The sequence below is a fragment of the Podarcis pityusensis genome, assembly GCF_964106645.2.
Source record: "Podarcis pityusensis genome assembly, chromosome: 6".
Taxonomy (NCBI): domain Eukaryota; kingdom Metazoa; phylum Chordata; class Lepidosauria; order Squamata; family Lacertidae; genus Podarcis; species Podarcis pityusensis.
In genome coordinates this window covers 16,648,300-16,720,388 of record NC_138030.1, presented here as the reverse complement: position 1 = coordinate 16,720,388, position 72,089 = coordinate 16,648,300, and the positions used below count along the sequence as shown (strand labels likewise).

Here is a 72,089-nt window from a genome sequence, read left to right as displayed (position 1 = left end):
ATACGTGGTACTTACCACCCCCTCTCTCCGCTGCCGCTGCCTAGCATTTGCTGATAAGGACTATTTCCCCCGTTCCCACTGATCATCCCTCCACAGTGGGAAGTTATAATCTACAACATACCACCTCACTTGCACCACGAGATCTTCCTGTAGCCTGTTGCTTATATGGAATTGCTACTTTTATTGACAGCAGAAGCCAGCATGATCAAGTCCATGTGTGGGGCTCTGAACTGGGACAGCTGCGCCGAACACCATCACTCCATAATACAGCACAGATGATGTATCTTATCTCGACATATTGGCTGTGTACACATTACCACTTACTCTGGCTGCAGCACACTCCCACCCCGGGTGCGTGAAGCTGAGTACACATGGGTTCAGCCACAATCCATCAGTATCCTGTAGCTTCTTGATAAATACTTAAGAATGTGTGGATCTGCATGTGCAGAAGACAGGTCAGTGAACTGGAGCTGGGCTCATGGGAAACCATCAGCTAATGGGCATCGTGTGAAGACATCCCTGCCCCCTTTCTGGTGTGAACAGCATACTTTTTTTTTAAAGTGACTTTTCACATGCATGAGAGATGAATTTGCTGCGTTTCAAGCCACTAATGTGTACATAGCCATTGTCTTCTATATGAAGCTTCACAGTTCTCTATGCTGCAGAACAATGCTTCCTCCTTTAAAAGCTGGTCTGTTGATCAAACCGTTGATACTTACCGTAAATTCAAAATGACTGAGAAGTCACTCTGGACTCAGCTACATTAGTAAAAAAACAGAGTTTTGAATGCATTATAAACATGCAACACCAGATGGCACTGGAGAGCAAAAAGAATTTTTTGCGATTTTTCCATAGCGTTTTTCTTTTCTTTTGTTATAACGATTTAATTTCTGACTTATTGATAGCATTCCCTGCCGCCGCCCCATGTGTAGATCCACCCTGTATCTCCAGGGCAGATGAGGCTGGATGGAAGTTTTATGCTTTTCACACCAGGCTCCTCTCCAGTACTGTCTCTTAGTGAAATCAGCTTTTCAGCTGGTTTTACTAGAGAATAAGAAATCTAAGTCATAGGCTCTGTTTGAGTTGGCATATGGACCAGGCTTGGAAAAACAGATTTAGTGATGCTCCCTACGTGCACTTTTTATTGAGTCCTTAATTCTGCAAATTGTATCTCGTTAAAATGAGCCAGCAACAACAACATCAACAAAAATGCTTCTTGAAAATCTCAACACAGATCCATCCCAAACAGGAAATATATGTTTCACTATTCAGGGATGGGAAGGTATGTGTGGAATCCTTTCAAAATATCCCCACCTACCAGGCTGCCGGGGAAGGGACAGAGTCCTCTTGACAGAGATCTGAACTGATCTCTTGAAGAGCACTTCTGAAATTAGACCAAGGTCCTGCCCACCCATTTTATAACACTGTGACTTAATTAACTAGGGATGGGGCTCAAATTTGAGAGCAGTCTCTCAGCTGAGAAACTGCCACTTAGTTATGCCTCTGCTGTTGAAAGTCCTACGTGGAAGTGTTTTCAGTAGCTCAATGCTCCATATTATAGGCTGGGAGTGACTTACAAATTGACATGGTCCTATGTTATCTGCAAATACATATAAAATGGTAGAGGGAGAATAAATGCTTTGAGTCACATCAGGGATACCCAACTGTTGGTTCATGCGCTGAATCCAAATTCCCAGAAAGAACTTTGTAGTTTTCTTCTGGAGACTCAGAAAATTTAAACGGAGGTGTGATTTTTAAAAAAAATATATGCACAAATTTTACTTGTAAGGAACAGATTCTTTCCACTATCCATTTGTATCTAATGCTATGGGGCAGGAATAGCCTACAAAGTTGTGGGTCTCCAACTCCATTCCTCCCTGACCATTGGCCATAATGGTTGGGGGTGCTGGGAGTTACAGCCCTACATTGACTATCCTAGTTCTAGCCAGGCCTAATTTCATGGTCTTTACCACAAGGGGCAACAACTTTATTATCATGGAGCCATGAAGCGGGCCCATTGTGAAGCAAAATTCCCTTCCAGCACACACTATCTGGAGGCCTCTGAGAACACAGAAATTTGCCATCCTTACCCAGCAACAGACAAAGCTTCTTTCTCCCCTTTAGGGTTTAAAGTTCAGTGTTTGGATTTATACTGCCGTATAGACACAAATGGCGGCAACTTGAGTTCAGGGTTTTTAACCCTTGCATAACCTCTCGTACCATATGGCCTTTTGTCAAGCACATGGGTATATCACACGTAATTATTTTAAGGTCTTTTATTTCCCTCCGCCCTCCTCTCGTTCGTCATTCTTGTCTCGAACATCTCACAGTATGAATCATAAAATAAAAAACCCTTTCTTGTTTAAAACAACAGAGCCTCGCTGGAGAAAGCCCAGTAAAAACACTCAGTCCTTTCCAGCACGGCACAAAACGCCTGCGGTCTTGTCAGCCAGCATGTTCTCTGTTGCACCTTCAGGATGCTTTCGACGACTTCTTCGGGCAGTGCTGGTAGACGAGCGAGTTCTCAAAAGAGCACTCCTCTTTGATCAGGTGGACAAGTCTGGGCCGCTCTCCCTCCATCCCCCCCCCTCTCTCTCTCTCACACACACACACATACACACTCACACAGCTGTACAACTGACCCATCCAAGACTCCTTCCGCACCCCGCACCCCAACTGAGAAATTACAGCAACTGTATCTGTAAGAATGTTTTGGTGCGTCTGCACTACTTTTGTTACAAACCGCATGCTGTATAGATTATATTGCTTGTATAATTGGGGCAATGTGTTCTGGGTGGAACGGGTGGGGTGGAGGGTTTTGCGGGGAGGGAAGGGGGCAAAAGGACCGGGGACAAGGAAAAGCAAGCTGCTTTCCTGTGTGCACTGCAGCTTGGCTGGATGGGAAACTCAAGCCTTTGATGCATTTTTTATACTGTACATATTTGTATATAATTAACTATATTGCCATGTTAATGAACACAGTTTCCCCCCCTCCACCGCCCCCCCCCCGGTCGCCTTATATTTGCTTGTTTCCATTTCCTACAAAACACAAAGTGGGGGGGGGGGAGAAAACACCCCACCCTACCCTTCAACAAACCCTGGGCCATTATGCCTGCTCTTTCCGTTTTGTCACAGTTGTGTTGTTTTCTTCGCTCATCATCTCTTAATTCCGCTATGAGGAATTGAAATGGAGCTTGTAGAGGAAGGATGAAGAAAACAAGTCTGTATATGCATGAAACCTGCCCGGTTCTGGGGACAGGAGGGGAAATGATGATGATAAAAATAAAAACGGCGTCCAAGTTTCGCTTTGAAGGCATGCTAAACCCCCCATGAGAAAACTCATACTCATGTACAATTACCCTCTTTGTATTTTATCTAATAGTGCCTGAATTTATTTTATTTTTTTTCCTTAAAACAGAAGGGGGGGAGGGAGTCTTCTCCGAAGAACAATTCGTAATTGTCAAAATTTGAAACATTAGCTTAATTTTGTTTTCATGACCTCACAGTCCTCCTTCTTATTTATTTTGTTGCTGTTCTAATGGGCCCCAAGGCCAGAGCTGACATTGTAGTACTGTTCCTCCACATTAAGGATGTTTTTAAAATTACGAAGATTATTGAGCCAACAGGCTGTTTTAATCAAAACCATGTTTCACTTGGTTTTGATGATTATGAATGGTCCTTACAGTTAAAATAAAAAGGTGGGGGGGGGGAGAGAAAGGAAGGAAGAAAATGAAACCACGGGGCTCTCACATTTAGGAATACAGCACCACCTAGTGCTTGCAAATAAAATGATCTTGGATCTGAATCTTCCCAACATAAAATCCTTTTTGCCTTTTCAAACCAAGGAAATTTTTAAAGAGTAGTGCCCAGTAGTGTTCAGCTATTGTAGGTGGCAAATCTCTATACACCTGCACTACAGTCAGCTGAATGGGATTCAACAATATTTTCTAATATGCCAGCAACTTTTGGAGAGGGCGGGATCACTTGCTTGGAAGATTCCTTACAGATTCCTCTCTTTTTTTTCTCTTTTTTGCTTCAATTGCTTTTTACAAATAAAAATTATTCTCAGTGCTGATAAATCAGACCCAAATTTATCTAGGCTGCCTATTTGCAGGAGGACCCCTTTTCCCAATTAAAAAAGAAAACCCCTGACTATTGACGGAAGTATTTCTGCATATGATTTCAGCAAACTGTTATATCAAGGGAATAATATGCAATAACTTTGCAGCCTCAATTAACTTGGAGGTGGGTAAAGTTCTGTAGCTGGATCACCGAAAACACACCGGGGTTCCCCTCCCCACCCACAAACACTGAAAATAAAATTGTTCAAGTTCTATAGTAGCAATTAAAGTCCACAGCAACCTGCAGATCACACATCTTTAACCATTGCGTTCAGAAAGAGGAGCAGTAATTCTCATACTATGCATATAATCCTGAATGCCTCATTTCCATTAGAAAAGGTTTCTATACATATATTATTTACATTTTTTTTTTAAAAAAAAAGAAACATAGCAATTCTTTGCTGTGTGGCAGGGGGTAGAGAAAATAAAACCCACATCTCTTTCTCACCGCAGTTATTGGAAAGCAACCATTCCCATCTGAAATGTTATCATAATTTGCATCAGGAAACCCAACTGCAGACATTAAGGGCTTGGGTGTGTTCAATTATGATTTTGCTGGAGGCTGTCCCTCATTTTAATGCCTTCCTCATTGAACTACCTTTCTGAAATCTAGCTGATACGGTTTGCCATAGACATGCTTCGCAACATCATTTGCTTTGCAAATAGCTTCATTTCAGTCAGGGCAGGCTTCAGTTTTGGCCAATTGTAAAATGGAAATTTGAAGAGGGAATAATAATTTAAAAAAAACAGATGCACTTAAAAACATGAAAAGAATTATTTATATGATAAAAATATATTTAGATTTTCAAAGCACAAGACTGAACAGAAGTGCTCTTTTTATGCTTTCTGGAGATGTTAAAAGTCTTTATACATCAGGCTTAATAAATCTGTAATGACATTTGATGGATTGATTTCTCCCTATGTGTGCGTGTGTATTTTTTTCTTCCGCATTAGAGACCAGGGAGGGGAAGGGAGGAGGTTCATCTGACCTCAAGAGGAAATAAGCCCCACAGACAGTAGCTCTTTTTACAAGAGGCTTACATTATTCTTTCCCCTGTGGCTCCTGTATTTGTGCAGTAACACCAGACATTTCACAGGCCTCCTCAGATACCAACCTTTTTTTAAAAAAAAATTTAGAAATGTCATGCCCACTATTTTCAAGTGCAGGAGAGGGTGCACCATCAAAAGAGCGCAAGAGTTATTTTGCACTTTGGAAAGCCTTCACAAAAATTGTCTCCAAGGCCAATATCGCACTCCAGCGAGCGTTTACAGGCAGATGACTGAACTCACTCACCATCTAGAGCACAAATGGAGAAACATCAGAATTTGTTTCTCAAAATGAGCTCATGCACATTGGGGAAGGGTCATCATTCAGGGGTACAGCAGCTGTTTTGGGTACAGAGGTTCCCAGGTTACAAAGCATCTCAAACTATTGTATATTGTTGAAGGTTTTGTCCAACACTGCACAGGAGACTGTTCTGTGGTGATTTAAAGGAGGACAAATCTTTTGGTTTAGTTTGTTCACAATATCCTTGGGGAATAAACAAAATTACTGTCAACTCCAGCATCTGCAATATGTTACATGGCACCTTGGTGTTCATGTGAATGAACCACACACATGTTCACACACACACACACACATGTTTAACTACTAGAGACTTTGGAGAGGGACCTGGGCTTTGCAGAATGACAGCTCCTGCAGCTCAAAAAAGGTATCACAGGAAGGTGGGCGGAATAGCAAAAAATATCCTGGAAAAAACAAAAATACTGCTACACTTTGCCCTTCTGATATTCCAGGGGTTGTAGTGCTTACCCAGGTTTGGTTTTCTTTGGAGGAAGACCACTGGAGACTTGGAGAGGTCTGTAATATTTGAGATTATTTACGGTTATTCAGGTCGAGAGTAAATGGAGAGGGACAGCTAAAAAATACCAACAAATAGCTGAATCCGCAACCCGACACCAGATCTCCAGAGATGCCTAGCATCCCAGAAATACTGTTAAGCTCCAAGAACCTCAGACTCCTCCCTTCCCTCTCTCTGACACTCCCTAACTTGTAGGAGGAGAAAAACAGGCTTCCTTGGAGGACCTTCCAAGTATTTCCTAGCCTTTTAGAAAGCACCCGCAGGACATTCTGCCAAGGATCTCCTTAGCAAAAGATGTGCTTGGCTGCTTTGCCAATGACTATTAAGGAGCATTAGCTGTTAGCATATCCTGTCTTCCCATCTTCCAATCTATAGGAACTGCAATTTACCAGGAGCATTTCCCAGAAAATCAGGACTAGATTGCCCATGTGCCATACGTTACAGAGGTCAGTCCTCTGTTTGAAGGACTATCCACTCCAGATCCAGTTTATAGATGAAGAAGCATCAGGCACAAGAGCGCAGCAGAAAACCTGAACTTTTCCATCAAGGGAGCCCTGGGAGAGCAGACTAAGGAGGCAGCCTTGTGCCCTTTCTTCCCCACTGTGGTGAGAAGGAGTGTATTTCTATTTAAATTATAGAAATTATTTCTATAGAGTTTGGATTTGATATCCTGCTTTATCACTACCCGAAGGAGTCTCAAAGCGGCTAACATTCTCCTTTCCCTTCCTCCCCCACAACAAACACTCTGTGAGGTGAGTGGGGCTGAGAGACTTCAAAGAAGTGTGACTGGCCCAAGGTCACCCAGCAGCTGCATGTGGAGGAGCAGGGAAGCGAACCCGGTTCACCAGATTACGAATCTACCGCTCTTAACCACTACACCACACTGGCACATGCAAATTTCATCCAAATGAAAAGTGTCCCCTTGTAGGGTGATTGCCAAAAGCAGGGGTAGGCAACCTAAGGCCCGGGGGCTGGATGTGGCCCAATATCCTTCTCAATCCGGACAGTGGACATTCCGGGAATCAGCATGTTTTTACATGAGTAGAATGTGTCCTTTTATTTAGAATGCATCTCTGGGTTATTTGTGGGGCATAGGAATTCGTTCATTTCCCCCCCAAAAATATGGTCCAGCCCCCCACAAGGTCTGAGGGATGGTGGACCGGCCCATGGCTGAAAAAGGTTGCTGACCGCTAGCCAAAAGTGTTAGTCAAACACAGGTTTGACTAACATAAAAAGGGACCCATGAAATAGATAGAACTTTATTTGATGAATTCCCGATGGATTTTCGCCATATTTCATTCTGCGTGAACAATATTCACCAACAAGAGAAAGAAAACGAAAGAAAGCTGCGTTAAGAGGCATTAGCAGTGCCGTTTGTGAACATGGCCTCTGTTTGACTCACACTTTCTGCATCCCTTCCTGTCTTTAGTTATAAAACCCTAAAAAAGACTCAAGGTAACTCGCTGCTCGGCTACTCACTCTTTGTTTCTACATCTCTTTTTCCTTTCTCTCATTTAGATTCTCTGACCACTGCGGACTTGGGTTATTTATGATGCAATCTATGTAAGGCACTGGATTGCTGTCACACAAATTCAAGGATTGTAGGCCATAAACCAGCCATGATTGAGACATCAAGTACTCTCTTCTCCCCTGCTCTGCCCCAGACGGATGGCCCTGTTTAACACTTAGTTTCCCTAAGCACTCCCTCGTTTCCTTTAATGTTCTCTGCGAATTGGGCGATGCTTCACATCCTGAAGTTCTGAAGCAGAAGCCAATACTCTGAAAGGAATAATTTAGGTGTGAGGAGTCGTCCCCCCACCTCCCCTTCTCCTCACTGGAGCAGGAGCAGGGACAGAGGCTTCCAAAGCCCTCTCATCAATAAATAAGAATGAAAATGCTTAATCATCAGACACAATGGCTTGCTGTAGCCTGCAGGGCAGTCTTTGCCAACCCGGTGCCCTCCAGGTGTTTTGGACTACAACTCCCATCAGGTCCACCCAGAATGCCAATCAGGGGCGGATCTACTACGAAACTAATGAAGCTTAAGGGCCCCTAATCCTAGGAAGCCTGAAAAGAGACTTTAGTCCACATTGCTTTTTTAAAAAAGAAGGGTTTAGCAGACCCAATTTGAGTCGCGCAACTCAAATTTATCAATTTGGGTTGTACTGTATATATTTCAAAAATCTCAACGTCTGAGAGTCAGTACCACAGATGTTGTAAAGGTAGAGCATTGTGGTCAATTGCTTGTTCTGCTGTGGCTAATGCACCCCCCTTTTTTTTAACAGAGGTCAAGACCCTAGAGTAATGGTTTTCAACCAGTGTGCCGTGGCACCCTGGAGTGCCTTGAATGATTGTCGGGGGTGCCGCAGGCAACACTGGCCTCCATCTCTCTTTCCTTCCCTCCCTCCTCCGATGCCCTGTTGCATCTCTGCCTCCCAAAGGCTTGTGTGGCTGTTTGTTGCAGCAGCCCTGGCTACAAGCTCCCCAGGCGAATAGTGCCTCTGGGGCTGGCCAGGGGGATGTTGGTTACCAGGAGTGAGGCAGGCAGGCAGGCAGGCAGGCAGGCAATGCGCTGATATTTCTTGTGCTTGCTGTGTGCAATGCCTGCCTGGGAATGCCCGGCGCTGAAGGGGAGCCTTTGACCATGTTGGCCTGCCGATGCCTGCTGCCGCCACTGCTGCTTCCCAACATGAGTCAGATGCTAGCCTCACGTTCACCTTCGGCCAGTCTCCATCAAGGAGGCACCTCTATTGTGGGCGGGGGTTGGTGGCTCAGAGACCAGGGGCAGGGGCCGCGGCTGCCCGGAGGACTCACAAGGAGACATAACTGGGCTTCTGAGGCTCTGAACAAGTTTCCCCACAGGGGAGCCACAGAAATAATGTAGTTAGTCAAGAGAGACGTGGACTCAGAAAGGTTGGAAACCTCTGCCCTAGAGGAAGAACAATGAGTTGACGAAAAGTGCTTAAGTGGATACCAAAAACACAAACTCGCAGAAAAATTGGGATCTGTCGTAGAAAAACTCCATTGAAGAAGATGACAGTGGTTACCCAGACCTGATTGCTGGTTGTGAAGGGGCCCCCATAACAGTTTGAGCTTCAGGGCCCTCGAAATGTCAGTCCACCAGTGATAATAATAATAATAATAATAATAATAATAATAATAATAATTTATTATTTATACCCCGCCCATCTGGCTGGGCTTCCCCAGCCACTCTGGGCGGCTTCCAAAAAAATATTAATCCAGAATTCTGCCAATTCTGCCAATCCAGAACCCCCACTGGTGCACCTAAATAACACACCTCTCTCCTCCCTCCTTCTCCCAACAGATGGCAGTGACTCTGCTGCTGGGAGGTCAGGTGCACAGCTATGGCCCTCCCTGCCAGCTGCTACTGGTCCTACATGCATATCCCCTGCCCATGTTTGTGTTTCTTGTGCACATCGAAGTGTGGGGCAGCCACACCTTCCACTGGCATGCAGCCCCTAGAGGTTTTGCCAAGGGTGAATGTAGCCTTTGGTCCAAGTAAGGTGAGCGGTCATGGGTAGACCAGCTCTCCTGGTTCACCCCTGCAGCACCAGTATCCCCACTGCCTCATTCTCTTCCTCCCAGTAAGTGACAGCTGTTGGGATACTGCCAGGGAGACAAAGTCCATCATGGCCCCCAAGCCGCCTCCGGATGTCCATCAATCTCCCGTAGACATGCAGTATCATTCAATTAGCAACACGAGCTTCCAGAAATAGCTTGCCACATTCCACAGCTCATGCACGCTGTATCAGCAGAATTCACACAGCGAAAGATGCACGCAGGAGAGCATTATTTACAAGTTTATTCAGCGTTGGTCAGAACAAAGAAAACATGACTGCCTGCTTCGATGTCTCAGGCACAGAGAGAAAACGAAAGCAAAGACACAACAGAAACATCCTGTGAACAGGAAATACGCAGGCTGTGACACAAACATCCTGCTCCCTTTTAAGGTGGAACGGAAATATCCTAACATCCTCCCCCTTTCCGTGTAACCTGTAGTACCTGTGGTTCAACCCAATTGCAACCTCTGTATATAAACCTTAAGTTGTTCTCTGTTAACAACCTTAGACAACAGATCAGTAGGAATTTCATTTTCTGGCATGTAGGACACCTGAATGAGTCCTTTCTGAATACACTCTCTTGCACGATGTAGCTTAATCTGCAAGTACTTGGTTCTTTGCTTGCAACTCTCTGAGTTCAGCTAAGCCAAACAGGATCTATTGTCTTGATACACTTGTATAGGACATTTCACAGAAACTCTGCTGTCCTTAAACAGTTGCATCAACCATTCACAATCCATGAGTGAAAATGACAGAGCATTGAGTTCTGCTTCACAGGAACTTAGGCTTACTGTCATCTGCTTCTTGCACAGCCAGTCAAACAGACAGTGGTTGTACATGTAGCATACTCCAGAAGTGCTTGTACCATCCGTGGTGTCACTTCCAAAACTAGCATCTGCAAAGATTTCAAGACCTCCAGTCTTCTGACTGGTGAACCTCAGCCTGTAGTGCAAAGTCCCTTTCAAATAGCGGGCTATGCGCTTCAGAGCTTTCCAATCCTGAACAGTAGGATTGTTAGCATGTCTGCTAACCAGGTTAGTGCTTACAGCTATGTCAGGTCTTGAGCATCTAGCAATGAAACTCAACTTGCCTAGAATGCATCTGTACAGCGTAGTGTCAGAAAACGCTTCAGCAGTACTATCTACCTGGTAACCTGTCACCATCGGTGTGTCTGCTGGGTTTGCATCAACCAAATTCAACCTGGTTAATACATCAGCAATTTTCTGTGTTTGGTGTACCAGAAAATTACCTGCTTGGTCCCTCTCCACCTGCAGAGAAAGATAGTTGGATACCTCACCAAGATCCTTCATGTCAAAGTGCTCCTTCAGCTGAGCTAGGGTGCTTTGGTACAAAGCCTGATTCTTCCAAAACATCAGAAGATCATCAACAAAACATAAGCAATAGAGTTTGTTTTGCCCCTCCTCCTTGACAAACACACATGGATCAGCTTTGCCCTGGTGAAAACCTAGAGAAAGCAATGACTCAGTGAGTTTTGTGTTCCAACACCTGGCACTCTGCTTGAGACCATATAAGGATTTCCGCAGTTTACAGACCATTCCCTTCTGTATCTGCATTCCATCAGGTGGAAGCATATACAGCTCCTCCCCCAAAACCCCGTACAAAAAAGCTGTATTAATGCCATGATGGGAAACATGCAGTTTCTCCTCTGCAGCAATCTTGAGCATCAGCCGAATGCTCTCATACTTGACGGTGGGTGAGTAGGTCTCGTGGTAATCCTGTCCTGGTACCTGTGAAAAACCTCTGGCAACCAATCTGGCTTTGTGTCTGACAACCTTGCCATTCTGGTCTGTCTTGGCCTTGAAGACCCATTTGCTGCCAACCAGTCTCATTCCTGGCACTACCGGTACCAGTTCCCAAGTTTGGTTCCTGTTCAAGGAATCAACTTCAGCCTTCATGGCATTAAGCCATGGCTCAGCATCTTTAGAGGTTAACTCCTGAACCTCTTTGAAGCTTGAAGGTTCCCACACCTTCTCTGAGCTACTAAGAACAGCAGTTGCCGTCTTAGCAAACTCATCAGCAAATCTCTTTGGAGATATGCCTTTGGTCGCCCTTTCAGATCTGCGTACTAGACGCAAGTCTTCTGCACTCATCTCCTCCTTCTTAGGAGAAAAGTGACCAATGGTGAACAGTGGTTCTTCCAGTTCATTGTCAGACGCATCAGATGGTCTGACTGAGGCCTTTGCGCTCTTGTAGTCTGCTGTGTCATCACTGTCGCTGACATCAGCAGCAGCGCCGCCCACTGAGCTGGAATCCGAACTCTGGTCATCATCATCATCCTCAGCTTCCTCAGCTTCCTCAACATTATCTGCTTTTTTCGCATCATCTTCATCTTCCTCTGGGTAACTCTGGAAAATTCCCACATTTCCCCCCCAATACTTCTCAGGAAGATTGGCATCATGCAACAAGGTTTTTAGGCCTTGAAGCAAAGGTTTTTAGGCCTTGAAGCAAAGTTTGGTTTGCTCGCTCAGCAAGTCCATTCATCCATGGCGATCTGGGCGTTGACAAGTCATGCTGGATTCCCTTCTCAGTCAGGAAAGCTTCAAACTGCTGAGAAGTGAATTCCCCGCCCCGATCAGTAAAGAGACAGCCAATACGCTTACTGTGAACATTCTCCAACCAAGCACAGAATGCCTTGAACCTAGGAAACGCTTGCGATTTCTGCTCGAGCATAAACACATGAATGTACCTGGAAAAAGAATCAATTAGAACCATGAAGTACCTTGCTCCACCCAAAGAGGGCGCAAGTGGACCAACCAGGTCTGCGTGGACTAGCTGGTAGGGTTTGGAAGCCTGCCTGCTAGACTCCTTGCCTTTTGGAGCAACCTTCACCTTGTTCTCTGCACAAGATACACATTTCATGTGAAACTTACAGGGTTTGATGTTCAAACCCTGAACCAATCCAGGCATCTTGGCCAGCGCCTGCCAAGACATGTGACAAAATCTTCGATGTGCCTCGTGAATGCATCCTGCATGAAGAACTTTGTTAGTTTGTGCAACACAACAAGAATCAACATTAGACACACCAGCACCATTGTCATCATAAGTTATACAGAACAATCCATCTATAAACTTTGCATGCAAAATGTCCTCTTTGCCTTTCCTGATGACACAGACGCTCCTCTTGAAGGAAATCTCAAAGCCACGCCCAATCAGCTGCGGGACACTGAGCAAATTGTCTGCAGCACCTGGAACATAAAGTACATCTTTGATGGTTGTGTGCAGACTTGCCAGTCTCACAGTCCCTTCTCCTGCAATTCACAACGTCTTTCCATCAGCCTGGTGGATCTCTCCGTCTTGAGGTGTGAAGGAGATAAACAGATGCTTATCTTTTGACAGATGGCGGGTGCATCCAGAATCTACAATAAATCTGGCCTTGGCCTTTGGAGCAGCTTTTCCAGCAAGCAAAAGCTTGTTTTCCACCGGCGTGGGCTTTTGCTGCTTGCCCCACTGCTCCTGGCCATCAGACTTGCCTTTAGCCTTTGGTGAAGCTGTGCCAGCAAACAAAGCCTTGTTTTTTCCTGGCGTGGGCTTTCCAACCCCCCTCTGCTTCTGGCCATCTGCAGGCATCTGTCTCTGTTTACTTCTGGCCTTCCGGCCTCTGCAAAGATGACCTTGGCTCTCATGGGAATCAGAGCTCTCAGCTGCCGACTCCTTGGCTCCCCCTGGAGGCTGGAATGCTGCCTGGGATGACATCACAGTCAGCTCCCCCTGCAGCTTGCAACCGGTGCCCTCGGCATCCCTGCATTCACTCGCATTCTGGGAAACAGCCAGGACCTCCGATGCAGCCAAACTCTGGGCTGGGATGACTGGCAGATGGGCTATCTTCAAAGCATTCCACATCTGATGTGCAGTCGTGTTGCCAGCTAGCGTGGCAATTTCCTCCAGAGAGACGGATAAGACAATTACGTCTATGGCCCTTGAATCTTGGGCCCTCCATCTATCTGTCAGAGGAACTGGAGGGGCTTCACACACAGTATGCCACACTCCAAACTGTCGTAGTAGACTTTCACATCATTTTGCCCAGGTCTCATAATTGTGCCGATTTAACTTTGGGCACTCAGCAGCTTCAGAAGCTTGTAAAAGCTCCATTCCAGCTCTTCACTTGAGCCGTGAGCCTTATTCACTTCAGAGACTCCTTATCTTGGCTACTCATAAATCTTGAGGCCTGCTTGGCTCGACTCCCAGGCCAATTAGCCGGCCGGAGTTCAAAGAGACTTTGCCGCGGCAACAGAAAAGCCTCGCTTCTGCCCACATACCTCTCAACAGTCCGTCGCAATCTTACTCTCCTGTAAGTGCTGTGAATCTGGGCCCGAAACCTATTGTTGGGATACTACCAGGGAGACAAAGTCCATCATGGCCCCCAAGCCGCCTCCGGATGTCCATCAATCTCCCGTAGACATGCAGTATCATTCAGTTAGCAACACGAGCTTCCAGAAATAGCTTGCCACATTCCACAGCTCATGCACGCTGTATCAGCAGAATTCACACAGCGAAAGATGCACGCAGGAGAGCATTATTTACAAGTTTATTCAGCGTTGGTCAGAACAAAGAAAACATGACTGCCTGCTTCGATGTCTCAGGCACAGAGAGAAAACGAAAGCAAAGACACAACAGAAACATCCTGTGAACAGGAAATACGCAGGCTGTGACACAAACATCCTGCTCCCTTTTAAGGTGGAACGGAAATATCCTAACAACAGCAAACTTCCTGTCAAGAAGTCAGTAGTAGCCCCTCCTTGCTACTACTGCTACTCCAGAGGAACAGAGGGTGGGAACCAATCGCAGAGGCTGGTTGGACAAAAGACAGGGCAAGCTAACAACAGGCTGAGCTAGGGGAAGGCATAGCCCAGAAGTCATGACAGGAAGAGCTCAGTTGTTCCAAATGAATTACAGAGTGCCCTGCCGAACAAACAAAGAGAAGCCTCTTTCACAGGGGGAAGAAACCCTTTAAGAAATTGAAGTAGAAGGTCTGGCAGAGCACAAGCATAAGCACACACACACACCACCACATACAGGTTTTACCCTTTTATGCCATCAAGGAGATGAAATGCTTTTCGGAAGAGCTGTGTGATTAAGAGGAACAAAAGGGGAAAGACACTTTAAGCTCACTTTGCAGCCCTGAAACCCACTTCACATACTCTAAAATACTCAATTTATGGTCCATTTTGAATCCTGTTGGTAATTTACTGCCCTAAGTGCAGAGGATATTTTAATACAACCTAGTTTTTCCTCCTTTTTACTAGCTCCCTCCCCCTTGTTGCTCTCTGTTCTGTGGAGAAGGTGAACAAACAAATATTTCAAGAGACAATCCAAGGCCGTGTTTTTAAGTGATACGGGAAGTTCCCCCTCTCCTCTTCTTTTCCATTAAAACATTTCCCTCCTAGAGAGGCCCAGGCACTGCTGGATTGAGAGTTCACGAGTTTAAAAATCCGATTAATCCAATTTGCAATATCGCCTAGGATTTTCTTTAGGTTCTTTCAGATTTTTGAGAAGAGTGGATAGCCCTAGGCTTTCTTTAGGTTTGCGGGCATTTGGTGAGATATTATTTTCTGGGCCTCTCTGCCCAGGGTTGTTATCCCCACCTGTGGTGGCTCCTTCTTTTCATGCACAAAACAGAGGGCAAGATCACAAGTGATCTGTCACAGCTGCTAGGATCAGCAGTCATTGCATGCTTTCCTGCCCACTCCCTCTGGGCAGCATATGTCTACCCTAACAGCCATATGCTGGTATTCAACTAAATATTTGCACTAACACAATGGTTTTCCCTTCTCTCCATCCCCTGATTGCCCCCAAATATGCTCCAGAGGGCATGGGGTAACTCCCAGAACAATGGAGGATTGCATGGAGGAAGGAGAGGAGGAGAACAAGGATAAATCTTTGGAGGAAAGGTGGGCTTGGAATTAAAGGGTGTATTTTGCCTCCAGACTACTCTTTCTGTTCCCGTTTATTTTTGCACATCTTTTTTCCCCCTGCCCATCTTTACAAAGAGAAATGCCAGTTCCTCAGCCAGTTCCCAATATAGCAGAAGAAAAAAAGGAGAGAGGGGAGATGGGATACAAACAAGCTGCTGTGCAAGTAGAAGGAGGTCCATTTGCACAATGGGACTTGCCTCCCCCTTCTCTTCCCTCCACCCTGCACATCCCAAATCTGTTTGGGATGGGGGGGGGTTGGGGGGAGCCCAGAACAGCTTTAGGGCGTGTGTGGGAGGGCTGCAGTGGAGCAGGGAAGTCCCGTTGTGCAAGTGAACAGCATTCCACTCATGCATACCCTGCTTAATGTGAAGTTTAATTTCACCCAACATAACAAAAGATTGAATTTGTGTATTTGAAACCCCCTGCTGAAGCAGCAGAGAGATCCAAAATGTATTGGATATTAAACTTTCCCCCCTACCCCTCTAGTTTCTGATCCTCTTCCTGCAGATCTTCATTTCAAAATGATATTTGAAATATATATAGATATATAGACATATATACAGTAGATATATTGATGATGGTGGTGGTGCTGGCATTTCCTTAAGCTTTATTGATAAGCTCAAGCAATATATTTAAATTGTTCAGAAGTGGCATGCATTAATTAAATCTTCAAATCACCCTTCAAATAAATCGGTACAGATTATTGCAAAAATTAATGTCTTCAGTACAGATTATCACAATCTCCCCTGTACCACTGAACTGCCTACATTCCTTTCACTGGTTAACCCCTGGCCAGTTTAGCCCTATGAGCTTTAAATGGCTGAGCACATGAAATAATAGGGAAAGGGGAAAGATCACTGAGTAGTGCTTGATGTGTGGGGAGAAAGCCCCTTTTGTGCTCTGCTTGCTGCTAGGCGGAGGTAACTTTGCAGTTGGTATCTAAGCACTCAGTAATATTTTCCCATTCTTTACTTTGTGTGCATTTCAGGTGCTAACATGAGCTCACACTGTCACCTTGTGGTCGCATGACTCACAGCACATGTGAAAATCCAAACTTGCTGCTGTTGATTTTAAAAGGAATACTTAATCCACCTAAATCTCCATGGAACAAGTTAGCTAAACTGGAGAACATTTAGCGGGGATAGGTAATTGAATAACCAGGCCTAAATCAGGTTCAGAATGGGTGACAGCTACAGATTTTATTAACCTGTTTGAAAGCATTTTTGTAACCCTCCCTTCAAGAGAGAGGAAGAAAATTGAACTCTTCTAACTTTTGCATAGATCATGTGGGAAGTGGAAAATTGGGGGCATCAATAGATATCATTTTAGGCCTCTTGTTTCACCTGGTACATTTTACAGGACTCTAGTACCATCTTAAAATAAGCATGGCTGTCAGTCACCTGGCAGATTATGAGACAAGCATAGGGCTCCCAATCCCCATGTTTGTCTCATTTTGCTTAACAAACTTTATATACTACCATACTTTTTGCTCTATAAGACTCACTTTTTCCCCTCCTAAAAAGGGGAAATGTGTGTGCATCTTATGGAGCGAATGCAGGCTGCGCGGCTATCCCAGAAGCCAGAACAGCAAGAGGGATTGCTGCTTTCACTGCGCAGCGATCCCTCTTGCTGTTCTGGCTTCTGAGATTCAGAATATATTTTTTCTTGTTTTCCTCCTCCAAAAACTAGGTGTGTCTTGTGGTCTGGTGCATCTTATAGAGCGAAAAATACGGTGCTTACTATGAAAATCTTTGAGTGGTTTACAAAGAAATCTAAATATTCATTAAAAATACCAATAAGAATTTAAAAACAGGTTCAACATAAAAACCTTAAACAAGGCCAGCAAACTTAAAACCACTATGCATAATAAAATTAGATGTGAAAAACAGCATGTTTAAAACTTGCATGCCTGAGTAGGCTTGCTGAAACAAACAAGATTTTAGCAGGCACAAAAACACAATACAGCACAAAGGCTGTATTGGGGAGTTCCAAAATTTATGTACGGTACTTTCATGTACTTTCCCCCAAGTACATACTTTTTAAGTGTTTTATTTATTTATATGTATTGCATTTATATCTCACATTTTTCTTCAAGGCGGTCTCCCCCTTGTTTAATCCCATCAACCCTGTGAGGTAGGCTCAGCTGAGAGGCACCGATTGGCCCCAGGGCACCCTGTGAATCTCATGGCTGAGAGGAGAATTCGAACCCTGGTCTCCCAGTTCCTAGTCCAATACTCCAACCACTACTCTGCACAGGCTCTCGTGCTGCCACACTGAATGACTGGTTTCTTGCATGTGCGGAGGAATCATAATGCTAATAGAGGGACTGAGAGAACCAATTGATGGGGGAAAATGAGGCGGGGGGGGAGCTGTGGCTCATGGGTAGAGCAAGTGCTTTGCATCCAGGTTTGGTATCTCCAGGCAAGGCTGGGAGGATCCCCTGTAAACCACCTGTAGGAAATCTGCAACGTATAGACCAGTGTTTCCCAATCTCGAGTCTCGAGCTTTTTTTGGACTACAAATCCCATCATCCCTGACCACTGGTCCTGCTAGCTAGGGGTTATGGGAGTTGTAGTCCCAAAACAGCTGGAGACCCAAGATTGGGAAACACTGGTATAGACTAATAAGCCAGCAAAACTATTTTTGATCAGCAGCTCTCACTCACCTGACATCAGACAAGGGACAGGTAAAGTCTTGGCACACATGTAAAGCACACAGCTTAGAGTGCACTGTTGTTCTTTTGCAGCAGAGCTCCAAATACAGTGCTATTTAAACTTTGGTGCAGAATGCATGTCCCATTACTTTCAGCAGGGATGTAATCCACCTACTGTTATGTGACAACAGATGTTTGTACAGATGGCCAGCCCCACCCACTTGTTCCATTTGGACCATAGATGGCTGGTCACTTTTTGACCCAGCCTACCAGCTGAAAGTGGTTACCCAGACCCTGGTGCAAACAATACTGAAGCACATGAATCAATGGGTTAACAGCTTCCTATGTCCCCAGGTCCCCTTCATGGATCACTGCCTTGCCGTGGCGAAGGGGCTTGAATAACTCAGAGAAGCTATGAGCTATGCTGCGCTGGGCCACCCAAGATGGATAGGTCATAGTGGAGAGTTTTGACCAAACGTGATCCACCTGGCAGAGCAGAGACATCACCTTGCCAGCAAAGGTCCATATAGTTAAAGCTATGGTTTTCCCAGTAGTGATGTATGGAAGTGAGAGCTGGACCATAAAGAAGGCTGATCGCCGAAGAATTGATGCTTTTGAATTATGGTGTTGGAGGAGACTCTTGACGGTCCCTGGACTGCAAGAAGATCAAACCTCTCCATTCTTAAGGAAATCAGCCCTGAGTGCTCACTGGAAGGAAAGATCGTGAAGCTGAGGCTCCAATACTTTGGCCACCTCATTAGAAGAGAAGACTCCCTGGAAAAGACCCTGATGTTGGGAAAGATGGAGGGCACAAAGAGAAGGGGACGACAGAGGACCAGATGGTTGGACAGTGTTCTCGAAGCTACCAACATGAGTTTGACCAAACTGCAAGAGGCCTGGAGTGCCTGGCGTGCTCTGGTCCATGGGGTCACAAAGAGTCGGACACGACTAAACGACTAAACAACATGTCCCCAGGTGCTTCTCTCTTCCTTTTCAGGCATCTTTAACCCTTCCGTCTCCCATAGAACCTTGTAAGTAAAGCAGTTTACATCGTAAATATATGCACGGTACCTGAATCTGTAGTCAAAGCTCAACAGAACAGACAACCACACACCTGGGAGTTGCAACTGAGCAGGGGTGACAACAGGTCTGGCTCTCTGCTTTGGGGGCAGCCACTCCCTGCTATCCTCAGCTTTTTGTTTTTAATGCTGTCCTCCAGGGATGGGGAGCCAATGGCTCACCAACCGTTTTTGGTCTCTCGATTCCCATCAGCTGCAGTCAGAAAGGCCAACATCTGGTAAAGGAGCACAGGCCCCCCATTCCTGATTTATTGTAAAGCTGCTGTGGTGGGAGAGAGTCAGGCAGCGAATGGGAGCACTGACCTGTAGTCTGATTTGGCATGAGCTACTTTCATCTGTTCGTTGTGAGCATTAATCAGGCAGTAGTCAATGCTCACAGTGCCAATACTTGCTTTAGAAGAAGCCGATGTGTACACTTGTAATGTGTGTAAAACTGCTTGTATGAAACATCTCTTGGATACAGTAGTCACACTAGTCCTCCGGGTTTCTTTTTGGCAGAGATCCAAACAGCTGCGAGAAGACCTTCTTCACCTGAGAAATATGCATAACCAACTCCAGCAGAAGCAAAAGCCTCTAGGAAGATTTCGCTTCCTGAATTGCTACCTAATTTTGAGAGGGTGCCTGTCAGATACAAAAAGTGATACTTTCATGTTTCTATATGGAAGAGATGTATCCTGTTTTTTAAAAACTACTTTAATGTACAAGTTTGTGCCCTTTTGCTGATCAGACGTGCATGTTCCATTTGTGAATCACACTCGGAAGAAACTGCAGAGGAAGCTTCAACCCTGCTTTGTACGATACGGATTGGCTCATTGCAACCCCCGATAAGTTTTTCAATCTTTTTCCAGCTGATTGTACTTTTTTAAAAATGTGCCAAATGATTTTTTAAAAAAATAAGTGTGTGCTTAATTTTTATTTTTAAGGCAGATTGCCTGCATGGCATGCAGAAGGAGACACAAGAACCAAATCTGCATTGGAATCGCTGATTATAAGATTAACAACATAGCAAAAGTGGGAGGAAATCAAACTCAGCTCCATGTGATAATTCTTTTGAGACTGCTCTTTTTGGAGACTGTTTCTTAGTACTCGCCTGGCACCTTCATTACATATCTTTAGGAGCCAGACAAAAACATTATATCAATCTGTCGCCTTTTCAACTCCGTATGGAAGGTATTGTTTTTGTTTGTTATTATGGTATTTTTTGTGTTTTTATATTGATCTTCGGATGAAGGTTGGTATAGAAATTTAGTCAATACTAATAAATAGTAGAAGTACAACGAGACATTTTCTTATTACTAATGCATACACCTGCTTGACCTCTGCACCCATTTTCTAGGGGGAAGAATAAAAATGCAACTTGTGTGACAATGCTATACCTGCCTTGAAGATTAATACTACATCGTGGATATTTTGTGTGTGCAGTCAAGATGCATTTCTAAAATTGAAGTTTGAACACCACAGTGATGTCAACCATGAGAGAAAGGGCTTTCCCTCTCTTGAGCAATGAAGTGAAACTTGGTATTTACTTGTATTAGTTCTAAAGTGAGCCCTTTCCATTTATTTTCACTTAACTACTGCGGCTGCATATAGCAGACCTTGCCCTTTCCCTCATTCAGATTCCAAAGAACTGATAATGAAGGAAGAACACCTATTTGTTGAATCAAAGGAACCCCCCCCCCAAATAAAGTATTTTAAAAGTAATATTGACCACCAGTACCGCAAGCAGACCCCAAAGAACGACTGATTCAAGTACAGGTTAAGAATATAATTCGTTCTGGAGGTCCATTCTTAACCTGAAGTACCACTTTAGGTAATAGGGCCTTCCGCTGCCATCACGCCACCGCTGTGCGATTTCTGTTCTCATCCTGAAGCAAAGTTCTTAACCCAAGGTACTATTTTTGGGTTAGCGGAGTCTGTAACCTGAAGTATCTGTAACCTGAAGCGTCTGTAACCCGAGGTACCACTATATACGGTATATTTTAAAAAGAAACCCTAGTAAACTTTTGAAAACAACAGAGACCCCCCCCCCGCTTGACATCAGTTTTACTACTTCACTTTGCTCCATAAATCCCCCTAAGACACTCCTCAGTAATTTTCTTGCTTTAGTCCTCTTGCAGAATGACCGTTCAGTACTTGGAATTTTGCATGCAACTTGCGTTCAAACAAAAACCACGCAACCACCCTGTAAAATTTTGACTGTCTAGTGTTCAGAAAGTGAAACAAGGACGAGAGTATTTGCAAAAAAAACACCAAGTTGTATTTACATCCACATGTAATAACATATTCCACTAAACTGAAAACACATCATAAATTAAATGACTTGAATTGGTGTCTACAGCCTGACAAACTTAAGGGAGGTTCCACAATTAAAACAAATCAAGATGGTAGGAAATAAATACAACAAATTGATAATTTGTACCAGTATACTCATTGCTATTGCAAAACAAAAAACCAAAAAAACCAGTAGTATCCCATAGTTAATACTGATGGGCAAAACCTACTTTGGAGACCAGGGCTGCAATCAAAAAGCTCTGCTGCTGCAGATCCTCTGTTTTGACAGGGCTTTCATGGCACTCCCGTGTGGAAATGCTTGGGTGTACAGCTGCAATTGAGGGCATCTCTTGTGTTAACGTCACAATATATGAGCTGCTTTGTTTTGTGCTGCAAAAGGAGCATTGGAAACCCCAGGCCATTGGGAAAGGGTCCACCAGTGTCTCCCCTTCCGGAAACCAACCCAGCAAGTGCAGGACTTATGATATTCTTTCTGCAGGGAAGGAAGAAGCTTGCGCTGGAGCAGCTCCAGTGACATAATAAAGGTAACACGAGAGAGATGTCCCGAATCAAATTTGAAAGCGTTCTTCGTTCTCTTCCATACTGAAAAGAGACTGAGAGTTTTAGAAAAACTGCACCAAAACGAAGAGGAAGATTCTTTTAAAAACATACAAACTATAGTTAAACATAGCCCTGGTCTTTTATATTTTAAGATTTATTACTTGAAAAAAAGGATACAGACAAGTTATTTTACACATCCTATAAGACTCGTTGAAGGGTAAGGCAAAAATAGAATAACCATCTTCCACGCAAATTTATCTTCAAAAAATAGGCTATAAAAGTGCAAAACTAGGAAAACAAATCTAGATTTTATGTACATATGGCTCAGCTTATGAACAGGAAAATGGTAAATTGTGTACAATTTCCTGATACACAGCACTTCATTACATTGCCAGTTTTACAGAGACATCAAAATTACATATCCCTTAATACACAGGACGTAAGAAATTAATTTAAAATGTCTCAAAGTTGCATATGGGGTTGTGGGGTAATCACCAAGAAAGTCTGTGTTCTGCTGTTTTACATCTGATAAGAAACACACAAATCAACAGTGCAAAAATTATTTTTGAAACCATTTGTTTCCTGGAAATGTTTGACATCCAAACCCAAAGAAAAGAATGAGTCATTAAAGGCTTCACATGCTGTATCATCAATATGCACAGCACCATGGCTGGTAACAAGACGGCTCTTCCATTCATTATTGTCATGTGCAATGGAAAAAAATATTGGGTTCACACACAAAAAACCCCCAACAGTTCCTTGACAAGGCTATCAAACCAACTTGGGGCTGCACTGCATGCACAGCACACAGTTCCAAATGTAAAGGAGTGGGTCCCTAAGTAAAGCCACCACCATTCCTCTTTGCTTTGGTGAATATAGCCCTGGGCACAGTGAAATGTGCAGGCCATTGCCTTCAACATGGGAAGGCCCACAGTTGCCCCATATACGCAGATCTGTGGAGGAGCGGGGTGAGGTGGGAGGGGGAGGCGAGACAGGCCTTCAGTTGAAAGTAATGGCAGTGCACATGACATTATATTCTGGCCCAAAATGGACAGGAATGTTGGGGTGGGGGGTGGGGTGGGGAGTGGAATAGGACTTCATAGTACCATGTGGAAATCTTTTCCCATGCATACAGCTACATGAATGGGTGGGTCATGTCCTTGCTTTGGCTGCTGGACAAACAAGGAGTACTATATTTGCAAATATAAAGTTTTGTAACTGGTACAAGAAGTTGCATCAGGGTTCAACAGGAATGCTGTTTTCTGCTTCAGGCATATGTACAAAATATTTTTAAAGCTATGCATTTTTGCAATATGATCCATTTGTGGAGTCAAAACTGAGTATTTAGGAGGAAGAGGGGTAAACTGAATCTCTCTCATGCAAGCACATGTCCCTCTTCAGTAATAGCTTGGAGGCCAAAAAGCATTTTATCTGAATTGTGACTGCATGCCAAGGATTATGAGACGTGTTACTCCCTATTGATAGAAAATAAAGTACACGGTTTCTTTGAAAAGATTGTGGTACTTGTGTTAATGTTTTTGCCTTATTCCAGCTGGTATTTAAACTGCATAAGATGAAAACAAAAGTATGTTGTTCATTTGGAAACGTTTTCAAAAATGTACATAGGTTAAAGCACAAAACAAAATTTGACAAACTACTACCCTTATACAAAAATAATCCCAGTATTTAAACCAGACACACTCAATGCACAGATTTACCTGAGGTGCAAGGGTTACACACAGCTTCTAAATTGGATCTCTTTTCAGCAGCACTCAAGTATGCAAAAATATACTTTATATTGAATATTTGGTCAATGATAATTCTGAGAAAAAATATTATTCAAAATCAGGAACAGATGCATTTGCCAGTTCTTTGCAAGCTAGTCTTGAGAAGACAGTGTTTAGGTCCACAATGTACAAATGGGGTCAGACCTTCCATTACAGAACTGTAGTGTTTCTCTCTATACAACAGTACAATCACAGCTTTGTTTGGTAGCTTTCATCATTCATTATTCTCAAGAGATGAACTGCAAGGGAAATCAAAATTTGCATCTTCATACCTGGAACACACAAACAAAGGGTTCTATGGCAATGACTCACAACAGATACAAAAAAAGCAGCATAGTGGGGCTGGAAACTTCAGAAATAATACTACTTAGAAGTGATTACACATGTAAGAAAAACTGTGTTGAACTTCAGGCTACAGATTATAAACTCTGGTGCCAGAACATGGAAAATAGCACACACACCCCTTGGCAAATTCTCCCCAATTACATAAAGGAATGCTTGATCAGCGACACATTGCCATTGTGTTACCCATTTCCCCTCAATCTTGCCTTACAAGAGTTATATTTTAGTTTTAGTGCACTACCAAGGACCTGAATGTTCCCGTTAAATGGCCTTAACCACATATCCTCTTGTAAACAAGTCAAACCGGGGGGGTGGGGGGGTCAAGCAAGGTAAATGAAGGACACACACTTAGAAAACCAAGTAAGAAAACATTTCCAGGAAGGTGAAGAGGGGAATCTTCAGGTGAATCATACACTATTTGAGATATGTCAACACACTAACATTGTTACTTTAAAAAGTGTTGATACTTAAACTGTTAGGGGCAGCAATATAGGACAACCCTGACCGCTGGAATATCAAAGCTACTGGGCCAAAGCCATTCATTCAATAAGCCCAGTAAGAGTGCTTGGTAACTCAGACTCATATTTACATAACAGAGCAAATCCTCTCACACAGCACCCTTTTCTCCTTAAAATGGAGAAAACCACACAGCTTTGGACTGCACCCTAGTTTCTCAGACAGAGAGGCAGCAGGACCACAGAACAGAGAATATTTAAACTGAATGGTCCTGGGTAGCCATCTCAATTACGAAAAATGAGCATAAGCAAATCAAAGCATTATTTTAGATACCATGAGATCAGGAATAAACCAGTGCCTTTCAATAAAGATTCTGCGCTTCGCATAAAGAAGCAAAGCTCTTAAAACTCACCGAAACTAAACTACAACAGGATGGCACAACATATAATGAGCTGCACCTCACAAGCATGCTGGACAGCAACTCCTTTTTACTTGTATCTCATGGTATTTTTACATTTTGACCACTGATAAGCACATAATGCCAACTTTTTGTTCTGGGATAAGAGGGTCTGCAACAATCAATTCTCATGACTTTTTTGTGTTCCTCCTGCCAATATGTGAATTGTGGGGAGGGGGGAAGATCCTTATTCCCGAGGTTAATTTTTTTTAATAAAAAAAGTTGTTTACCATTCATTGTAGCAAAATCATGTTCTCTTGTCATTCAGTCGATTATGTGTATTGCCAATAAGCCTCTCGTAACCTCTTTTCTGCAGCATGGTGCTAGACAAGTGTTGATACGACACTGGCCTTTTTCCTAATAAAAAAAAAACCCAGCACATTAGAAGACATTACCAGTAAGGCCAGAAATAGCCACAAAACTAATTTCAAGAACTTAGTGAAATAACCATGGCATTCTTCCTCTGCCCTTGCTCAAATGAATAACTTGTCTATAAACACACTTTTTGCAATTACATTTTGATCATTTTCATGAACTCAGCTGAATCTATCTTGAATGCAAAATGCTGGAAGAATTACTTCAGACAATGATAATGATCTGCATACCTCAACGAAACACAATGGTCAGGACCCAATGAACCATGAAACATTTTGCACAAGCTCAAGGCGGGGTGTGTGTGTGTGTGTGTGCTATACAGTAGCTTTCCCCTCAAAACAGCACCAACTGCTTTTGAAACCAAAAGCAGTTTGTAGCATGACATGAATCCAATTGTTTTAAAGCTGGGTGGGAGGTGCAAAAAAATGTTACAAGACTAGCACAAGTTCCTTGCACAAGTTCCTTCCTAGCTCCCATTTTATGCACTGTTACCAATTTGTTTCCACAAGACAACTGACATGCTAGTTTTATACCCAAATTTGGGGGGGACGGGACTTGTGCTGGAATAATAACCACGTGAATGCAGCTTTATTGCAAAACAAGGCAGCGAGTTTGTAGAACTGTGGGTTCAAATCATCTAGCGAAAACCCTGGCCTGAGGCAGCAAAGCACTTTAGCCGCTGCTTGTCCCAACTCTTAGCATACATAATTTCCTGAAGTATTCAAAACAAATAATCCGATTGAGACCACTCTGGAAAATAGGAATAAAGAAGCTGCACAAGAGGGATCTGAACACAGGGAGAAAGCCTCGTCACCATTACAGCCATGAAAATGTAGGTGCAGGCACTTCCCACATGCTTCCTCATGCTTTCTTTATTCTTACTTCACTGCAACCAAGGGCGAATAGCAACTATATCACTAATGTAATTCAGGAACTGCTCCTGTGACAAACAACCACAGTAAGTCCATACCATCCCAGAGATAAAGCTACATGAGCCACTACCATACTACTGCTTCATGTGGTGTTATTAGTCACATGATTCAGGCAAGTGCTGAATCAGCACACGGCATGGCTGGAAAAATCCCAGGGGTCCTGTAGCTGTTGATGGCACCCCCTTCCCTTTTTTAATTTAGGTGGGGGGACCTGTGAAGGGTCCTGTGTTTGTTTTTTTTTTGGGGGGGGGACCTGTGAAGGACCCAGCAGCTCCAGTGCCGCCATCTTCACTAAACCCAATGCCCTACCCAAATGAGTAATCCCTGTTTGCAGCTCTGAAGCATTCTGGGGAAATGAAATCTGCGGCTGCAGCCACCTGACCGAACCTAGTGCTTCCCTGTGCTGAGAAACCTGGAGCTCCGCTACTTTCAGTACTGCATGGCCCCCAACAGCTGTCTGTTCCCACTTGTGCCTGTTGCTGCTCCCCTTGCACCTGGAAAACTATTATTTCAGGAGGGGCAACAAGGCAGCATTTTAGTGAGAGTACTTTGTCCCAGGTACTCTCAAGCGTTGTGCTGGCCCTGGATCTAAGTCCAGGTTGCACATCTTGTGCTGATGCTTTTTTCTCTGAGCGGGCATACATATACAGGCAGTGACCATTTTATGTGGGGGTTCCATTCCTGGCCCTCAAGTGTGCATAAGCCCATCCTGTTCTGCCCTCGTTCTGCATTGAAACAACCCATACGTCACTGGTCACATGTCAACTGGACATGCACAAAATGGTCACCACCGGAACCTAAAGACTCAGGCCAGCAGGTGTGGTCACCAGCTATACCCATGAATTTGGCATGTCTGTAGCCTTCTCCAACATGGCATAGGGCATAACTCTTCTTTCTAGCTTTAAGAAGTTACTGACAAAGTTTAGAAAAGGAGGCAGGGAGTCCCACACCTAGCCTCCCCCAACCCACCCAGTGCTGTATAACAAAGAGCAGGAACTAGGGCTCTGTTCTCCCTCCCTTATTTTTTTATTAATTGTTCTTTTTTCCTGCCCTGCCCTTCCTCCCAAAAGAGACCCAGGGTGGCTGACATAAAAACTACATGCACAACAGCTTCTGCAAAACAGAAATTATGCAGCTTGAAGGCAGCTGCTCTTAGCAACATGCTGTGTGAAAACATAGTGTGGTGCCAAATCCCTGTCTTCTGGTAATGTAAGCCCTTGGGGAAGTAAAGGAGGAGGTAAGTGATCACTCTCATTTCTTAAAAAAAGAAATTATTACTGGCGATTGGTCAGAAAAAGAAAAACAGAGTGACCTATTTTACAATGTCTGGATGGGAAATTTTTGGGTTCACAGTAGAAGCCATGCGTTGATCTCCTTTGGGGAAGAAGTCAAAATATCCCACAGAGATATCCAAGTTTTTACCATAGTTGTGATTGGGCGCCACTTTGTAGCAGCAAGTAAATATATGTCTGCTATCCTATTTCCCCCCAGATACATTTAATAAGCCCAGGATTAATGAGACAACAGCAATCACATCCAAGTTCTTAAATACACACTGAGGATTAGATAAATGGCTGGTAAATTCTAGTTTTTGTGAGCAGTGCAGTCACTTAAAACATGATAATTTGATTCAGCAAGCAGAAAGCATTAGTTTGTTTTTAAAGTGCTGAAACACAGTGTGAATACCTTCTTTTGAAGAGCTGGGGACTTGGCTGCTACTTGATCCACAGGAACTGTAATATGGCCCAGGACCATATGTTTCGTATGGCTTCAGAATAGTCACTGGATTTATAGCATCTACTTCAGAGCTCATGAGCCCTTGTTTGGCTGGGAGGAAAGAGGCAGCAGGTTTGGTGTGTGAATATTCCTGAGGTAGCAGACCTGCATATCTGCCTGCAATATGTAATCTGCCAGCATCGTTCCCTCTCCGATACAGCATAGGGTCAATCTGTTCTGGAGCCAAAAGATTAGACCTTGCTCTTTTAGAAGGCAGTCCATCAAATTCCAAGTTTATATTCCCTGCAGGTCTGTTACTGAGAAACTCTATTCCTCGATTGCTTGACCAAGCAGATTCGTTCAACGGAGTCTCAAGAGAGCCATTTATGTTGCTACTTGCTATGCCTAATTGAGAAGCCAAAACTCTTGCTTTAGGATCCAGCTTTTTCCCTCTATCCTGTACAGGAGTGCTACTGGGGCTGTTGTGGGTTTCATGTTGTGGTCTAGAGCTAGTAATCTGACCTCCAATCACTTGCCGTTTGCATGATTTCAAGTTACTTGGTGCCGAGCTGCTAGAGTTCAATGCTGAAAAAATGGGTGCTTTGCTCCGTAGAGTGGGACAATGTTTAGCCTTCTCCACATGCGGGGATTTTGACTGGGTAGGCAAGGAAGACTTGATTTTCCCAGGGTTAAGAGGCAGAGGGTGCACATCCTTTCCCAGAAGATAAGGTGGGCATCCAGTACGTCTGGCTTTAAGAGCTGCCCTATTTCTGATGCTATTTTTATTAGCAGCGTTGGAATTATTGGGGGGCTTATGCATCAATCGCCGGTGCATTATTAGAACCTCTGGATATAGTGTTCGGTAAGTACAAAAGGAGCAGGTGCTGGTTGCTAAGGAGCACTGAGAGGCAGCAGTTACTGAAGCATCCAGAGAACAGCCAGTAGACAAATTTAAGGGCTTTTCTTGAGCTATTAGTCTGCATTTCGAGTTTTCTGAAATGTCACTTAGAAGAGCCGTATTTGTTTCACCTTTCACAGCACCAGAATAAAGCACACTTTCTGGCAAAACATAATTCCTTTTCTCAGACCTATCAACGTGCTTGTTTTCCTGAAGCTCTATTTCAATTTTTTCCAACTTTAAGTTTTCAAGGCATGGAACTGATGCACCATCATTTGAGCCACCATAGTTTGTACCTTTATTTGTGTCCTGAGTGATATTGTTCAGTGCAGTCTGAAAAGAGGAAAGCATTTCTTTCTGCTGTTTTACAGGTGGGCCTCCTTTAGCATCTTTGGCATCTTCCAGGAGCCTTTTCAGATTTTTGGTTTCCGGAACACAATTGCCGACTGGCAAAAAGCCCATCTCCTGAGAAGATAGCAAACCTTTACTGTCAATTTTCACATCTGCTGCAGCTTCTGTTTGCTTGTCCTTGTGGTGTCTCTCCAAGTGATATCGCAAAGATGTTTTCTGGGCTGCTGCATACTCACAAAATTCACATTTGTATGGTTTTTCACCTGAAAGAGTTGCAAACGAGAAGTCAGAGCTATTACCATTTCCCTCTGCTAAAAGAACACAAGAAGGGATCTGTGCTATCCTTTCCCATCTCCACTAAATATGCTGGGAAATCAATATTTTGCCAAAATCTAACACTGGAGCTTCACTAAGTACTAATATCTCTTTGATTTAGAGGAAGTTTTAGCTGCTTTAGTTTAGATGACCATTTTGCTAAACACATGACAAAAGTAAGGATAAACAACAAAGCATATAGCCAAAGTGATAATCCTCCCTATAGTTGCATACATTTTCAAGAGGTCAGCATCACTGTGTGAGTCTCTTGGTTAGCCAGGATTGAGCCATGTAGCCGTAAGCAACTGAAGCTGAACACTAAGGAGTGCCATCACATCCTTCTGGAATAGCATAACGCATGTCAAGGACCTTTACCACACTCCCCCACCCTCAAGCAAGTGGCAAAGCAACTTGAGAATTTCCACGTCCTTCTACAAGCTAAATCTCTGAGGTGGGCTCTCAGCCATCAATGTTGATGAAGATGCTTACATTCCTGGAGTCAATATGGAAGTGTAACAGCCTCTCCTCCCAACACACATATAGTTTCTAGCACTGAACATCACAGTTCTCTGGAGTTCACTGAACACCACATACTATGGAAAGAGACTAAAATCTTAAAAGGCAAGCAGCAGTGCTCTCTTATTTGTAAATCCCTCAGTTTTCAATATCCTTTCCAGTTGGCTCACAATTCTGGACATTTGGAGTTAATAGCATAGCTCTTAACCACCTCATCTGTCTAGAGGTCACAGCTAGGGGCTACTGTATTTCCTTAGCATGCAGTAAGCTGATTCTGGGAAGTGTATCAAACACCAAAGCTGGAATTATCCTAATCATGAAATTTCCTTCAGTTCAGGCACCAACCATTGTGAAGAGAGTTTAATTCATTTTACCTGTGTGAGTTCTGAGATGAATATTGAGGTAATAGTTTGAGCGGAAATACTTCCCACAATAGCTGCATTCTCTAGAGGCGCCAAGGTTTTTAACTTTTGCCCTTTCTATGCCATCTTCGTTCTTATCTTTGGAAAGAGGAAAAAAAAGAAAAAACACAAACAAACCATGTTATAAAAGTGAATACAGTGGTACCTCGGTTTTCGAACAGCTTAGTTCCCGAACAACTTGGAAATTGAACACTACAAACCTGGAAGTCAGTGTTTCAGTTTGCGAACTTTGCTTTGGAAGCCGAATGTGCTCCTGAGCTTCCATTTGTACTGTTGTGCTGCTAATTTGCGCCCCTCCCATCATAATTAAAGCTTCCCTGCCTTCTGTTTGTACTGTTGCGCTGCTTATTTTCGTTGTGTCCCCCCCCCCCCATTGTAACTGAAGCCTTCCATTTCCAATTGCAGTGTTCGGAGGTGATATTTGGTGCTTTTGTTTTTGCTTTTTTTTGCATTTTTGTTTGTGTGGCTTGTTCTTACTTTTATGGGACTTTGACTTGTGACTTCATTTTTGTGACTTGTTTTTTCTGACTGGAACCCAGTTCAGCAACTGATTGATTGATTGTGTGACTGTGGAAATGGATAAAAGTCCCCCCTCCAAACAATGACTATCATCAGTGCAGGCAAGGGAAAAAAATAATTTTAATTTTTATCATCTACAATACTGTCTTGTTTATTTTATAGTACAGTGCACTGATTATTGCTTTCATTTTATGGATCCATTTTATGGATCAATGGTCTTGTTAGATAGTAAAAATGCTGTTTTAGGGGTTGTTTTTAAAAGTCTGTGTTGCATTACTTTCTATGGGAAAACGTGCCTTGGTTTTGGAATGCTTTGGTTTTGGAAAGGACTTCTGGAACGGATTAAGTTTGGGAACCAAGGTACCACTGTACTGGATCCAAGCATGTTCGGCATCTATAATGACAACAGCATGTGTTAATGTGGCTACCACCACTAGACACATATGCAGTATGAGCCATGCATCTCCTACCCCTACTGCTCCTTTTCCTTTACTACCATGCAGTGTATTAACACACTATCAGCATCAACATCACTATCAATTGGCCTATGCACCGTATTCTAACAAAATTAACTCTGAGTTAATTTTGAGTTTGTAAACCCCATGAGAACACAGATTATTTCCCTTGAGGTCTCCTAAGTTTCAAGCAATTTCCACCAGACGGGGCTTCCGAGTGGGCACCTGAGAATGGAGAACGATACCAACAAGGGGGTGGGGGCTGATGTTTTGAGTGGTTTTTAGTTTTAACTTTTGACACAGCTTTAACTCAAGTCTATAGGTGGCCCAACTATTCTTCTTAATCCCCAAATGACCTGATGCTATGTTGTGTTGGGGCCATTTTAAAGGGGGGAAACAGCAGGAGTCACCAGAATGGAGATTAAATATGTTTGTTTGGGAGTTTTGTTGGCCATGTAACACACACACACTTCGGCTGAGTTATTGAGCATGCAACAGCAACACGTATGGTTGCTGTATCCCAGCCCCACCCCAAACTAGAAATAATGTTAAGTGGCATGGTGTATGTGGGCATAATGAGTTTATTAGACTTGCATTGCTAGTTCAACAATAGATGTACTGGAAAAACAAAATGTAAAGTTAGACTTCCAAGAGGAACAAACCCAAAGTGCACTGCACAAGTTGAAACAAATCTACCGAATCTGTGGGGTACAAATATTATTATTTATTATTATTACTGAATGTACAGTATTAAACCCAACCCTACGGGAAGTATTTTAGTTCAACAGTAAACAGAATTTTGTTCAAATATTGTAACGCTAGTGTGGGACACCTTCATAGTTCATTTGCTTGTATAAGTCTTTCATAGTACTGGAACAGAAGAATTTCTCTTTTATAAAAATTAATTGTTTTGAGTAAAAAAAAAAAGTTCACCCTAACAAGTGCCTGGTTTTCTGTAATACATTTAAAGGAGGGAAATCTTTTGTTATCTGTTCATCACAGCAGGTTCCAGTTCTTCATTTGATAGTCATGTAAACAGTTTTTTCTCTCCCTCCCTCTAGCTCCTACATGCAACTCCCAAGAAGTAACACTAGAGGGCAGCAAGCACAGTATTATAATCAACAAAGGGCGTTTCAGGTTCTTTCTAAAGCCATTGCTTGGAGGTGCAATTTCATTTACGGCTGCAGAATGGTGGTGCACACAGAAAACATGGACAGGAAATGCACCTAGTCATCTCATAAAATAACAGTTAATTTTTATCTTCTCAAAATTTTTATATTTTAACAATTAATGCACTAGCAACTATGCACTAATGATACCACAACCTAAATGATCATGAATATATACAAACATGTCCCTATAGTGCTTGGAGCTCAGTACCAGTTGGCAAAGAATTGAGAAACAACGAAGTTTCTCCAGGTTTTATGGCAAAGAAACAAAAGTCATTCAGCCATCAACAGAATGGCCAGTGCTCCATTATACTAACCTGAACTACAGGTCTGCACATTGCTAGAAAGGGCAAGATGCAGTCATGTGTACATGGAACATGCTGTACAAAGGATTACGCAAGCATCCTTCCCTTAAGTACACTTACAAGAAAGGAATTATGCCATGACTTTAAAGCAGCAAAATGCTGAGTACCTGCACCTAGGAAGAAGGGTGTTAATATAGCATTACTAGCAAAAATCTCTGTCAGTAACTTAAAAAAAAATAAAAACAATGTGGTTTAGATAATGTATACGTGAACAAAACAAGTGAGCTAAAAAGGAATCACAACTTCTTAGTAGCTCTTACCTAAGGTCTCTATTAGTCCATCCTCTGATCCATCTTCAGAGCCTCCTTCCCCTCGTTCTCCTACTCCATTCTCATCCACAGTCCCGACATCTGTAAGGCATGCTCTTGGCTGCTTTCCGTCCACAGAGCTGGCTTCTAAATCATTCTTTCGGTCTCTCTTATGTACTCTTGAGTGAAGGACAAGCTGGTGGTAAGTTCGAAAGGCTTTGCCACACTCTGAACAATGTGTGGGCTTGTCTTTGTTCTGGGACAATTTTGAATCCATCTCCATAGAAGGCACTTCACGGCCAGGGTATTTGAATTTGTCTTGTGGTATATTACCAATCGCTGTGAAACTTCCGCTTTTGCTTGCCTTGATCTTCCCCGTGCTTTCAATTTGGCTTGCTTTGTTTGCATTCCAAATTTCCCCAAGCTCTTCTTTATCAGAAGAGGAGTCATCATTGTCTGTACTTCCTTCATGCCCTGGCTCTTTCACTTGCCCATGGCCAGTAGCAATTTTTCCTTTGGTAGCCAGTTGCCATGCCTGATACGTACTGAACGGATCCAACTCTGCTATCCATTTCACAGGCTTTTCTTGCTTTTTATTGCTAAGAGGCATACGTGGTTTTAAGTTTAAAAACTGCAAAAACTCTTCCCTGGGCGATCCATTTCCTTTATCATCTGGATCAGCTTGTGAGCCATCATCACTGGCTACTGAATCTTTGGTATGTACTTTACTGTGCTCAATTAAACTTTCCTTATTCTGAAATAGGAAGCCACAAACCATGCAGATTTTGTAAGGTGATGTAATACTTTCAGTTACTTGGTCCTGTACAACCTCATTTATGGTTATAGGACTCTCTGATCCTTGAGGTGTCTTGCTTCTAGAACCAGGCTTACCAGTATGTGTTCTCATGTGATTTTTGAGGAACCATGGCTCCTTAAATCTCCTCCCACAAACACTGCACCAGTAAGTGAAAGAGTCCTTGTGCTTTCTCATGTGGGCCTCAACATCATACGCCTCCTCAAATGTTTGTCCACAAACCACGCAACTGAAATCTTGGCTATCCTTTTCATTGGCATCTGAGGGTGGCAAGTCTGTTTTCACTTGTCCTTTATCAAGATGGCTAAGGTATTCCGCTTCTACACGCAGAACTGCTGGTTCGCAGAGTGTTGGCCTGTGCTGCATTAAGACATGCTTACCAAGGTCTTCTGGATGCTTGAAAGTCTGATCACAAAACATGCAATCCAAAGGCATGCATCCTTCCCCTTGCATTAAGAACTTGTCTTGCAAGTTCTTGTACGAGATTGTGTTGGCCCCTTTTATTGGCATAGTGGCATCATTGTTCTCCATACGTGAACCAACAGTACTTGCTATGCCATCTGGTCCATCCATATATGCTAAAAGAGGTTGAGTAGGCATATTCCTTTGAAGATGTTAACATGGATTCTAGGCTTTTTTGCGTTGGAGATTAAGGCCACTTCAGTGGCTTCCCACCTGTTTACTCACAAATGTCCAAGCCCAGAGGACCATCAAGAGAAGTTTGTTGAATGTTTTTGCTCATCGGTAGGGGTAGAGATCCTCACGCAATACAAACTATTTATAAAAGTGTCCCATCAGTTCTCCAATGAAGGTACTGGATTGTTTATGCTCTCTGTGAAGCCTTTTCAGTTCATTTGAACTTCAAAGAAACTAGCCTGCATATATCTCCACATGTAAAAAATTCTGGTCTTCTTAAGCCCAAAGAAATATGGAAATGGTTTAGCAGCACCAAGAAATTCACCACCTATGGAGAGAAGATTTAACACACAAACATTAACTAAGGAAACATGGATATAATAAAATACTTTTGTTTAAAAACAAGAGATTAAACTAGTATATTTTATATGATTTATTCATGTTTTATACTGCTACCAATATTCAGATTAAGTAATAAACTACTCCCTTAAGTCACCATAGATAACCAGGAATGTCAGGGAGGAAAATGTATGGAATTCGATAAAAAAAAAATACAGCTTAGAGGAAAATATGTGTATTACTAGGCTTCTATGCTGGAGAAAGTGAAGGTCATTTCTCTCCACGCAGCATAGAAATGCAGCAGGGCTTACGGAAAAGGGACAGAGTGAAGCATTTCTCCTTGTCCAGTCTACTGCATTTATGAGCTGGCAAAAAAAGGAGGCAAAGCCCTTTCTCTGCGACTAGCACAGAAATCAAGCAGGAAGGCAGAGGAGCAGGAAACACTTAATGCCTCCTCAGCCAGACTGTTGCATTTCACGGCTTTTTACTAGCCTGATTTTTATTCATAAGAGAGGTTGACCATCTATCTATCCTACCAAGCTCCTCTTGAGGAGTTCAAAGTGGGCAGGTATTTCTTTTGTCTTATTTTTTGGCATGCTAGTGGCTTTTTATGGCTAATATTTAAGGCTGTCTTATAAAAAGTGACTTCTCCCTTTTAAAATTATTGCAAAACACACACATTTAGTCCAAACAACATTATTCTTCCTAGAATTCATTTTAAAACTGCAACTACAGCTAACAGTTTGCCCAGGCAAGTCTAAAAAACAATTCTGCGTATTCCACAATTAAGTAAGTATAACACAGCTATTGAATTCAGATTTCAATACATAGTTATCTTTAAAATGATGCAACTGTCAAAGGAAGTTACTAATTTCTGCGAGGAACCTGCCCTAGGGAGTTACTGTTAATACTCACATCATGCTTTTATATTCATATGGAGGAAGCTGCTTCAGTGAAAGAAGTCTGGTCAGGATTGTTACTAAAGTTCTTTCGCCTCCAAAATCCTAAATCTACATTTCCATTCTGGCTGAAAAAGTCAGGTGAAGCAGAATTACATTCCACTGTATTGCATCCAAACAATTTGGATTGTTTTATACAAGCCCTCACCTTGCAAAAATGGTTGAACTTTTAATATTAATTTAAAGTGTGAGTAAAGCTCTTATTCATGACTATATGCAACATCTGCTGTGGATAGTGCCCATCTGGCAGCCATTTTGAAGCTACACTGTCTGCTGCTACTTCAGCAGGCAGCCAACTCAGCAAATGGAGTTCCTACCCTTTGGATTACTTAACAGCACCATCAGCAGCAGACCTACCAGATAAGAGATTAAGACTACGTTAGCCCTAAAATAAAACTCTTCTGAGCAGCTGCATTTTGGTGATCCATTCTAAGCAATAACATGTTTAAATCTCAATTGAGAAGCAAATAGAATAAAAAATTATTCTAATTTCATTGGTCCAGTAGACCTGGTAATCCAGCTTTCAAGGCACACTTGTTTCTGATTTAAAAAAAGAAAAGAAAAGAAAGCTCAACAAGTTGTACAGGGCTGCATTTTGGCAGAAATAAAACGGCATTTCAAAGTACTTCGGCTTAATTCTTGTCTAAATAACCCTATAAGATGGGTCAGTATTATTATTGCCATTTAATAATGTATTTAAATATTTATAAACCACTTTTGTATAAAAAAGGGGGTGTATACCACACAAAGGTTGCAACTATAAAAGCAAATAAAATGGTGAGAGTGGGGGGGCAGAGGTTGGAAAGAGTGTCTTCCTGGAGTCCACCTAATGAGTTCATAATGATTGAACAGAAGACTACCAGCTTTTCCCCAAGTCAGTCACCACAATACACCAGCATATGCCGTTTAACAGGGAACAATTTTATCCCTATTTACTAGTATTTATACACGGTTCAGCTTTCTATTCCTCTCCAAGATGGGGGGAGGAGTTTTGTGTTACTTTAAAAAGCACCCGCACTCCCCAATTGACAGGGGTTGGACTAGATGACCCCCATGGTCCCTTCCAATTCTGTGTTTCATATTCTTTGTAAACCACTTAAAGATGTTATTTACAGTTAAGCAGTATAAAAACTTTGTTAAATGAAGTGCAATGCCGACACAGGACTGGCGTAGACACCACAATGTGCAACCACACTACACAATGCATTCCCTCCAAGCGTACCAGGCTTATGCCTTCACTCACAATCCAAAACATATTAATAAGAAATGCTACATTTATATAACACATTTCCTCCAAGGAGCTCAAGGCACTTAGTTCTTCCACCCTCACTTCATCCTCACAACAACCCTGTTAGGATAGGAGATTTGACCCAAGTCAAGAGTGAGTTTCATGACTTGACAGGGGATCTGAAACCATGACTCCCTAGTCGAACATTTCTAAGCACACCACCACATCGGTTCTTTTGATTAAACCAAGAGATGTCACTTGTCAATAGCATTATGTCTACCAAGATTGACATGAATTGAGGAATGAAGTTGTAGTCCTGTAACCCCTTGAAGAACCTAGGTTCCCCATCCTTCCATTACATGCTTGATGCCTATTCTAGATGTAATGTCTCTTCGCTTTCAGCTCCATAGATCCCACTGCAGCAAGAATTTATTTGTCAGTACTGTATTAAAAAATGGTAGACACTGCAACCATTTCCAAATCTAAAATGACCTTGCCAAACATGCAGGCACACCACAAATTCCTTGTGGTTTGAAATCCAAATGTTCTAGTTAATACAGAAGCAACACCCTAGGCACCTGGAGTTTCACAACTCATTTCAGTGTCTTCTGAACCCACAACTCATAAATCCTTGATCAGATTTTCCACATGGGGTACTGGATGTAACTCTAGGGTTCAGAAGCTCCATTCTTGCAAACAAAGAAGTCAGCATGAAAAGCCAAAGCCCTTTAACACCAAATTGCCACTTCCAAAATTGGCACATGTACACACACTACATTTAGTAAAGTTAAAGGTAGAGGACCCCTGGATGGTTAAGTCCAGTCAAAGGTGACTATGGGTTTGCGGATCATCTCACTTTCAGGCCGAGAGAACCGGTGTTTGTCCATAGACAGCTTTCCAGGTCATGTGGCCAGCAAGGACTAAACCACTTCATTTTAACACCGAGCAGATGACAAGTCATAAGGGAAGATATGACAAATGAAATGATCAGACAGGAAGCTTTTAGGAGCAGGAACTGAGCTTTTTATGCGGAAATGACACCCAAGCACACCACGGACTGTACTGAAAACTGACCATAGAAAATAAATCAACATGAGAATTTCTTGTAGCTTCAAGATCCAGTGTTCACTTTAAGCACAGTAAACAGGCTTTGGAGAATGACAGAAACCAATGGGAGATGTCAATCTATATTTGGAAACAGAACAGTCTACAATGCAGACTTTATACAAAATAAGGCACAAGACTGTAACTTTTTTAAAAAAAAAATCTGTATCCAGAAAACCACAATTAGGACAAATTTGGATCATCTTCTTTCCTCATTTTGTTGAAAATTCACCCATGAAAAGTTACAGAACTTTATTTATCTAAAGGCAACAGTGCCAAACCACCATCACCATGCAGATAGGTTAAATTGTTCCTTTTTAAAAACTAGAGAATTTGAGTTAACGTATTTAAAACTACAGTATACTGTATGTCTTTCAAGTTAGGAAAGAGTTTGCCTATCACTGGGAATCAAGGCCCACTGAAGTTCACATCACTTCATGATGGGAAGTGGCAGAAGCAGCAAGAGAGATCAGCACTGCATCTTCCTCTCTATAACCTAAATTCCAGTACTGCAGGAGCCTCCAACCCCCACACAAAGGCCTTTGGCACGTATAGGGGAGGGGAAGGGTCTTTCCTTTCACTTTACACCATGCTTTGGAGAACAATAGAAACTAATGCATTCTAGGAAATACACAAGAGAGGGTGGGTGAGCAGATGGAGAGGAATGATGGGGGTATGATGAGTTGCCCATGCAGACATGACATCTGGATTTCTGGACCCACTTAAGCTACCTATGTGAGCTTTTTCTACATTACAGGGTCAGCCTTGGGATCATAGCCCAAACTGAAAAGTTTCCATGCCCAACTCACTGTATGATGCCCATAAATGTGTGTGTGTTTTTTTTAAAGGTGCTATTCAACTAGCTAGAATGGCTATAGTTTTGAAAGAAGTTTCACTACCCCACTTTCATCATACAATTTTCCTGTGTGCACACAAGGCACAGGATCATGCCTATTCCTGTCAATTAAACTCCTGTGTAATACACATTTGTGCTCATACATAAAATGTAGTATGTATCACATGCAGCTTTAAAAAAAAGCAGTTTGAACTGCTCCTTTTTCCTCACAGGGAACCAATCATTCCTAGTGGTTTTCAGACATGTAGCTTCAGCAATCCTGTCCAACAGCTAATTCTTGTTTTGTATAGATTTCCCTTGACTTCATAACTAACAGAAACACTTTCATATATTGAATTTATGTCTGTCCTGTGATAACTGCACATTAAATTCATCATGTATTTAAAAAGCTACCAGCAAATCCTAGTAATGAAAAATATCAATATTTTCTTAATTACTTCATCCAACAAGGATAATGGCTGTTTTTTGTTTTGCTTTTTGTTACTTAAGTCCAACAAACATTGGCAGATGTGTGCTATATTTTCTCTCTGTACACCAGTCAACTGACTTTTCTTTGTGAACAATATAATTGTGTTTACAGGCATTACCTTAGAAACCATTCATGTCAGTAGGCCCTTAAATCTTAAGCTAGATGCAAAACTACATTGCTCATATTTCTCCGATAGCTGAACAGACCTCTGTGTGCTTCTTTTTGTTGAATAACATGAGCCTGAAAGTCCTCTGTGTAATCTCATGTCTACCATTTGTAGGGCAGGGGGAAGGACAGAAAGATCAAAAATACCTTACGAATTTTAAATTCTACCTGACAGTATTCAAATCTATTTTCTCATTCTCTGGTTGTTAAAAATTATACATACAGTATATGAAGATATACCTTTTATTAACATAATTGTCCAATTGCTAGAAGGCTTTTAATATAGGGTATTTTGTGAAAACAGAAGTGAATCTGTGGTACCTTCATAAAACATAACCAATGTATGTTATTACAGACCACTTCTGTTTGAGAGAGTTCTACAGACCAGACTGCATTTCTATAGTGTAGCTTAATTCTGACCTGGCATTGCAGTACTTCCAATTTCCCTGTTTAAGTGTTAAGGGACCTTTACACCACAATGCATCTTGCAAGAATAATAAGCTTTAACAGCAGTTTTACATTTTACTGTTGCTTCAGTTTAATGAGGAAATATGCTTTACCTCTCTATACTCTCTTCACACGACAGCCTTTAAGCTAAACACTCTGTTTCAGCCTTCCAGACCAAGGCCATTTAGTGCAACATCCTGTTCTTATAAAGGCCAACTAGATGACAATGGGAAACCTGCAAGCAGAATCTGAATTCTCCCACTTGTGATTCCTAGCAACAGATGTTTAGTTGCATACTACCTGCAACAGTGGAGGAAGAACAATGGCATTCTTGTAGGGCTTCACTTTTTCATTAAAAAGGAACAAGGAAGTTGCCTCCTGACCATTTTCCTTCCCTGTTGGCTCCTGAATGAACAGCAAGCAAAGCAGCTGGCTTCAGAAAGCAAAATACCGTAGCTGGAACACAACTCCCTTGTGCTTCTCAGTAAGAAAAGATGAGGCTACTTTGGAGTGAGTAGGCAGCAGCCAACATTCCAAGTTCTGGGTGGCTTCTGTACAGGTGCTGACTCACTGAGATGCCATGTGTGAACAGAGCAGGTATCTGTATGAATTCAGATGTTTAATTAAAAGTTCAACTGTGTAGATAAAGAATGTCAGTTGGGAAAACTCATCACATTAGTCCAACACTCAACTCTGCTGTGTATTAAGGCTCTTATTAAACAAACTCCAAGACCAATTAAGAGGCATTTGTAAAAAGGTAGCCAAATTGCAAGGCACAGCACAACAACTTCACACAGCTCATTCAAAATTCTTGGTGTCCCAGACAAAAATGAGACAACAAATGCAAACTGATAATCTATTTTGCACTCTGCATTGGATGAGCACAGACGATCATCTATTCAAATTCCTGTTTAAATTTGAGATGCTACAATTTTTAAAGACCTGATTAGTAATCAGATTGAGTTTCTTCTTATAGAAGAGAAACTAAGAATCTTCATATCATCATATAATTTTGTAAGATCTATTTCTGGGTAATGGTATCAGAGAACATTTGAAAAACCACTTGAAGTAGAAGTTTATAAACCAACTGAAAGTTTTCCTTCCATTTTATCAACCTAGTATTTTATATAATAACATACCTAGATTGTAGGTAGGATCCATGATTCAGAGAAGGTATCTTTAAATACACACACATAAAAGGGAGAAACATTTAAATTGGACTTTGTGTATTACAGCCTACGCTTTATTTATGGAATATATGCTGCCCAATTTTGGAACTATTTAACTCCTGTGTATGCATAGGAAACAAAGTATACTTGATTCAAAAGATTAAAATCAGTAGGACACAAAGCATAACTATTTTGTGAGAAAAAGAACTTCCTACATATTGTTTCAGCTGCAGAAGAGATCAAAATAAAATAATCTAGAAGTTTGGGCATTTGACCCTAACTCCCATGTAAATGTTTCCAACAGCTGCATAGTTTTAGCATCAACATTATTTTAAAATGCACTGATCTTACAAGTAAGCTAGAATAGTCATGTATCACTACAGGCACAGATTTTACAGCCATGAGCAGCTATAGCCAGTTGAGAGTCACATATTTTGTATCAATTGTTGACTGCCTTCATTAGAAAAAGCTACATTCATTTTCTTTACTAAGCATGTCCATAAAAGAGTAAATGCTGGTACTTGAGGACATTTTCAGGTTATGCCACAAGAACATTTTACATGTTAATAGGTTGCCAATGTACATCTCCATACACAAGTTCCATAAGGGTATCAGAACTGGAAAGGGCCTTTTTTTTTTTTTTTTTTTTTTTGCTGTAACATATTGAGGGCACAATCATATGGTCCATGGGAAGGTGTCATAAAGTAGGATTTTGAGAATCTCTCCCCAGGCAGTCAACCCTCCCAGTAGCCACAGAAAGGAGCACTGCTGTTGCTCCCTCTACTACACACACCATTTGGCTAAATGCAAACATTTTAAATGAATTATTTCTACAAGTATTACCACCACTTGAGCCAATTCAATCTACACAGTATCACAGCTGTCTTAGTCTGGCACATTCATGCTTTTTAGTGTAGTGGTCAGGATTCGAAGAAGTCACTCAGTCTGCTTCACATGCCTAAGGGGTTTGGGGATTGATGTTTCTAGAAGGGCAGCCTCTGGGCCGCTTGGCAAACTACTTTTAATGCTGATGCAAAATTACAGAAATTAATTTGAGATATATCTCAAGGGCCTGTTATTTGAGAGAGAGGGAACCAAAATCCCACTAGGACTAGCCCAATTGAAAGAAAGAGGTTGCAATCCAAAGAATCACCAACACATCTCACTAAAACCAGCAAACATGCAGTAGCTTCCAGTTAACAATGGAAAAATATTCATGGCATGTAATGTGCCTAATAATTGCCAGACATCTCTAAAAAAATTATCTTATCCCCCATATCCTTTATTAATCCCTTTGTATGTTCCCATCTGAAGTTTGAGACAGAAGAACACTATCACACTGGAGTATCTTTGGGATGGAGATACCTGTGTCCAACAAGACACTAAACACATTCTAATTAGTACTGGAAGTTCCAGCACATACAGAGTAGGGACCAATTAGTTCTGTCAGCCTGACCCAGAGCAGAAACAAAACAGCTGAAACACTCCTTCTGTCTTTTTGTATCTGCCTTTTGTTAGGTGTATGGATTAGCATATTTGAGAGAATTGAAGCCTAGGCTAAAGAGTTCTGCATTTGGATAAGATACATTATGTGTGAAAACATTAAGACCTACCATTAAAATACTTCAGCTTTGAAAGGGGTGCTTTTTAAAAGTACCTTAGTCTAGGAAAAACAATATCTACTGAAGTGACGGGGAATGTTTAGTACTTGGTAATCCTTTATATGTAAATGCTACAGGGTTGGTGGAGGCAGGGTGGAATGCAGGCTGGCTCCCATTTGAAGACTTACTAGCATGGGTCCTGGTAAATGCCCAGTGTTCTTTAGTTTCCTTATGTTAGGGGTTCTCGTTCTTATATAGGAGCAGGCAGCACTTAAACATTTCTATGTCCTCAAAAAAGTTCTCAGACTCTCTGAATTTCCTTAAAATACTGCTTATAAAAGTAAAAAAATTCCTTCCTGTAGCACCTTAAAGACCAACTAAGTGTTCTTAATTCTAAGACCCTTGGGTATAATGTCCAGGTTCTTGCATTTAGTAAGAAAGAAGATATCAGTCTGTACCTGTGCAAGTTTCTTGGTGAGGTTGATGGACTTCCATTTCATGCGGCTCAATGTGGTGCCTTCCATGGTTCCAGTTACAGATGGGTAGCCGTGTTGGTCTGCCATAGTCGAAGTAAAAAAATTCCTTCCTGTAGCACCTTAAAGACCAACTAAGTAAGTTAGTTGGTCTTTAAGGTGCTACAGGAAGGAATTTTTTTACTTCGACTATGGCAGACCAACACGGCTACCCATCTGCTTATAAAAGGTTAATCTAATTCCAACACCTCACTTTATAAAGCAATTTTATTTTAATAATATTAAGATCAAGCTTTAGCGTACCAAGAATAATTCTACAGTATAATCAAATACCTCCATGGTGATAATGTGCAGCTATCCTATGTCTCATAAGTATTGGATTAAGTACTAAAAATTATTTGTATCGATTTATTGCAGGGTATCAACTTTTAGATGATTCAGCCCAGTATTTAAGGCTCTCAACGGTGAAAAGGATTTTAAAGAAACCCCAAACTGGCAAATAGTATCTAATTTCTTTCTGATGCTGTGTGTAATATTGCAGCAAGAAATCCTATTACTACTGCCATTACCATTTAAGGCCTACCATGTATAAAATACCAGATTTTGATATTGCTACCAGCCCTACATCACTTAAGGTAGAAAAGCTGTAAGAATTTCTGTTTGGCCTTATCTGTGTTTTGCCAAACCAGTTTACAACATAGTCAAAATAAATTGCATGGCACAAAGTTACTCGGACTGTACCATTTTAAACTCTGGACGGTATTGTACATTCAAATGTTCCTCAGAATGAACTGAAAAGGAATGAAACACCAACTTCTTGCTGCTTTCCATATACTGGGATGTGTTTAATTTTGTTTAATATGGGCAGCATATAAACACATGATGCAACACCTGCAGGAAGAACTGGTTCATTCCCAGAGTTTCATTCCACTTTATTCATCTGAATGTGTGAACTGTCTCAGAGTCAATGCTTCAGTGGGCCTGATAGACTGTAGCCAATAAATGAGTTTTCATTAAGAGTCAACTGATCAGAAGGGCCCCCCCAAATAATCTGCTGCTAAATTATACTACATCACACTGCAGGTGGGAAAATAAAATGTTTGAATACTTCACCTGTAGTTTGAACACTTCGCCTGCAACTTTAATGTAAGAGAATATAGCTCCCTACAGCTACAAAAGCTAGCAAACTTTTTATACATGGAGAAAAGATTCAACCATTTGATTCCCCCACCTGGAGTCTGAAGAGATACACTCCAGCAGAACATTCATCATGCGGGCCTCTAGCTGATAAGAGTGTGTCTTTGAGTGTGCCACTTCAAACATTCGCACATTATATGACACCTAGGAATTTCTACCATTTTGTGCTGACTGCAGAATGCAGTAAGCACAGAAATATTGTAGCTATAAAATCAAGACACACCGAACTCTTCCTTCTGAATATTTATACTCTCAAGTTTCTTCTATCTCACCCTAGCAAGCACAGAGTCTTACTTGTTCATGGCCGACATATAACCCAAATTAACCAGTTCTATAGAAATCATGGACTAATATAGAACAATTTCTATGATTAACCACAGCTCTGAAAGATTATTGCTATTCTGATTAGCTGCAACTCTTCAAATAAAAACTAAACCTATTGCCAAGGTTTTACTAAAGAAAAAAGAAAAAGAAAAAAAAGGAAGGTACATGGAAGTAACTCCCAGGTGTTTATAATTCACAACATAAACATCATTGCAGTACAACTAATATTTAGCAATACAGCTGGTTTCTTCTTTGTCAAGATCACTATGACCAATTTAACAATGCACGAGACATAATTGAGCTTGGTGCTGTGGTTTAAACCACAGAGCCTAGAGCTTGCCGATCGGAAGGTTGGCAGTTTGAATCCCCGCAATGGGGTGAGCTCCCGTTGTTCGGTCCCTGCTCCTGCCAACCTAGCAGTTCAAAAGCACACAGTGCAAGTAGATAAATAGGTACCGTTCCGGCGGGAAGGTAAACAGCATTTCTGTGCGCTGCTCTAGTTCACCAGAAGCATCTTAGTCATGCTGGCCACATGCCCCGGAAGCTGTACACCTGCTCCCTCGGCCAGTAAAGCAAGATGAGTGCCACAACCCTAGAGTCGTCCACGACTGGACCTAATGCTCAGGGGTCCCTTTACCTTTAAGAAGGCAATGGTTGGTATTTGTGTTTTTTGACCAAACAACCAACATTTGTTAAAATAGTCACCAACCCTGACTTACCCAGCATATGCTATAATCAACTTATCAAGCAGCATGATTTCAAGTTATATAATTACAATCACTCGGCCTTAATAAGAACAAAAATTATATTTAGTTAAACAAGCAAGAATATGATCACTTCACGGCATCTGTGCAGCTCAGGAGCCCAATAATCCTTGAAAGTATAGGCCAAAGATTTCCCAGTGGGTAAAATTATTTACTCCATTCAAATGCATTTGAGGATCATGTGAAAATATGTTGCAACAAGTTTTGTTTTATTCCAAGTACCTTTCCTACAGTTTAATTGTGACACCTACAAGCAAAATGTATTCACCAGTAAAGAAAAATCACATGCTAATTTGCTTTCAGAGTAGATGTTTACATAATAAAACTGTATCAAAGAACTAAATGTTGTCTTCTCTGATATCTAGTATTGGGGAGGAAACAAGTCATTGTCCCTGCCCTAGATTTAGTGGCTCTGTAGGTTAAACCACTGTGCCGCTTGGGCTTGCCGACTGAAAGGTCGGTGGTTCAAACCCCCGGTCCCAGCTCCTGCCAACCTAGCAGTTCGAAAGCACGTCAAAGTGCAAGTAGATAAATAGGTACCACTCCGGCGGGAAGGTAAACGGCATTTCTGTGCACTGATCTGGTTTCACCAGAAGCAGCTTAGTCATGCTGGCCACATGACCCGGAAAAACTGTCTGCGGAAGCGGACAAATGCCGTCTCCCTCGGCCTGTAAAGCGAGATGAGCGCCACAACCCCCAAGTTGTTCGTGACTGGACTTAATTGTCAGGGGTCCCTTTACCTACTCTGGAGATCTCTGTTTCTTTTTAGGAAGACAATCCTACATTTAATGTTTACTGGACACCAAGCCAATGTGTCTGAAGCAAAACCAGAAGACTCCTAACAGCACAATCCTATGCATGTGTACTCCACTGTATTAAATGGAATTCACAGGTATGTAAGTGTTGTTCCTATGTAAGTGTGCATAGCATTGCAACCTAAATATATATCAGATGCAAGATCTGTGCCAGGGGTAGGCAACCTAAGGCCTGGGGGCCAGATGCGGCCCAATCGCCTTCTCAATCCGGCCCGCGGACAGTCCGGGAATCAGCGTGTTTTTACATGAGTAGAATGTGCCCTTTTATTTAAAATGCATCTGTGGGTTATTTGTGGGGCCTGCCTGGTGTTTTTACATGAGTAGAATGTGTGCTTTTATTTAATATGCATCTCTGGGTTATTTGTGGGGCATAGGAATTCATTCTTTTTTTTTCTTTTCCAAAATATAGTTCGGCCCACCACATGGTCTGAGGGACGGTGGACCGGCCCACGGCTGAAAAAAGGTTGCTGACCCTGATCTATGCTTTCTAAACTTGGACTGTTATTTTCAATATTTAAAGTGGAGAATGTGAGGTCCTTTTGATCAACCCAACTGACTAAGAGACTCATCTGGCAAAAAGGAATTTGTCATATTATCCAAAGTGCCAGAAATTGTTTCCCCAAAAGTGGAATGCCCTCATGAGCCAATTTATGTGCTACCCCCCTACTTTTCTAACATACACAAACAGGCAACACAAAATGCTATTTACTAACCTCTTTTGCTATGCCATTCAAGGATGCTAATTAAAGCTGCTGATATAGTTGATGTGAACAGTTCAGGAGGTTGAGAAAAGGAGAAAATTCCTACTTGTGGAATTCTTCTAATTCTTGAACAGACCCAAGGATTCCTTGCTTAGAGCAAAACGTTATTTAACTTGAACCAATTTTAAAAAGGTTAAACCAAGAATTCAGCTAACTACTGATAAACTACAAAACATACTTTTAAAGAACCACCACATGTTTGCCCCAGATTGGGAACAAGAATATAAATGCTACCAGCTCACTAACTTTGGGCTAGTAAACTTAAATTTACAATTGTTAATCCACATTTACACACACAAGCTGCACAGATTACTCACCCAATTTCTAAGGTCCAAAAACTTGATTACACAAGACATTATACAAACATGTTTTCCCCAATTCAAATACTGTAAGTGGTTACAAATCTCCAGTGATAGGATGCAACCTTTTTATACTTTTCTGTATTATTCATCTGCTAATTTTTATTTGCTGGAGCCTTACACAGATTTGAGTGTCATTAAAAATGCTCAAAAAGTGTTCATAATGAATGAATATCTTTTATGCCAAAGGCGTAGCAAATGTAATTATGCAAAAGGGGGGGGGGCAATTGTATTGGACTCCTGATGTTCTAATCAAGAGAATGAGAATAAAGGAGGGCTTGTAAGCTTAGTAATGGCAGCCCTGCTGTGGCAGAAATTTTGCTGATTTTCTACATTTAAATAGTAGGTTGAACTGGAAAGGATGACATGAGATAAATAAGTAAATGACAGTCCAATAGCCTTACTTATTTAATCATCTGAATCTCTGTGGAAGCAAGTAAACTCAAAGGTCAAGCTTCTCTTTCAAATTTGCCTAAAGATAGGAAAAGCTTAGTCATTTTAACTATAGGTAAAGAGCTGAAAGAAGTCCTTCATTCGCCAATAGTGTGTGTTTTTGTGTGTGTGGTATGAATAACATTTCGCCATACCTGGCATAGTAGTGAGAATTTTCTTTTAGATATTTTTAAAACTAGGCCATATTTATCACTACAGTACTTCCCTGGCCTATAAAAGCCTAATTACAAAGTCTCAGTTTTACACAGCTGCTACCATACTGAAAGTCAAATGAGATCTGTAATTTCATTTTCAACTATTTTTCCAAGCAAACATGCAATAATTTGCACCTTGATGCTGAACATACTGCTTGGAATTATACCACACTAATAGCAGTAGGACTTACTTTCAAGCAACACGATTAGGATCAGGGACGTGCTTTTCACTTTGATCTTGTACATATAGGAGACAAATAAAATCTTCAACCGTGCAATTTCATTGATGCAAAGTATAGCAACACTCTTAAGTAATGCAGCTAAGTGTTTGGGAGGCAGAGAGTTTTTCAAAGAAGCCCTAAATGAAACAAATGTGAAAGAATAGTGCAGAGTACCTTTTTTCCAGTCATATCGCCACCCCCTCGCCTTGCCAGTCTCCACCAAAACAAAGGAGATATTCCAAGCTAACCAATAGCTCTCCATCTGGAATCTAATGCAATTTCTGTTGAAGGAGTCAGTAGCAATCCTCTTAAAACCCCTATAAATATAGCCTCCCTTCACTATGGCACTTATAAAGAACCACAAATTTATAAATAACACTGCTTAATTAAAACAAATCCAGGAAATGGCTTCCCATCTACTCTAAAATGGGTTACCATTATAAAATATGCTGTGTTTTGGAACAACAACATCAACCAGAAAACCCCAACATCTATAGGTCATGAAAAAGTTATTTATGTTGAAACTTTATAGAAAAGACACCCATACTTTAAAATATGTATGCTGTATATGTAACTTGGGAGGAAGTTTTCAGCACTGGTCTTTATTTCCTTTAAGGAAGAGCTATTCAGTGGACAATATAAAATCTTTTTTCCCCCTTTAAAGGGGACATTCAATGTTGCAATTTTGCCTCACATAGAATTTCCATAGAGACATGTACCAAAAATAAGACTTGTTTCTCAGCAAGAATCGTCAGCTGCCATTAAAGCCACACCTTAAAAAGTTCTTACCACACAGCAGCCAAGCAAGTACAAACTAGTGGTGGCTCTTTTCAGAGCCAAAAAATAAGCTGAGCTAAAAGTTGGGATGATTTGGTATTTTAACATCAGATCTTAAACAGCTGTGGTAAAGGCAGAAATATAAGCCATCTTTTTTTTTAAGGCTCTAGTAAATGCATGGTTTGTGTGTGCTTTTTTTTTAACACACAAGTGTAGTCTAACAACCTTTCACAGGAATATAAATATTTAACATTTAAACCTGACAACACAGCACTAAAAGATAAAATGCCTTCCTGCTAAGAGCAATAGTGCCTCAGAACTGGAAGGCAGCTGTTGTTCCCCTGCCTTCTCTTTTGTTGCACCTAATCTCATGTCAAGTCATTCAAGCAGCTCCAAAGCGATGAAGACATAATTGAATCAACCTTATACATTTTTATTTTATATTTTAAAAAACCCACTATTATCAAATAGCTATATGTACATGCTAAGTTTTTCCAAACAGGCTAACACTCTTCTTTCTCTCCAAAAAACAAAAAGAAATCCAATGCATGCACACACAACCACAATGAAACTGAAATCAACGACTCAAACTTTGCAGAAGGGAATATAACTTGGTATGTCAGATCAATCAATAGTCCACTGAAATATTTTCTCAGCTACAGCTATTTGTTATGCATGATGATTATCTGAATAAAGCCTCAACAGTAGCATCACTTCAAGAAAAGCAAGGGAATTCTCCTCTCTCTCTTTCCCCCACCCCCAGATTTATTAACCATGCAACATATACATTTTAGTATTCTCTCAAGTGGGAGTTCTTAATAAAAAGAAGTAACTGATGTCCCATCACAAGCTGGCATGCCTATTGCACATCTTAAATACTGACTCATCAATTCACATAAAACTAGTGGGCGGGGGGGGGGGGCAGAGAAGAGAGGATCAAACTCCACCTACTTTCCCTCCCCCACCTCCAAAGAAAGCAGTTTAACCTACTTATGTGAGCCAATCCTTTCATGATGATCCAGAAAACAACTAATCATGAAGTCATAACATTTTTTTTTTTAAAAAAAGGCATCTCAAGTCCCAAATCTACAGAAGACCCCCTGAAGTGTAACAAAACATGGCGAGAGAAAACATTTGCAAGCCATTGTTATAAGAGCACTGTGCTCAGATACCTTTGCAGACACAAAAACCAGCCCCTAGCTGCCAACAGAAGTGGTCAGCAAGTCAATGCCTGCTATTCAGTGTGTAGTTAGGCGTTTTATTTCTCTGCCTTCCTGATCATATCAGGCAAGCTTCTCAAGGCCTAATACATTGTGAAGAATAATATGACTCTTCTCTCCCCCCCACGACATATTTGTAAGTGTGTTATTTCCTTCTGTTCCCTTCACATGCAGAAACTTCCCTTTTCACATTCTTCTGTAAAAGATTTCACTTCATCTACATGATTAAGTTCCTATTTCTGCTTTTGGCTATTCGCTAGACTCTTTCTTCTACTCGCCCCTCAGCCCCCCCACCCTTTCCACCCATCAGAAGCGATGTGTATATTTTAGCTTTCAAGGTCATTTTAGGAAGGACAAAAAAATAACCACAAGGAACCTTTTCGTTTTGTTTTTCTGAACCACAATGCCGAAGTTATTCGAACATCCAAAAGCCCTTCAAGCTAGAAACCCAAGACAGAAATTTTGCTGGCCACCACTTCAGAAACTCTTTTTAACACTTCGATTCTGATACTCACAAGGCGATTCACACACAGCATATATTATAATGGGGGAGGGGAGGGGTGGGCACACGGGACTGCGTGTCGAATGACTGCTTTTGGCGAATAGGTTTTTGTTTATTTCAACTGCAGAAATCCTAACACACCCAAAGTGAAGCCGATTAGCCAATAATTAATGTCTCCCCATATATAGGTAAGGTATCAGTATACGGAAGTCAGTTCACATCACCAAACACACTTTAATGAATTTGTATTCTCCTCCTCTCCTAGCAAAGTCTATTGTTGTTGAAGAGCCACAGCTCTTCTTTTTCCACTCCCCCTTTTTTAAAAAAAATTGTGTACACACACACACGCACACACACACATATATATATACTGTACACACACACACACACAATTTGAGGTGGGGGAGAAATAACTCTGCAACGCCCCGGGGCAGATTAGATTCCGCAGAAGCAGCATTCAAAATGAAACTGACAAAAACGGATCAATAAACTTTTCATTAGCAAATCTGAAGCCCCCCCTCCACCCGCGCACCCCCTCCCCAAACCATGAGCAAAACACATTGCAAACCTTTCCTCCAGGAACATCCCTGACTCACAAAGAAGATCCTTCCTCTTCCCCCACCTCCTCCTCCTTAAGATCGACATATCGAGTATTGAAAACAAATACCTATGTCTCTAATGGAAGTTTCAAACCTCTACTTGGATGGCAGAGAAAGAAGGAAGGGAGAGAGAGAGAGAGGCTGCAAGCCAGAAGAGACGAGGCAGAAATCACACACAGCAAGAAGTTTAGAGGAAGCGAGGCTAATCTTCCCCTTCCTCATCTATTTATCTTCCTCCCTTTTGGTGGGTGGGAGGGGTGGAAAGAAAGAGGAAGAAATATAGCATAACGACGAGACCTTTAAAATGGGGTGCTTTTTTTGAGGGGGGGGAGGGAGGTTTCTTTTACCTGCTGCTGATCTTCCTCTGCCTAGTGGTGGCTGTTGGTGGTGGTAGGAAGAAGATAAAAACTGACACAACAGGAGTTGCTGCGTTTGAATGAGAAAGAAGAGAGGGAGGAGGGATTCTTGTGGGAGGAGGAAGGAGGGCTATTGGGAGTTAGCTTTTTTTTTTTTAAGGCTGGTTGCGTGAGCTACAGCCACACACACACACACACACCTGATCCTTTTGGCTTTTCTCTTCCTGATACCATTTGGGGAAAAGGAGGATTTGGGAGAAAGGTTAAGGGAGGGCATTTCCCAACAAAAGTCATTGGAGGAGGAGAGATGCTGCAATGAGGGCACTGCTGGAAACCACCAGTCTTGGTGCCACCTCCGGCAACCTGCACAGAACTTTGCTTAACGGTTGCCATTAATTTGATTTTAATTAATTTTTATAATGAAATGTTTTAGAATGTTGGATTATTTGATTGTTTGATTATTTGTTTGTTGTTAGCCGCCCTGAGCCTGGCTTTGGCTGGGGAGGGCGGGATATAAATAAAATTTATTATTATTATTATTATTATTGAAAAGGGATGGGTGGGAGAAGAGTTAGGTGTATGCAAGCACACACCTGTCCACTTTTACTGGGGAGGGGGCGATTCCTCCCCAATTCAACGGCAGAGATGAATTAATGTGCCACCTTTTATGTCCCAGGGTTTAGCAAGGATGTGTATGAAAGGACATTTCATTTGCTTACTTTACATTAAACATGTATACACTGCCTTAATTCCAAAAGGAATGAAAGAGGAACATGAAAACACAATCGCACACTAAAATACAGTGGTACCTCAGGTTAAGAACTTAATTCTTTCTGGAGGTCCGTTCTTAACCTGAAATTGTTCTTAATCTGAAGCACCACTTTAGCTAATGGGGCCTCCCGCTGCCACTGCGCCGCCAAAGCACGATTTCTGTTCTCATCCTGAAGCAAAGTTCTTAACCCGAGGTACTATTTCTGGGTTAGCGGACTCTGTAATCTGAAGCATCTGTAACCTGAAGCGTATGTAACCTGAGGTACCACTGTACTGATTAAAGAGTACATACACATGATCATCCCGTTGCCATAGTTTTCTCCATTATTCCCTACAAAATTTCAGGAAAGGATTATGACCCCTCCCATATAAAATGCTTTTTAAAGTGTCTACATGCCCTCCTCAATTATTTAAAATTGTAAACCTCATCATCATCATCTTATTTGTATGCCCCCTTTTCATAGTTAAAGCAATGCTCAAGGTGGCTTACAACATGACAAGATTTACATAGTTACCAACATAACAAAAGTCTTAAGCAATAAATAAAACACATCAAAAAGTACACAACCAAATGGAAAACACATAAATCATAAAATCTAAAACTAATAATATTCCTTGAAGCAAGGAATATTATTATTATTATTATTAAAATTAGTAAGCCACTTTTCCATGTAAATATGCTTACGAAAGAACAACTAAAATGAGAATCAATGCATCATTACCATAACAATCAAATACCAAGCCGTTTCAAAACTTATCTAGGATGCTGTTAAGCGCCATACCCACTGCCACGTCGCAAGGCTTTGCTGAGATCCGCTGAGGCCCTGTGTAGTGAACAGTCCTTGGCACAACTACTAAGACGTTTAAAAAAACAAACCTACAGAACACAATGGGATTTGTGGGTGCATGCGCCCAAAGGTTGCGGCCTAAACCCCTAATCCCATAACTCAACACCTCCTTCCAGAGATGCCTCGTTCCTCATCAAACACACTTGAGCAACAACAAAATAGTGGGATTATAACATATATTGAGGCACCAGGCAAAAAACGTTTCTGTATAACCTGGGCCTTTGGCTGAAAGAAATATTCTAAAGTCTTTTAAAGGTGTTTGTGGGAGGTAGGGGTGTGTGTGTGTGTGTTGGTTCGTTACACATTTTGTGTTATTTTGTATTTTGAAATTGCGACCTGCCCTGTGATCTTTGGATGAAGGGGGGGAATACAAATTTAATAAATGATGATGATGATAACAATTCCCCAACGCAAAGTGCCAGCTCTGAAGGCAGTAATTCTGTTATTTTAATCCCTCTGGATGGAAGCGGGAATCCTTAAAGCGCAGTCCTATCCCCGACTACTCAGATACAAACCCCATTGAGTTCAATGGCATTTACTCCCGGGGCAGTGGTTACAAAAGCGCAGCCTAACGTTTAGTGGTTTGCCCATGGGCACATCCTCTGGAGAAAGGTGGGGAGGCTAGTCACCTTCGAGAGGAAAAATGACCCTCGAGCCATAATCCCATTCCCCCCCCCCATAGCAAAATCCCACAGGGAAAGGGGCTATTTCAGTGGCCTTGCAGGTTCCCTCCACAGTGACTCGCCCAAGCTGAGGAGCTGGCTTGTCGCCATGGCGGCCCACTCGGCTAGGCCCAGCCTCGTCGTCTGCCCCGCAGAGGGCAGGGCGCTTCGGCCTCCCCGCAGCCCTCGCCTCGGGGCCTCCTCCGCTCTTCCCTTGCCCTCGTGGCGCCTCAGCCCCATCAGCTCGGAGGAGGGAAACGAGAGATAAGGCCGCCGCGGCCTGAGGAGATCAAGGCACACGCGCGCGCGCCAAGGAAGGCGGTTGGGCCTGAGGGCGGGAAGGAGAAGAAGGGGTTGTTGGCGATGGGGCTCTTTCATCTAGGGCGGAGAGGGGGGCATTTTAATAAAGTTTCCAGAGAGAGAGACCCCCCTCCTTAGTCTGTTACAGCAAAAGACAACGAGGGGGCCTTGGGTGGGTGGCGGGGGGCACCTTAAAAGATTTAGCAAAATTTACCGTGGCGTCGGCTTCCGCAGGCTGCAGGTCGCTTCGCTTCTGCTGTGGGGATGCGGCGAGTCTCTCAGGCAAGACTAGTCGTGGCGATAAAGAAAAAAGCGTTATTACGAACCCCGAAACAAAGAAAAATGCGATTTATCTTCCTCCCCCCCCCCTCCATAAATTTGAGGAGGGTTTTGGAGAGAAAATGTGTGGGTTTGTTTTGGGGGGCGGGCCAAAGATTTCAGACGTGGAATGAAGAACAAGGGAAGTGAGGAAGTTATGAGGCCAAGAAAAGATGCTTTCGGTTTAGCTTTGGGAGGCAGATACATTTGTTTTATACAATATTGATTTACTGGTCAGTGTTGTCGCACTCCCCACTATGTGCAGTCACCCACCCACCCCTGAATCTGGCACATTGAGTTGTGCATGGGGCCGCACCCTCACAGGCTCACACCCTTGTGACATAAGTTAGGCCTGCTGTGGGGAACTGTTGCCTCCCAGATATTGCGGGCGGGGGGGGGGGGGAATATTCCCTATTCATCTGTGAGGCCAAAAACTAGTGTTTTATTGGGCACTTATCCAGGTCATGGGGGGGGATCTCCCCAGCATTACCTGCAACCCTCTGGCTCTCTGATATATTATTTAATAGTTATAAAACTCTATTTAAGCATTTGAAATGCCTTGCATTATCTCGGTAAGGCAGGCTAGTATTATTATTTCCAAATGGCAGATGAGGTCCTCAGGTTGAGTGATAGAGATTTGTCTAATAGCATCACTTCATTTGCCCCAGCTGCAATATAACATGTCTCTCCCATGTTGGTCTCTACAGCTTCTACAACGCTGTAATTCGCCAGCAGTTTGACTTTACCCCGGATGGCACACTCTTCCATTGCCTCCCGAGACAGAGGGATGGCAACCATGACTGGGGTGAGATTTGAACTCTAGACTGCAACACAAAGTGCAGCAAAAAAAATGCTATCACTGTATGGGGTGGTGCATGTCTCTCAATGCAGCTGAGAACCTAGCATGGTGCTGTTTAAAATTGGTGCATGTGAATCAAAAAAGGCACTGCTAGTACTTTTTTTTTAAATGTGTCCCTTTTTATTCAGTGCATTTTAAGTGGTGTAAGAATTAATTTAAAAACAATGGAGGACCAACAAGAATAAAGGGACTGAGCAACATGTAGGAGAAATAATGGTCACAACTGTGGTGAGGAGTATGGAGTTCTGTAATTTACTCCTTACTCTGACAATTTGGTCAGATAGAGCAGTACATTTCTAGAGCAGGCCATGCACTGGGCCTGAGCTGCTGTACCTCATCAATCAAAACAATAGCTTTCAAGGTTGCTTTGGAATAGTGACTAAGGTTATTAATAAAAGTTGAGTTGTTTCTTTATCAGTGCAAGTACATTTTGAGCAAACTCTTTTTCTCTCTGTGTATGTAAATTTCTTCTTTAAATAGTGAAGAGGACATTACTGTAAATTTTACTTTGTTTCTTCTATCTGACTTCCTTTGGCATAGTTTCAGTTAACAGGCACCCAACAACTGCAGCATTCTGTAAATTTGAAATAATAGGTATTGTTGTTTTGCTCTGTCCTCCAAGGCTACTGGAACAACAATAAACAGCAGCTGTGCAGTTTTGGAAGATTGTGTTTTACATTAATGTTGTATCCAACACTGTTACTGTCTTTACCTATTGGAATCTTGGAAGTGTGGCAGTCAGGCTGCATTTATTTAGAATACATTAACACTTTCCCACACATATCAATATAAGGATGAAACAAAAAGAGCAAAGACAGATATTTTCCTGATGACTGCCTAGCTTTAGATCTTTGAACACACGTCTACCCACTCAGTAAGGTGAGGCTGCACTTTAAAAGGATAAGCTGGTATTTGTGCTGTACCCTTCCCGTTTTTCCAGCAACCCATCCCCATACATTTTTCCCAGCCAGGCTCACTTCTGGCATTAGAAGCTACAAGGCCAGAGCTCAGATAGGCAGATAGAAGCTGTTTTGATGCACCAAAAATACATCTGTGCTTTCCAGCTGTATTCTAGCAAGAGCTGTTTGATAATGGCATGAACTTACTTGGGAGGTTGTGTACTCCCCTTCATTGGAGGTTTTTAAGCAGAGGACAGATGGTCATCTGTCAGGGATTCTTTAGTTGTGACTCCTGCATTGCAGGGGGTTGGACTAGCTGATCCTTGGTATCCCTTCCAACTCTACAGTTCTAGGGTGATGATGATATAGATGCTATGATGCCTCAGGACTGTTGTGGTAGGTATAGAAATATTTGTGGTATAGAAATGTTTTAATAAAAAATAAGCAAATAAGGCACTTTGCTCCCAGTTCCACATAGAGAAGCCTGCCAGACTGGCAGCTGAACTGTATAGTGGTACCTCAGGTTACAGACGCTTCAGGATATGTGATTCCGGGTTGAAAAATTAGTGGCATCCCTTTGGCATTTCCCCTCCAGACCAACTTGAATCCAAATTAGAACTAAAGAATGACCTGGCTATGTTTTAAGCCAGTAATGTGTACACAGCCTATGTACCCTGCATATTAAAGCACATTATCCTCTTTGGCGACCTTCTCTGTGCAACCAGGTCACTGGCACTGGCTGAGTGTGCATGTTTTGTCTGCACTGGAATGTCGTCTCCAAGCACCTCACGATAGACTTCCCCCCCTAGAAATGAATGTCATCCATTAATTTCTAATGGATAATGTGCACACTCCGAGTCATCGTGAGGTTTTGCTAATGTACTGTGATGTAACAGAATTCAGTGGGAATTTCTCAGATCTGAGCCAACTCTCTGAGCAGAGCTCCACCCTGTCACCTGCTTATCCCTGGTCCAGGTTGTTTCTTAACAGTGTTACCAGATACATAACAATTCCTGTTCATATATAAGACTGTTTGATTGATTGATGCCCTGCTCTTCAGCCAAAAGGGCACCTAGAGTCTATTGCAAGACAGTCCCTGTTCTCAGCTTTGCATTTCAGATGACACAACAAAAACGGAAAAAGGGATGTGGAGGGAGGAGGGAGGAGGAAGAAAGCAATCTCAGACACCCATTATCAGAATTTCAGTTCTCATAAGGACTAGCCGCAATGCAAACTTCTTGTTGAGGAATAGCTGCAGGCAGATGGTCTCTTAGCACAATTATTCAGGGCTTCTTAGTGAAAAAAGCAGCACAGAAGGAATTTCCTTTTGTGTACAGGAAGACTCAGGCAAGATCATTGCATGGGAGAATGTGCTGGAGACTTGTTATTTTTTCCCAGTTTGCTACTGACATTGCCCCAAGCAGGGACAAAGGAGAGTTCTGATCCTGTGTTCTTTCTCCTCTAACCACCCACAATATTTACATTCCTCTCTTTAGTGGAGGAAAAAGTTCACAAAAGATGAATTTAAAATTAGCATAAAAAACCTAAAAAGAATACAAAAAAACCAGAATTTGGTGTATGTAAGACAACAGCAAACAGCAAACCCTTAACACACTATGCTCCCCAAGTATCCAATGGATTTTAAATTATATATACATTTGCCTCTGTTTGAAAAACAGCAAAAGAAAAATAGAAGTGGACCTCCTGTGGGTCACCACTGAGAAAGCCCTACAGCGGAGAGCAGAATGTAGATCAAAATCTACTGCTAGAGTTCTGGGAGCTTTGCAGTAGATCAGCAAGGGATTTGCAGTAGATCTAGCAGTACTGCTAGGGAAGTGATGAATGAGAAGTTAAAGTCCCCACCCCCACCCACAGAGAGATATAAAAGAGCATAGGAGGAGGAGAATCTTTAAACTATTTAGGTGCAGGGAGCAGCTTGTGGCCACAAAGAGGAGGGGTATAGAAGGAAACTAAAGTTGGTGAGTGAGTGTGTATGAGGTTCTAGCTATCAGAAAACAAGAATCTGTAGGCTTTGGGATAAATATCTAATATCAGTAATCTGGCAACTTTGGAGTGTGACAGTATCTTGGGTGATAAAGAATGAGAGAAAGAGAGAATGCTGGGAACTGCAATTATGTAGACAGATAAGAGTACTCCCCTGAATTTGGGAGGACTGCCTTGGACTAACAACAGCATTAAACTATGCAGTATGAGAAGCTGCACAGGGCACAGGCAGGGGCTATGATTGAGGCACAACCATGTACCCTCAGGAACAAAAGGAGCCTGTGTGACTCAGTAAAAAAGGGAACCATTTTATATCCTTAGCTTTGAGATCAACACAGCGCTCATCCTTGTAACCACTATGCAATGTTTTCCATAGTATCCCTGCCCTGTTCCTGCAAATACAGTTTATCATTCCATTAGCAATTTATAACTAGTGTCAACTAAGCATTGCATAGCCTTTGCCTGCTTGCTTTTGGAGGTTAAAATGTGAGTTAAGGAGAAACTCGGAAGCTTCAGGGTTATCCTTTGTCAAGTTGTAGCTTGGGCACGCTACAGATTGCACCATGGAAACCTTGTTTATGCTTTCATATCTTTACATAGACTCAAAACTCAGAAGACACACATAATTTTGATCACTTGGGTAGTGTGGTGTAAACGAATGCTGCTGTTAGTAGTACTATGCAAATGGAATGTGTTGTTCACTGGGGATTAAACCTGACATACCTGTTCTTGGAAAACTGTATTCAGCTTTGAATCACCATTCAGAGTGGTCAGTAGGACGTGTCATGCAAACCCCACATAATTTTACTATCTCACTTATATACTTTTCCCTTTTAAGTTTTAGCTCATGGATTCATGAGATTCTTGGCTTTCATGAAGCTTAAAGACTCAAGGTTGTTGCATTCCTGACTGAGGAAACAAATTTGGAAATATTGTTTAAAATCTGTATGTTTCATCATGTATTTTAGGAAGGGATGGTGTTTTCCCAGGTTCTTTAATGTTGGATAGTGACAGTCCTGGGCTGAGGGTGCATTCATTAATTTTGCTGGTTGGGTATTTTGGTATTCATTAATACCAAATGAGGGTGCATTCATTAATTTTGCTGGTTGGGTATTTTGGTAGAAAACAGAAGCTAGTTTTACAAGTTCTTACAAAATAAAATGTAGTTCCATTAAAACAGATGAAAAACATTATGGTGACTGACGTATTTTAGTACGCCATCCCAATCTCTGAGCAGTGTGCGATTCCAAGGGTTCCAGGTGCGTTCCTGGGGGTTGTGTTTCCTTTTGGGAATGAGGCACAGAGAAGACTGGTGTCCTTATGATGGTTTATTTACACATATATACAATCTGAGCCTGCGATGTAGGGGCTCATAGTATTAAAATGCCGAAAGGATATTGTTTCTCCCATAGCCACGGTCTTGGATTCAAGCAGAAATCAGCCATGACTCGCTCTCTGCATTTACAGCCCGCAGTTTTCTCCTCTAGATCACATCACACATACTCTGGCTTTTGACCTTCTCACTATATTTATTGCTAAATAAATATATATAATTCAACCAGTCTTCCAACAGGTATTGAAGTGTAAGTTGCTTTATGAAAATGAGCAGGACCCCAGCTATCTAAAGGACACAAGTTCAGAGCTACATATGGCAAGCCACCACATATCTTTAAGGAGTTTCTAGGATGAAGAGTCCCCTCTGCTCATGCTTTGCTGTTTAATAAAATATGCAATTTACATATTCAGAAGTTAGGGGATTTTGTTAATACACGCTTAAAATATATTACAGATATCACATTGATGCAATAATTAATCCTATTTGGTGGTATTCAACTAAGTTTTACCCAGAGCAGACCCCATAAGGTCGTTAGGTTCATTAATTTCAATAGGTCCACTCTTGAGTAAAACTTAGTTGAATACCACCCATTATGTTTTGCTGATTGGTTCCATTAATCATGGAGATGTACAGGGCTCCATAGTTCTGCTCATTTTAATACATGAGAGGCATCAATATGTACAAATATGCTAGTTCTCTTGCTTTCCTTTTGTATCCACCTTTTAACAGTTGTTGCAGCAACTTATTTCTTCAGTATAAATAAAAACTCTGCACAGAAGGGACAGAGACGGTAAACTTTGTGCTGTTATTTGTCAGATCAGCCCACCACTTCCAACTTAAAACAACAAGCCAGGAGAGTAGAACAGTACTGTAGCTTAAGGGCTGGGAGAAACTTCTTATCTGTCCTGCTTACTAATAGGTATTTTAAATTACTACTTGCCCTTTTCAGATTATACATAAGTACAATAAGTGCATATGTGAATTTTAGTTTATAGTTTGAAAGATCAAAGGAAATTTAATTACTTATATTAGTATATTTATATAGAATGTAATGACATTCTGAAGTGTTTCACAGGGATTAAACAAATCATGTTCCTGGAAAAAAAGGTTTTCCCTCTCCTCTCCTCCCCTTAAGGTTTATATGTATACGGTATTAGTAAAAGTATTGTTTAAATACTAGTAGTGCAAGTTGTATACCTTTCTTATTGCCTATGTAATCACAGGTTGTTGCCCATTGTCAGGATTTTCTTTTTAAAAAAGTATAATTAAAAAATAGTATTAAAGTGCTAACTTACACATTACATAGGGTAGCAAAATTAGGTGGGGGGGTCAAATATTTTAACAAATAAGTAACTTGCCTAAGGGTCCTCTAAAACTGGGATAAAAGCGAATGCGATAAAACTGTAAATGGAATATGCTTAAGTATTAATACTGATTTGGAACTGGTATTGCTCCTTACTTTGCAAATCCTAAGTGAGGCTGCTGAGCACTTCCAAAGTTTTGCCAGCTGGCACTGACCAGAACTTCCACCCACCCATTTCCCCCGAGCCACTAGTTTCAGGGAGGTGGGTGTTTATACCATTTCCAGGCTGATGTGGATGGTAGGGGGTAGGCTCTGATACTGGGGACTCGCCAGAGAACCCCACTTCTGTCCCACCTACCATAAGACCACATTACAAAGCCTAATGCCAGCTACCACTGGTACTAAAGCGAAGCTCAGGGAGCTTCTCTCTGCTAGTTATGGGACATTTCTGCACAATCCTGATTGCCTCCAGCCGGCATATCTGGGGGTTAGGATTGTTCTGATAGGAACACTAAATGTCACAGTGTGCCTGTGTGTGCGCTCTTTATATATTAAATATAAGACCATTATTGTAAAAACACCCTATTCCAAAAGTTCCATAGAACATATTGTTCAGAACTCTGCAGCTGCACCAGGAAATTTTGTGTGTGTGTGTGTGTGTGTGTGTGTGTGTGTAAAGAGAGACTGCCCCAGATACCTATGTTAATTAATCTCACATGCCTATTAATATGACCAAAAGATGGGAGGATAAACAGGATTCTGTTTGGAGAAGTCTACTGTATTAAAGTCTTCTAGGTAGAAATTATCTTCATTTGCAGTTCTCAGGAAGACTGGGGGATTCTTTGCTTGTTTCTGAGCTGTTTCAGTGTTAACTCAGTGGCAAGTGGAATAAGGAAATGCAAGCACACAGGTTGGGTGAGTCCTGCAGATTTCTTTCTTTCTTTTTGCCTCTGTTAAGGATATACACAGTAGTATGTTTACAGGAAGTGATTGCTATGCAGACAGTTTGCCATTCTTGATGTGGTAGCAGATTTGACTAATAGACTCACATGATTACATTTACAAAACTGTAGACAAGAGCTCTGATGAGAAGGCTCCAAGTCACTGCATTCTTGAACCATCAGCTAATCACATGATTAACTGCTTTCCCCTCTGTATTATACTGGTGATCAGTAAACAGGCAAAGGACTTTCAAAACCCTCCCTACCGCTGGAATGTGATCCACAATTTCATGAATGCTGTGCCGAAATCTGCCCTACAATTACTCAATAGCTATCTTCCCTTGCACACAAAAAAGTCTTCAATTTTTCTGCCTCACTTTCAGGATGCTTTAGGATTTCAGTAGATGTTGTGTTTTGAGTTTACCTTAGCATTGCAAAGTGGCACAGGATTGTGGATTGTGCTTTTTTAGTTCCAGGGAATGGTTCTCCAAGACTTAGCAGCATACCAGGCTGCCCATGCTTGCAGATGTGAAAAAAGCCCCATGGGTGCAGCTACCTCCCTCTGTCTCCCTCTGCACATTCACTTTACTTAAATGTGTTAATTAATTGTATTGCTTTTAAATATTTTTATGTTGTTGTACGCAGCTCTTAATGTTTTGGGAAAGAGCAGTATATAAATACTTGTATAAATAAATAAAACAACCCACTCTTCATTGCTCACACAATCCCAGAGCGGGCGGCACCATCTTTGCCAAATGTTTTAGTCAATTTAGCCCTGTTTCTACTCCCTTTTTGAACTCCCAAGGTGAATATATATATTTATCTAACAACATTTATTTACTGCTTAATCGTAATAAAACCTCAAAGCTGTTTGCCACCCCCGAATTAAATAAATATAACAATAAAATTATCAGTAAAATAGGCAGTTAAAAACAAGTATTTAAAACATCAACCCTAACCCCACCCCCAACAACTCAGTAAACTAAAACCAGATTAAAACACATGAGAGCTTCTACATGTCTGGCAGGCTTGCCTAAGTAAAAATGTTTTTAGCAGGTGCTAAAAAGAATACAGTGAAGGCGCTACCTGATATCAATAAGCGGGGAGTTCCAAAATGTGAGTGCTGCCACACTAAAAGTTTGATTTCTGGGAGGTGTAGGATGAAAGAAAGGTCATATCCACACCATCCATTTAAAGCAACCTTATTACAAAACTTCTCAGCTACCTCAAAGATAAACACATAAAAACAATATTCTTCTCCAACCATAATTTTCTCTTCCATTTGATAATTTTCAAATGCAATTTTTAAATTAATTGCTGGGAAATGGAAATTATTATTATCATTATTATTACCATTATTTTGTCCTTCACCCTAGGGTTCCAGAGCAGGTCGCAAGACTTTGAATCACAACATTAAAAACAGTTTAAAACAAATTACACACAAGATCTCAAGAACAGGGTAGGTCCTAAAAATATACATCTCAAGGATCAAAGGCCAGGATGAAGAGGTGCATCTTCAGAATTTGCTGTGGGAAGAGAATTTCACAGCTTAGGGTCTGCTATCCCAGATTCTAAGGGCAGTGGAACTATCAAGAAGGCCTCCCTCTGGTTAGTGAATCTCATGGCAGCACAGGATTTGGACCTGCATCCCAAAGTAATCACAAACATGCCAACCATTACACCAACTTGTTCACTTCTCTTTTGATCCCCCTGTAACATATTGCAGAATTCTTGTTCTCCTCCCCTCTGTAGTTTCCTTGAATCATCTCTGTCTTTTACAAAATGTGTGAACTGTGGAAGAAAGTCCATGCTTTGTTTTTAAAGGGCTGTACACTTTACAAACATGTAGTTATCAAATTTTGGCAGCAGCGGTGCAGTCTAATGTACTCTAGGTTTAATGATTGTCACGTGCTTTCTTCTCGCAGCTGATAGGGGAGTCATTCGAGTTATTTCTTGTTTGCTCATTACAGCAGAGCCAACGGCAAAGGTGCTGATAAATTTCCTTCTAGTACTTCCTCTGCCAGTGCGTTGGCTTTAAAAAGGAGACTTAAAAAAACTGCTTTGCTCCTGCAAGAGATTCCAAAGTTTGAGGATTTTACCAGGGCTCAGCAAGGGTGTGCTTCATTCCGTTTCTGCTTTGTATAATTGGTGTTTTTTTAAAAAAAAAAAATAAACAAATCCAAGCCAGATAATCTAATTTAGAGAGCAATCCTGTCCCACATGGATGTCAATGGCTGGGGTGTGGGTTAGTATGAAGCACTGCTGATGGAGGACTGTGCTGCTGCTGCTGCAGAGGCAGCACCTCCACCAGAGTAGATGGAAAGATACTAATTTAGCCAGAATTGGGTCCCAAAATGGGGTGTTTAAGGGACAGAACTAGGCTGGCCAGACCCCTCCCCAAGACTTGCCCTCCCCTCAAAGAAGCTCTGTCACCATGACCAGCAGGAGCCAACACTGTTTTCAATACATCATTAACTCTTCACTCTGATCACCCCATGGCGGTGTTAGGATGGTTCTAACGCAGTTCAAAGTATCAATATTCACTTGGATAGTCTTAAAATTATTGTGCATTCTGATATTTTTGCCTCTGCAAGTTTGCTAAAACCTTTTCCTGATTAAAATAGGTATCTTTCTAATAATACACCAGTTTGGTGGTTTAAAGCAATACAGGAACAGTTTTTACCCTACATTTATATACCTTTTCTTTCCTTGAACTAGGACAAGGGTTCCCAAATTGTGGTCTGTGGACCACCAGTGGTCTTCAAGCTATATTCAGGTGGGCTGTGGCATGTCTGTATTAAGCAATAATATTGATTTTTAATTGTATTTTAATTGTTAATTTTATTTCTTATGCAAGAACATAAGAAGAGCCTACTGGATCAGGCCAATGGCCCGTGTAGTCCAGCATCCTGTTCTCACAATGGCCTGTGGGAAACCTGCAAGCGGGGCATAGAATTCTCATACAATATAAGAAATAAAAGAAGCAGTTAAATACACTGGAAAAAATCATACAGCATCTACCATAGCACATTGCAATTGATACAACAGGCAGAAAAATCACGTGGGGGTGGGGAGTTTCGTAACCACTGATCTAAGACAAAACGTACAACACATCCATCAATTATATGCAAATTCTTTCTACCAGATGCACCTTTAATGCGGCCCGTAATTGAACAAACACTTCCCAAAGAATTATGCAAAAGATCTGCAGCTATATTTTACAGAGTTCATTAACCTTTTCAGATCTGGGCTTATATCCCTTTTGTGCAACACTACCAAATGGATCATACCTATATTTATACTAGACAATGATGTGTTTTAACAGTGTATCCTCAGTGGTTCTGCACAGCTCAATGGCATTCAATGCCATTGGCCAGCGTTTCTTGTATCTACAAACGGAAACAAGGGATAAAATAATTCTCCCTTCTCCATTACTTGTCGATTGTTTTCAGATGAAGCAATTCATAGGCTCATGTTCACCCAGAAATAATGCTGGAAGAAAATATTTCACATTTTAAAAGAAAGCTAAACAAAGTTTCGAACGTTGACTGCTTCACACAAAAATCCGAAACCTGTTCTGCTCCTATGGAGGCTAATGACAGCTTGAGTATCAGCTTTGAAGCATTAAAATATAAAGGTGAAGACAGGCTGGTAAATGAAGAAATGTTATTGCATAAGAAGAAGCAAATCTGGTTGAAACAATCCATTCTCTTATTCTCAAACATTTGTTAGTGGGATTAGTTGATAATTTTAGCCAATAAAATCCTTGCCCCTATTGATATTTTATAGGAGGAATCAGATTCTTAGGACACCCATTCAGTTTTCTCCACCTCACCCTAAAAAAACCACCCCATTCAGAGCCTAGTAAAAAGAAATTTAATTCCAAATTTGTAAACTCCTAGGCTAAGAACTTGTTAGTTTGTTTTGAAATGTAGAGCTGTTTAACAATGCTGAAGCCAATTAGCCAAAAAAGGAAAGTAGCTTTTCTAAATGACTTTTCCTGTTTTGTTCCAGAAAAAGATATAAGTTGGTAGCTGCAATGAAATGTTGCCGTATGGGTGTCACCTTGTTCAGGGTTCAGTCATAACCTTTTCCAAGATAACCCATTCCATTCTCCCTCATCTCTCAGTGGCCTCATAGTCACTTATTGCACAATTTTGAGGTCCCTCCCAAATCACCAGTATATACTTACATAATTTTAATTTATTTGTTTATTTAAGGCAAAGATAGCAAAGACAAGTAGAACCTGCAATATGCTGAAGGCAGAATAGGTGTGGAAGGATCTGTCAGTTTTTGTTCTCTCAGTTTTTCATCTTTCCAATCTTAAATTCAATTTCCCACATTTCTGTAACAATCTATAAATGAATTTCTCCTAATGGACACATTTTTGTATGCAGTTTTGACAAATGCACATATTTTTGCAAACAACCTCTACTAATGTAACACATTTTTGTATGTCCTTTTCACTAATATATTCATTCATTTTTAGGCACACTTTCCCCTAATATGTGCATTTTTGTTAACATCATTTGGTTGGAGAAGCCGCATTGAAAAAATAGGGACTTTGAAGGATGACTATGTTTCAGTTCACATTTTGTTTTGAAAAGTTGAAATATGATAAATTAAGCTTTAAATGTGAACTGAATTGAATTCCTCATTCCGTCGCCTGGAGTTTCAGCCAACTAGTCATTCTGTCATGCTTCATGGGGTGCCCCAGTAAAATAACAGTGATGGAGGCTAATTGGGAAAGGTGAGCTAAGGAGGGCAAGCACCTACCCCCCCCCCGAAAAAATGTCTGTGCTAGAATTTGCAGCTAGATTCTGCTGGACTGAATCTTGCAAGCTGCATGCACAGTCTTCTTAATTGTTACTATTTAATTAAAGGGGCTTCCACTCACCTGGAGAATTAATCCTTCCACTTGCCACCTGGAGAGGGCCCGGGAAACCTGGAGACTTCAGGTGAGACCTGAAGATCTGGCAGCGCTAAAACATCCCATGCCGTCTCCTTTTCTAAGCACTACACATTTATGGGAGAGAAATAGAGGAGGAGGAGAAGAAATCTCAGGCACTTAATGTAAATAATAAAACACATTCTTGAATGAATTGGCAATTGACTGAAGACAGAACATAACTCACAGCCCAGTTTAGTTGAAGTAACAGGATTTAAACTACGGTATTTGGCACTTCTGCACTAAACACATTTACTTAGAAGTAATCCTCACTGAGGATTCAGTGGCATTTATTGCCAAAGAAGTGTGATGAGAATTTAATCTGATTTGGGCTGTGATCCAAGTACTTCTGACCTACTGTGGCTGCCTAGATTTTTAAAGAACAAGGGAGGGGTGAGGAAGCCTTAATACACATTGTACACATGTAGAATTCAGGTACATATTGTAGTGTCACCCAGTAGGGCGTTGTCCAGTGATTTAGAAACTGTGTTTGTGTAACACAACATATTAGAGGGTGGGGAATGTAAAACCTAAAAACAATGCATTGCATAGTGCTATTTTAAGCATTCTGTGATTCTGGACTGTAGCTGAAATTTATATGGTATGCCAGTTCACTTCTGGAGGGGCAGAATGACCACCTCCCACTTAACTCTCCAGAGGATTTGATCTTCTTGCTGTCCATAGGTTCAGGGTAAAAAAGATTGGTCGCAGCATCACTTTTTATTTATTTTGAAACTAATATCGTACTCTTCTTTTATTCCTTTCTTAGTTAATTGCAGTTGCTGTTTCTGTCCTGTGAAAAGTACTGCAAAAATATTTTAAAACCCAGGATCTCTTTTTAACCTTTTGGAACACAGTACGGCAAAAATGTGCTGTTTGCAAGATTGTGCACATAACAAAAGAAAAGGAGATCTATTGAAAATGGCCTATTGGCATGAGAGACTTGTTAAAGGCAGGCCTGGTTACTGGATTCCATGAGCTTCCAGGGTTTGTTCTCGAGAAGAAAGATAGATTCAAAGAATCTTAGAGTTGGAAGGGACTCCAAAGGTCATCTAGTCCAACCCCCTGCAACGCAGGGATCTCAGCTAAAGCATCCATGACAGATGGCCATCCAACCTCTGTTTAAAAACCTCCAAGGAAGGAGAGTTCACCACCTCTCATGATTTCTAGCACCGCGGAAGCAAGTCCCCATGCCATGCTGCACTGGTTTAGCGCAGCACACTGGGACTCACTGAGCCGGCAGCTTGGTTCAGGGGTGGCTCATGGGCTGGTAAAATGACCCCCATGGGCTGCTTGTGGCCCATGGGCCTTAGGTTGTTGATCCCTGCCCTTGATCATCTTTGTTGCCCTTGTCTGCACACGTTCTTGTCAACATCCTTCTTAAATTGTGCCCAGAATTGGACACAGTATTCCAAGTGTGTTGTGACTGAGGCAGAATAGAGTGGTACTATTACTTCCCTTGATCTGGACACTATACTTCTGTTGATGCAGCCTAGAATAGTATTAGCATTTTTTGCTGCTGCATCACACTGTTGACTCATGTTAAGCTTGTTGTCCACCAAGACCCCTAGATCCTTTTCACATGTACTGCTAGTAAGCCAGGTGTCCCCCATCCTAGATTTGTGCACCTGGTTCTTCCTGCCTAAGTGCAGAACCTTACATTTGTCCCTACTGAAATTCATTTTGTTAGCTTGTGCCCAGTTCTCCTTTGTGATTTCCCCTTTCTTCCTTTCTTATACATGCCCTTCTTAACTCTCAGCTCATCTGTGAGTTCCTTATGCAGCCACACTGGTTTCTTAGAACCTCCCACATTTCTTTCTTGTTGGTATAGATAGAGGCAACTTACTTATTTTTTTTTTTTGTTTTGTTTTGTGTGTTTTAAATAAAATTTTACTTCAGTGACTGGCTCATTGACTTTCTGCATGCTTACAGAACTGCAAGTTAATAACTGCAATAAAATTGTGGAGAGTTTGGCCCTTACGACTCTTCACTCACCCTTTCTTCCCTGGCAGTGAGGGGCACTGTTTGGTGGTTTGCCCCAGGTGCCAAAATGCCTCACGCTAGGCCTGGGTCCTGGAAGCCTCAGGCTTTGAGAGTGCTGCTGCACGCAGTTCCTGCTTGCATGCTTCCCAGAGGCATCTGGTGTGAGAACAGAAGTAGATGGACCACTGGCTCGATCCAACAGGCTCTTCTTAGGTCCTTCTGCACCATAGCCTAAACAGATAGGCATTTACTGTATTTCTCCAACATGATATCAGCCTCTGACCCTGCCTGCCAGTGGTATGCAGTCTTTGGAAGGTTACCCATGGGGGAAGTTCAGCCCTTTTACTCTGAAAAAGGCTCTCCATCCCTGTTTTGTCTGCTAGGCTGTTTTATTTCCCATATTATTATTATTTTTTATTATATTGTGTTGCTAATTTTGTGAGTTATGCTGACCAGATAGAAAGGTGGGATATGAACCCTTCAAGAAATATATAGCTAGCTAACTAAAGTCATTTTGCTTGGCTTGACTGACTTCAAGAAAGGGGGATAGTGTAATAATAATAATAATGTGTACCATTACAGGACAGAAAATCCCTTTCTCTGAAGGTTTTACAGCATGGCATCATGAATGGCTGCCATTAGGAACACTGTCTCCCTTAGGTGGGGTTGGTAGGCAGCAGTTGCTGGGAAATCTCCCAAGTCATGGGCCTTCTGTTATCAGCCTCCTGGAAATTCTGTGAGTGCCACCCCCATGAAGCTTCCCGCCAGCCATGCAATGAACTGCCATCTCCCAGCTGACCTTTGTGACTTTTGACCCTTTGGGGGGGAGATGAGAGTTCATCAGCTGTCCACAAGACGGAAATCAGGCAAAGGATTTTAATAGGAAGTTGTACCCATTGACTGCACCAGTTTCTGAAATCATCCTTTCCCATCCTTTGAGGGTTTTTATTTATAATCAGGCGGCATACACTTAACAAAAATAAATCCGTACCATACGTTTAAAGCACCATGATCCCACTTTAAGTAGTCATGGTAAAGAATTCTGGGGAGTATAGTTTGATAAGAGTGCTAGAGTTGTTAGGAGACTCTTATTCCCTTTACAGAGTTACAATTTCCAGAGTTCCCTGGGAAGAGGGACTGGTTATTAAACTATTCTGGGAACTGTAGTTCTTTGATGAGGAATAGAGTTTTCTTAGCAATGTTTAGCACCCTTAAACTAGTTCTCAAAATTCTTTGGGGGAAGTCATGACTGTTTAACGTAGTATCATAGTACTTTAAATGTGTAGGGTGAATGTGGCCTCTGTCTACTGCTGCTGATACTGCATCTCTTTCACAATCTGGTTGTAATAAAAGGCTTGTAATGTGCAGTTTCCCTGCTCATTTGCAGAGAGTGGAGCATTTGCCTCCGGGTGAGCGCAGGAGTGTCAAGCTACTCACCCATCTGCTAGCCACACAGGACTGCTACTGGGCCTTTGAGGCTACAAAAATAAGAGGAGCCAACCTATGAGTGCAGCTAGCTAAATACTGCCCTGCACTGAACACAGTGGAGTGGACTGGGTTCATGGAGATGGAGAGAGTATATGAATCTGAGGCCATTTCCAGACAAATTGTTTACTGAGCATTTGTTTCAGGGAGATTAGATGACACTGGCTATTGCACAAATGCTGCCTTTTCCCATCATTTCCCTTATTGCAAAAAGTCCAGGGTAGGGGGGAAAGCAGATTTCATGGGGAATAGTTTGTACAACTTTAATTTGCTGGTATGTAATTGAATCCCACCCAAACATTGTGATGGCCTGAAAGCACCTTTTGATTTGTAGTGGAGCTTTGTTTTGCTGCCATTCCCATTCCCCTTTTTACCCCTCCCTTTTGTTGTTGTTTAGTCGTTTAGTCGTGTCCGACTCTTCGTGACCCCATGGACCAGAACACGCCAGGCACTCCTGTCTTCCACTGCCTCCTGGAGTTTCGTCAAATTCATGTTGGTCGCTTCTATAACACTGTCCTCTGTCACCCCTTTGCATATTGGCCCTTTAAGAACTTCCAGAAGCAAAATCAACAAAGAGTCTTGCAGCATCTTTATGTCCACAGTTATTCCGTAATAAAATATGTTAGGATGCTTCTGGCTGGATGTTTATTGTGGGATCAGTGCAAGTCATGCAAACATTTTTTGGGGGGAGGGGGTTGCTCCTGCAGAGTCTATACCCCGCTCCCCTTAATCTGGTTCTATTATTTCCAGGAAAAATCTGATAAGTAAAAATATGCAAACCTGTTGCTAATATTTGCAATATCTCAAGGACCCCATTTTCAAATTAACTCCCCCACCCTGCAGCCTTTATTGTTAAGGTGCTACAAGATTCTATACTGATTTTGCCCCCTTTAAGGAAGAGGAAAAGCAGGGGAACACAGCCTGAAGCTAAAGTGGGCATAATTGATTTCCACAAACTGAGTTTATTTCTTATAAGTTAAGAGAAATATGGTACATTTGCATTACAACTTGTTGATCAGAGGATACCACAACCAGTCTGCTGTTCAAAAGACTGGCTGCTTTTGGATCTCCCAAGATCAGCTTCCAGCCTTGAGAAAAGGCATCCTTAGCAGATGCAGCTAAATTTTATCTAGTACTATAAACAATGTGGATTTGAAAATGCTTCCTGTTGCAAGCTTCCGGTATTTTTTATAGACCTTGTAGCAGAGCATATTTTCCCACAAACCTTTATCACCACCCTACGGTG

At 41.8% G+C, this 72,089-nt stretch overlaps 1 protein-coding gene and 1 long non-coding RNA gene across 6 annotated transcripts; one reads left to right on the top strand and one right to left on the bottom strand.

Annotated features, from left to right (window-relative positions):
- Positions 1 to 21,463: 21,463 nt before the first annotated feature.
- ZNF217 (zinc finger protein 217) lies at positions 21,464 to 55,463 on the bottom strand. Of its 5 annotated transcripts, XM_081011067.1 has the most exons (7): positions 53,740 to 54,363; positions 36,089 to 36,200; positions 33,397 to 35,162; positions 30,581 to 30,706; positions 28,097 to 29,638; positions 25,334 to 25,460; positions 21,464 to 24,120 (listed from the first exon to the last, which is right to left on the bottom strand). In XM_081011067.1, exons 3-6 carry the CDS (start codon positions 34,796 to 34,798, stop codon positions 25,351 to 25,353), a joined length of 3,180 nt encoding a protein of 1,059 aa, XP_080867193.1. In that variant the 5' UTR covers positions 34,799 to 35,162; positions 36,089 to 36,200; positions 53,740 to 54,363; the 3' UTR covers positions 21,464 to 24,120; positions 25,334 to 25,350. The 5 variants fall into 5 exon arrangements, with proteins under 5 accessions (XP_080867193.1, XP_080867195.1, XP_080867192.1 ...); XM_081011069.1 differs by lacking the exons at positions 36,089 to 36,200; positions 53,740 to 54,363 and adding an exon at positions 54,982 to 55,463; XM_081011066.1 differs by lacking the exons at positions 36,089 to 36,200; positions 53,740 to 54,363 and adding an exon at positions 52,178 to 52,291.
- A 9,684-nt stretch (positions 55,464 to 65,147) lies between these two features.
- Positions 65,148 to 71,476, top strand: LOC308480338. Its single transcript, XR_013988056.1, has 2 exons — positions 65,148 to 65,203; positions 71,241 to 71,476. It is a non-coding gene; the product is annotated as an uncharacterized lncRNA (long non-coding RNA).
- Positions 71,477 to 72,089: the final 613 nt, after the last annotated feature.

Bases quoted from the DNA above. Each gene is read 5' to 3' on its own strand.
- ZNF217 (XM_081011069.1), bottom strand. From the start codon at position 34,798: ATGCCTACTCAACCTCTTTTAGCATATATGGATGGACCAGATGGCATA. The intron at 30,707-33,396 runs GTAAGAGCTACT...CTCTTTCCAAAG, and splicing joins TGGACTAATAGAGACCTTAG to ATAAGAACGAAGATGGCATA. The intron at 29,639-30,580 runs GTAAAATGAATT...CAACTCTTTCAG, and splicing joins TCATCTCAGAACTCACACAG to GTGAAAAACCATACAAATGT.